General features: G+C 45.7%; 3 protein-coding genes across 6 annotated transcripts; 2 read left to right on the top strand and 1 right to left on the bottom strand.

The window, feature by feature from the left end:
• The first annotated feature begins 2,147 nt into the window (after positions 1 to 2,147).
• On the top strand, positions 2,148 to 19,018 carry LOC123122163 (DNA-directed RNA polymerase I subunit 2). The gene is made up of 27 exons (XM_044542305.1): positions 2,148 to 2,497; positions 3,107 to 3,180; positions 3,355 to 3,474; positions 4,642 to 4,718; positions 5,135 to 5,198; positions 5,311 to 5,381; positions 6,300 to 6,377; positions 6,463 to 6,508; positions 7,368 to 7,548; positions 7,641 to 7,693; positions 7,772 to 7,848; positions 7,939 to 8,056; positions 8,609 to 8,693; positions 11,953 to 12,065; positions 12,402 to 12,529; positions 12,606 to 12,685; positions 12,848 to 13,089; positions 13,194 to 13,358; positions 13,442 to 13,606; positions 13,719 to 13,793; positions 14,552 to 14,655; positions 14,735 to 14,810; positions 15,676 to 15,798; positions 15,911 to 16,054; positions 17,072 to 17,284; positions 17,977 to 18,228; positions 18,356 to 19,018. Exons 1-27 carry the CDS (start codon positions 2,296 to 2,298, stop codon positions 18,794 to 18,796), a joined length of 3,567 nt encoding a protein of 1,188 aa, XP_044398240.1. The 5' UTR covers positions 2,148 to 2,295; the 3' UTR covers positions 18,797 to 19,018.
• A 958-nt stretch (positions 19,019 to 19,976) lies between these two features.
• LOC123122199 (uncharacterized) lies at positions 19,977 to 21,168 on the bottom strand. Its single transcript, XM_044542347.1, has 2 exons — positions 20,942 to 21,168; positions 19,977 to 20,484 (listed from the first exon to the last, which is right to left on the bottom strand). Exons 1-2 carry the CDS (start codon positions 21,143 to 21,145, stop codon positions 20,269 to 20,271), a joined length of 420 nt encoding a protein of 139 aa, XP_044398282.1. The 5' UTR covers positions 21,146 to 21,168; the 3' UTR covers positions 19,977 to 20,268.
• A 289-nt stretch (positions 21,169 to 21,457) lies between these two features.
• On the top strand, positions 21,458 to 25,667 carry LOC123122173 (uncharacterized). 4 transcript variants are annotated; one of them, XM_044542323.1, is made up of 7 exons: positions 21,458 to 21,783; positions 21,974 to 22,075; positions 22,594 to 23,535; positions 23,683 to 24,288; positions 24,553 to 24,896; positions 25,349 to 25,420; positions 25,503 to 25,667. In XM_044542323.1, exons 1-6 carry the CDS (start codon positions 21,721 to 21,723, stop codon positions 25,350 to 25,352), a joined length of 2,061 nt encoding a protein of 686 aa, XP_044398258.1. In that variant the 5' UTR covers positions 21,458 to 21,720; the 3' UTR covers positions 25,353 to 25,420; positions 25,503 to 25,667. The 4 variants fall into 4 exon arrangements, with proteins under 4 accessions (XP_044398258.1, XP_044398265.1, XP_044398273.1 ...); XM_044542330.1 differs by having other exon boundaries at positions 22,594 to 23,076; positions 23,536 to 24,288; XM_044542338.1 differs by having other exon boundaries at positions 22,594 to 22,920; positions 23,536 to 24,288.
• Positions 25,668 to 71,320: the final 45,653 nt, after the last annotated feature.

A 71,320-nucleotide genomic window follows, 5' to 3' on the forward strand; every position in this document is an offset into this window, starting at 1 on the left:
CTGAGCTGGCGCCTGTCATCTTGCTGCCGATGGGCGTTAGACCCACTTCTCGGGGAGGAGTGGGCACTCGACGCCTATCATCACGATCAAATCGGTCATCATAGTGGTCCCGCCGGCCTTCACGTCCCACGCGCCTCGGAGGTGACCTTGGGCTGTGAGCCGACTGAACAGTATTCGCAGCGACGGATCGACTGTGAATCCTGTTGCGCGACTGTGACACAACTGAATTCTGATCTCCTGCCGCCCGGAGCAAATCCCTGATCTGCATCAAGCCTCTTCCAGCCTCCGACTGAGAGGGCTGAATTGACTCCGCTATACGGGCTGCAGCTGCCAAATTCTGAATCGGGGTTCGATATACCTGAGTCGGTTGCGGAAAGAGCTGACGTCGGCTGGAGTCAGGTACTCGTTGACGCGCACGCTCGTCGAGTGCTCGCTGGAGGTTCTCCAGTCGAGTGCGTTCAGCCAAGTTGGCCAAACGCGCCTCTTCCAAGGCACGAGCCTCAGGAGTTTCTCCTGCGATGGGAGTATGCAGGGCATCCATGTTCCGGCGGCGAAGATCTTCTCTTTGCTGAGAAGTGAGTGGCTCGGGCTGATATTCTTCGTGGGCCTGAGCGGGGTCGCCTCCATCGTCCATCCCGTCGATGCGGGGGAAACCGGGAGGGCTACGAGGCCCGTTGACCATCAGGACCTCCGCCGCTGGATCACTGCTGTCGCACTCGGATGCAGTCTCTACGGAGCCAGTCGACAGATCGAACAGGCCGTAGAGAGATTCGTCGGGCTCAATTGCCGCGACTTGGGTGGTGGCCGATTGGCGAGCCACTGCGTGTCTCACCCATCGCTGAAGCCTCGACCGACCGGAGCGCTTGCGCTGGCGGGAGACAGGGAGGGAGGACGGCACAGGAGTCGACCGGTATGGGGTCGACGGCTGCCGCAGCAGGACGCCGCGGACACACGCCCGAAAGTGCGTCGCCCCGCGGACGGGGAGCGCGTCGATGTCGAGTGGTGCCTCCTGGAGCCAAGCGGAGTCGTCGGCGATGAAAGCGAGCGCACCGAGACGGATCTCGCGGCCCTCGACCAGAGCTCCGCCAGAAACCATGATGACGGCAATCGGACAAATTGCAACTTCTCCAAAAAGTCGCTAAGACACCTGCCCCACGGTGGGCGCCAACTGTCGTGGTCCTAAGTTTGATAGTAGAATGGGGGGTAGGTATGGAGAGGCAAGATCCTAGCTATGGAGTAGTTGTGTACGCAAGGGATTTACGAGTTCAGGCCCTTCTCGGAGGAAGTAACAGCCCTACGTCTCGGAGCCCGGAGGCGGTCGACTGGATTATGTGTATATGAGTTACAGGGGTGCGAACCCTTTACACTGAGGAGGGGGTGGCTTATATAAAGTTCGCCAGATCCCTCCGGCCCTCAGTTATGCAGGGTTTAAAGTACATTAAGACAGGGGGTTACTGGTAACGCCCTCATAAAGTGCCATGAAGACTATTAAAGCTACTTAATGACAGACCGTTGCGTGCTGAGTGACTTTAGGTCTCCTGGCCGTCGAGTGGTTAGCTTCATGGTCGAGTGGCTAGCTTCATCATCGAGTGTCCTTGAGTTCGTCAAGTGAAGTCCCTCTTGGTCGACTGGAAGGTAGCTTCTTCTAAGGATGTACTTGGGTAGGGTATCCTAGATAGGTCCATGACCCTACCCTAGGTACATAACTTCATCACTCCCGACGGCGGGAACCTGCCTCTGTGACACTTCTGCCATGGTTTTGCCGGAGAGTCGTCGCGGAATCACCTTTGCGTCACCCCAGCTGCCACAAAGATGCGAAAAATGGAGTAGAATGCGAGGTGGATGAAGTGAAGGCAACTGAGTGATTAAAACATATTCGTGCTGAAATAATTGCGAGGTGGCGATCGTGCGAGAGGCTGTTCGGGCCCGCTGTATGATGATGCAACGCCCGACTCAGGAAATTGTTGCAATAAGATTCGTGCAGTCAAAATGTACGTAAATAACTGCGTTTGGACCAAATTTGGCACTTATCATTTTGGATAAAAATAAAAAAAGCGGTGTGTGTTCTGCAGCTTAGATTAGATTGGGCCCGGTTTTATGAAAAACCGATACGCGCCGGTGGACTCGTGGGTCTTCTTCTCTGCAGCCTTAAACCCCCACGCGCCCGCCGCCTCCTCCCCTCTCCCCTCCCTCTCTAGGGTTTTACCCTTCCCGCCGAAAGCCGAACGCCGCCGCCACTCGTCGGAGCCCTACTCCTTCGTGCCATACCCCAGCGCACGGTATCTCTCCTCGGGCATGCCGACGGCGGCCGGGAAATCGTCCGCCGCCGCGGCGGCGGCGGCGGCGGGTAAGGAGGAGGACTACGCGACGCTGCGGGAGCTGTACCGGCCGCACATCGAGTCGTTCGACTACTTCCTCGACGAGGGGCTCGACAAGATGCTCCTCTCCATCCGCCCCATGGAGATCACCCACCCCTCCTCCAACGCTACCCTCAGAAATATCCTTTGTGCTTCACTTCGTTTTGTTTTCTTCACTCGCCCAGAAAAATGTTTATTTTACGGATTTATGCTTTGTTCGTCATTGCACTTGCTATGTTAGCTATAGGATTTTAGCAATCGCGACTTGGAGCAAGTAGTACCCGCTATCAGTGTCCAATTTCCCGTTGCTTGCCTGGTTAGCAGCTGTTGCAGGACAGTCACTTTCATCTGTATTCAGAGCAGAAAGTGAACAAAAAGACATAGTGGTAGATTTTTTTCTGGAGCACAACACCAGTATTTCTGGTCGCAGGCCCCTTTTTTTTATGTGGATTTGCATTTGTTACCCACCCCAGTGGACTGTAGCTAAGTTAATATATGCTTTAGGATAAGAACTCGGAGAGTCATTCTAAATAGTACTTGGTGCCAACTCAGAACTACTAAAGTACACATTAAGCTTTCGTCTATTGCTTCTTTGGATGCGGATACTTAATTACCATGAAACCAATTAATTTCCAGTACAGTTTATAAGGCATGCTAAATTAATGGATACTTGGATATCACAGTGAATGATGCATAAAACAGCATGGTTAATGCTCTCCTTTTGTCTTCTCCTTAACAATTGTCTGTACTGTCCTTAGAGAAGGGTCATGTGCTCCCACCGATGAAGGATGGTCGGTTGGAACAACCGCTCTACCCGCAAGAGGTTTATATATTTCCTTTCCTCGCAATATTTTATCCATTTTTATCTTAAGCATTGACACATATAAATATATCATAGTCCGTACTGATTTGCTATGTTATTGGAGTTTACTTTGTAAATGTATACTGGTGTTTGTAGGTCTGACTCATTTTTCCCATTTTCATTTTGTCGGAGCAGTGCAGGCAAGGTAGAATTTCATATAGTGGCGAATTCAAAGTGGAGGCTGTCTTCCAATTTAATGATGGGGCGCCAATCAGACAAACCTTCAATTTTGGTCATTTGCCGATTATGTTGATGGTTGTTACCTATTCTTGACTACTCTTCTAATTTCACTTTTTGATTCATGTGCTGAAGTAATTTCCTTTGCTCTTGGTACTCCCTCCATTCCAATGAATAAGACGCGCACACATTCTTAAATCAAACATTGACCATAAATTAGACCAATAATACATATTTTGTGACTTAAAGATCATACCTTGAAAACTTCTTTCGAATATGAATTCAACAGTATAAATTTGGTCACATATAACCCACATCTGGCTGGTCTAATTTATGGTGAAAGTTCAATTTTGAAATGCATGCATGCCTTATTCATTGGAATGGAGGGAGTAGATGTTATGTTAGGAACCTATAATTTGCAAGTTTGAAAGACAAGTAACCCAAGTTGCTTTGGTACTTCGTCTATTGTACTGCGGTCAACATGTCAGTATGCATTGTGTGTCTTTTTGAGCTTGGCCTTCTATGGTCTACTTCGTCTATCGTACTGCGGTCAACATATCAGTGTGCATTGTGTGTCTTTTTGAGCTTGGCCTTCTATGATCCCACATATGTTCCCACATAAGTTCAACAGTTGCAAACCGAACTAGCAAGTCAGGAGTTCCTCCCAACATTTGGCCTTAAATACTCCTCAAAATAGCCATTACTATATTATAAGCTCAGAGCTCAGTTGGTCGCAAGTGATTAAAATGTCCACGTTATGCCGTGAAGTTTGTTATGTTGTCTCATTTGAAGTAAGCTCTGATCATCCACGTGCCAGAACCTTGACTAGGTTTCGAGATGTTATGGCTTTCAACTATAGCCTACCCCTACTTGTTTGTGACTAAAAGGCTTTGTTGTTGTGGGTTCTTGTGACAACTGTTATGCATTTATCTTATTCTTCAGACAGATGAAAAATAACATACTGTACAATAGTATAAAATTAGGAGTTATTTGTCTTACAACTGGTGTAATTACACCCACGTATCGTGCACAAATATCTAGTGTAAAGGGAGTATGTAGCTGTAGTTTGGGAGTGTATAAGGTTTATGTAGGTAGTATATATACTAGTACTTCTTTATGCCAGTGTAAAGAACTGTTGTTGCTGCTTAATATCTTTTTAACTATTTATTTATGGGTGCTAAATTATTTTGTTTCAACCTGCATTCATTGATTCTTTTCCCTGACTTTATGCTCTTGCTATTCCAGTCAAAACTTTGCCACCTAAGAGGTGCTGATCCACGTAAATTGATCTACCACGGTGAAGAGGCCACAGAAATGGGCGGGTGAGTTTGTTATGTACTTGCATGTTCATTTACTTTCCCCTTTCAGTTTACATTCCCTTTTCTGTGTTGTCAACTCCTTCCTCTACCTGTCATCTTTGGCTTGTTTGAAAATCAAATAATAAGATATTGTACGGACTGCATGCACTAGTGTGTTTTATACTTCTTCTCTGGGGCAGGCAACTGCACTACCAAATGGAACTCTTCAACTTTGTTGAAGTTGTGTTCTCATCTTTGCACCGTTCCAAGGCTTATAATTTTTTCTAATAGCAACGTACTTGTGGTAAATAAAAATGATTTTTGTATTTAGTACAGCGTCAAACTATTCATACTTCTTTGTTGGTCCTGAATTATGCTGTTCACATTGTTCCCTCTTTTTATTATTTCACTATTCTGATGCATGTTCTATTTTCTTTTAGGTACTTTATAAGTGGTGGCTTGGAGAGACTTATCCGAATTCTTATTTTACAGAAGCGTAATTATGTAAGGCAGGCACACCATTGCTTGGAGCTTTATATCAGTAGGCTACTATTGTTAGATAAAAAAAAGTAGACAACATCATTTCTGATGAGGAATTTGCTATGTCAATTTTCAGCCTATGGGCATGGTCCGTGGTGCTTTTATTAAACGTGGTGCGGGATACACTGACAAAGCAGTGGTGATGAGGTATTGTCTGCTTGCTTCTTTAAGTTTCCAACTGCTTATATACTTTCTGCTTATACTAGATGGTCACGGCAGACTAACTTTAAAGCATTAAAATACAAATAAGCTGTCCATTACTACAATATAACTGTATATTGCACACAGAACTGGATGATGATTGGAAACAGCTTGACATCTCTTATATCTGGATCACATTATAGTTTGGGAGTCCATCACTGCACTGGAAAGAAATAGGGGTGATGCTATCAACTTGAGATCATGGTATCTTTGGTTGTTTGCCACTTAATGGGAAATGGACATGATTTCTGCCTGACATTTTCTTCAAAATCTACCTTTTCGTGTCCAGACCAGCTGGATGCAAAACCTGCACCCTGTTCTTTTTTGAGATGCTTTATATTTTATAACTTTAAAGTTTCAAGCTGTCACTTGAATTAGGGATTATAGGATGAGCATCACCTTAAGCTGACATGTGGCAGCAGAAATGTATGGATTCACTGTGAGATACCACTATACAATAACTTGTTCATAGTTTCCACCATTGAGATGGACTATGGTTTAGAACTCGGAAAGTTTGCTGGAAAGTTGTCACCAAGTTTTGTTTCAGCGTGTCTCTTGTACACAAGCACTAGTAAGCGCTAATGGGATGGTGGGGACAAAATACTGGACAGGGCCGTGTTTTTACTGACTTAAAGTCCCTCCACCTTCTCTTACATATCTTTGTTTTTCTAAAACCTCGTTTTAACCAGGGTTGGGCACTTATTAAAAAAATTGGACACTGAAGAGATAAAAAGATCTTTTGTCTGGTTTTCTGTATATTAAGCAGAAACCTCGGATGGATGAGGTGTCTATATTAAGCATCAAGTTTCTTCTGTATGCTTTTACTGTGTTACTTGCTGTTGCCATTTATTTTTCCTCCAACAGATGTGTTCACCACGACCAGTCCAGCGTGACTGTAAAGTTGTATTACCTACAAAATGGAAGTGCAAGGCTAGGGTTTTGGTAAGTTTGTGTTGGTACATAGCGAGTCGAAGAGGAGGAAGGTTTTTCCCCCAAATTGACCTTTTTGAATTTGTGGTCAAAATAGGTTTGCAGGCAGAGAAATTCTCCTTCCAGTTGGGATTGTTCTCAAGGTAGAATACTATCATCATTTGCTGATGCTTACCATTTCATAACTAGAATTATAATCCATCAACGCTCATTTTGTGTACAGTGCCATGGTTTATGTGAGTAAAAACACCACCTGTTTACTTTCATCTCCATTTCTTCATCGTAGATCCCCGGGTCAGGCATTGTACTCCCTCCAATTTGAACTAAAACCACGACAAGTAATTTGGAACGGAGGGAGTATTACGTTGAGGGCCTCTTTGATTCGCAGGATTCTAGAAACACGGAAATAGAAAAAACATATGATTGGAACGGCGTGGTCATCTCAATCCTACAGGATTTTGGGTTGTTTGATTGCATCATAGTTAAAACAAAGGATTCTTTTGAAGAGGTTTGAGTGGGTACTATAGAAATCCTATGGAAAGTAGTACAAAGAAATCCTTAGGAAAAACTCCTATAGGATTCAATCCTATGAATCAAACAACCAATATAGGAAAAAATCCTAAGGATTCTAATCCTCCAAAATTCCTATGAAAATCCTTTCAATCAAAGGAGTCCTGAAAGTACCTAGAATGTTGGACATTTGCTGTGTTCCAGTTTGTTAAGCTGTGTTCTATTAATGATTCTTAACATCATGAACTGATTCTATGCTGTAAATCACTATTCAGCTTATTTTAATAGTTCCATTCTCATCGTTTGCAAAGCTAAGTATCCTTTGGTTTAAATAGGTACTGTGCCCCTTTTGTATTAGTATTTAGCTTTTTACCGGGTTATCAAATGATCATGCTTTTATCTTATAGATAATACATCCAGGGTACGTTCACAGTATCCTTACCATTGGTTCAAGTACACTGCCTTTACTGGATTTTGGATTTATCAATGCAGGCCCTTATTGATACAAGTGACCGGGAAATATTTGCAAGCCTGACATGCTGCTACAGTGATAAACGTGAAAGAGGAAAGGGAGTTGTCAGCACTCAGCTAATTGGTGAAAGGACACAAATAATTCTTGACGAAGTCAGAGCTCTGTCCCTTTTCACGCGCACGCAATGCTTAGTGCATATTGGTACTTTTTGGTAGTTTGATATATTTATTTTGCATTATAGTATCTTCAAGCCCTCTTATTTGTTGACATCGTTAATGATCTCTCAAATGCAGGCAAGTACTTTCGATCTGCAATGGAAGGTTTTGAAAAAGATGATTATGAAACCGTGAGTGTTTTCTTTGTTTTTGTTTGCATGTGTTAATATTTGGATCTTTCTTCACTTTGGCCATTCCACACTGTTTAGGTTGCTGAGGCGGTTATCAAGGACTATATTCTCGTGCATCTGCAAAATGACAACCACGCAAAGTTTAATCTTTTAATGTGAGTTAATTTTTTTGTTACCATATCATGAAATTTCTGTCCTTTCGACTACTTTTAACCACGTGTGTTTCTTTCTTTTTCTTGCATTAGATTTATGCTGCAGAAACTTTATGCTCTTGTTGATCAAACTACGTCACCTGATAATCCTGACGCACTTCAATTTCAAGAAGCACTCTTGCCTGGGCACCTGATCACAGTTTTTCTTAAGGTTACGGAGATTCCCTTGTTTATTTCTTTTGGAAAAGCGGTTCTATAGAACTACTCCCTCCGTCCCATAATATAAGAGCCTTTCGGACACCACACTAGTGTAAAAAACGCTCTTATATTATGGGACAGAGGGAGTATAACAGTGCACCGTTGCGATGTTCTAAATTACTATTTTATTCTTCTTCGTCACTCCACATTTGCAATGGTATTTTATTTGTCTACCGTGATGTTGAATTTATTTCAACATCGCTCCCTATATAAATACAATATTGAGAAAATAGACTGGAATTTTTTTCTCAGAAGGTGCAAACAAGCATATTTTGCACATCCTTCATTAAGAGGAGGAGCAAAACCATATTTACCAGAGTTTAGAGGTCCATACTTGCGTCTCACATGCCCATAACAACACTTTTATACAACACAAAAGTGTTACACATGATTTATGTTGTTGTTTTGGTGTGTCTTATGTTGATGTTAGTGCCATTAATTCCTTGGGGCAATTTTTGATTCTTCTATCTCCCATATTTCTTGAAGTTTTCTTTTATATCTGCAGGATAGGATTCAAGATTGGTTGCAAAAGTCTAAGCGTTTAATTATGGAAGAGATTACGAAGAATAAAAGCTTTGAACTCAATAACTGTATGTTTATTCTACTCAAGTTTTATACCAAAAAGCATTAGTTTATGTGTATATGCCTGCATTTTTTTTCCACATGAGGATCTAATTGCTGATCGTATGGTTCCATAACACTTGGATCTGTGTAGAAGTGTACCATAGTTATTTTGATCTCTTGGAATATCAAGATCCTGTCGTGATAATATATAGGTTGATATATGAAACATTTTTAGAATTATAAATTTATTTTATTTACTGGTTACAATATGAAGCATGTGTTGTGTGCACTTAATTTAGTTTGGTTCATTTCCGAGATTCTTCTTTCGGTTCTTTTTCAGAGGAGTACAACGAATTACTGATGCATTAATGATCATGCAATAACAAGCAGACCTTGCCTGACACACTCGCCCAACTAGCTCTCTTAAGGGAAGTGTGATCTGCTGCAAGTATCCTAATTCTCTGGAGTTGTGCTCTGAGGTGAAACCATACAATTCATTGACCAATATCTAGAATAATGTTTAACCGGACCACGAAAATAACCATTTCAGAGGGCTGGGATAGCAACTGGAATTTGCACTCACAGGCTCACAGCTATAAATAATACTCCCTCCATTAAAGAATATAAGGTGTATCAATTTTTTGTGCAAGTCAAACATTTGTATGTTTGACAAAGATTAGAGAATAAAACATCAACATCTGCAACTAATAGATAAACTATGAAAATACTTTTCATGATGGATCAAATGATATAAATTGGGTATTGTAGATATTGATATATTTTTCTAGAAACTTGGTCAAACATGCACATGTTTGACTTTTGAAAAAACTAATTACACCTTATATGTTGGATTGGAGGGTGTGTTGCATATCCGTGCATTGTTTAAGTATATTCAGTTCAAGATCTCATGGTGATGCTTGCTTGAACTCTGTAATGAGGATCTCTAGTTAGCTTCAAGTTATTGAGAGATAATCTAATACTATTTCTCGTGAGTATATAAAATGCCATGGAGATAACTTCAGGGTAACACAAGCATGTGAATTCTGTCTTCACTCTTTTATCCCTTCTGTTGAAATATGATTGGTATGGAGAAGAGAATCTTCCCTTTAGTCAATTGGTAGCTGCTTTATAGACCAAATCGACAAATTTATCATGTACCTTCTCCGTGGTACCGAGAAGTCCTATTTTGGAAGGCCGGGGAATCTGGATTTGAGTGTAGGCGGGGCATTTTTTAATTAGGACATATCACAATTTATAAATCACTAATGCATGCACTAAAATCGTGAAATGGCCCCAGCTTATAAAATATTGTTAAGGATGTGTGCCGACATGGTGATGTACTTTGGATTTGGATCCTAGGGCTTAAAGGAGATGAACGCTGTTGTATGTTTTGGTTATTCTGACCAGTTAGATAATAGCACAAGCCAGACAAGCTGAACACCGAATAATGATGTAGCATGATTGCACTCAGCAAACAAAAAACCAGCTCAATAAAGCAGTCTAAATTGGCCAGATTTGGGTCAATTGGTGTTCATTTCTGTTAAGAGTATGTAATGGGCCTAATGGGCCCGTTAGTCTTAGGGTTAATTAGAGATAAGGGTAGCTTGCTTAGGGGTCAAGTAAGCCTTGCTTGGGAGTCAAGTAAACCTCTCTATATAAAGAGAGGAGATGTATCAATCTAATCAAGCAAGAATTAAGAAGGAAATCCTTTCCCTCTTGCCCGGCCGTGGGCAGAAAGGCCCCCGGCCGGCCCTCTCGCGCCCTCCTAGCAGCGCCATAACAATTTGGTATCAGCTAGCTTCTAGCACCGCCGCCAAACCCGTCTCTTCCGCTGCCGGTCACCTCGTCGCCTCCGGCGACCACCACGACCGTCGCCGGGCCGCTGCAGCTGCCATCCATCGCCACCACCGCCCAGCCCTGGCTGCAGTGGCAGCCGCCGCGCCCGGCGCTCCGCCGCAGCAGCCGCTGCCCGGCGCGACACCGCAGCTGCCGCTGCAGCTGCAGCAGCCACTGCCGGTCAGCTCCGCCGCCCAGTATGGGATGCCGTACGACGGGACTGCGACGACCTCGTTCCCATCAGCGCCGCCGCCATCCCAGGGCGTCCACATCCAGCAGATCAAGTCCCCGCCATCGTCGTCACCGCTTCCGTCTTGGATCGCTACCCGCCACATGTGGGCGGCGGTGAGGCTGCAGGCTGCTACGCGCGGCCTCCTAGCGCGTCGGCGTGTGCGGGAGATGCGTGGTCTGCAGCTGCCGCTCCTCCAAGTTGCCCTTCGCTGTGGAAAGGACCTTGATCTCGTCCGCTGCGTCGGGGATCTTGGGCATGCGGTTTCCCCCACGGGCGGCGGGCATGCTGTTTTCCCCGCAGGCAGTGACCTCAAAGTCTGCGACATCGGTGGTTGGGGGTGGGGGGGGGGGTGGGGGGCGCACCCCTCCTCGTCATTCTCCATCGCAAGCCCTCCACTCTTCCGTGTGCGGTGCAGACCAACAGCTGTCCGGCAGGGAGAAGGCATGGTGTCACCGACTGGAGCGCACCGCGTAGCACCACTGCATTCCGCCAGCGGCCGCCGCGAGGGCGCCTCTGCTGTTCACTCTTGCGACCACTTCCAGGTGGCCATACACATGGACTCCTTTTGCCCAGGTGGTGTCCATGGGATCCAGGTGGCTGTACACGTGCACGTCCGACGTGCGGATGGTGTCCACTTTTTGTTAAGGGGTCCAAAATAAAGCGTCCCAGTCCATTTCAGGTTGAGAATAATAAAGCAAGCCGAGATGTAAAAGGCTTGTTTTTAGGTGTTAGGTTTGTGTTGCGTCGAGTCATGGTTATAACTTGGTTAGGCTGCAGCTCGAGGACAAGCTGCATGTCCAGGTGGGGTGTAGTGTTAGAGTACGTAATGGGCCTAATGGGCCCGTTAGTCTTAGGGTTAATTAGAGATAAGGGTCGCTTGCTTAGGGGTCAAGTAAGCCTTGCTTGGGAGTCAAGTAAACCTCTCTATATAAAGAGAGGAGATGGTATCAATCTAACCAAGCAAGAATTAAGAAGGAAATCCCTTCCCTCTTGCCCGGCCGTGGGCAGAAAGGCCCCCGGCTGGCCCTCTCGCGCCCTCCTTCTAGCAGCGCCATAACAATTTCTCTAGTATATTTACAATTACTCACCATTTAATGGCCCTTTTGCACCAGTTTTTAGGTTGAGATGTGGTTGTTGGATTTTGTTAGCTCTGAGTTATTTTTTCAGTACATTGGCATGTTTTATGTTTCACTAATCATATGTGTTGATTTGTGCAGCACTGGAGATTAGGAAATTTCTTAGTAAATATACAACATCTGTAGGCAGAGCTATTGAGACCTTGATAAAGGTTGGCAGAGCGAATTCACAATCAATGTTGGATCTTCCACAGGTGTGCCCCTTGGGATGCCTACTTCTTTGCTTAAAAAGAAAACGCAGCGCCTACTTCGTTTACTTAATTTATTATAGGACACATAATAGTTTTAGCTTGTAAGACATCATTTCCCTGGAATTTTATTGACGCAATTGATTACTTTTCTTCTGATTATGAGAAAGACGGTACTTGACAAAGGTTATGAATTCTGATCCATTTTTCTGTTGGAATTTTGATGTCAATGCTGACGGCATCGATATTTTCCAAGCCGCTTCTGTTCTTATGTTGTCAGTGTTTATATGTTTATTCCATGCCACTTTGAGAAATAATATGCATTTCTTTGTTAAATTTCAGAGAGAAGGGATGACCATTCAAGCTGAGCGACTCAACTTTCATCGCTATATCTCACATTTTCGTTCTGTTCATAGGGGTTCTTCTTTTGCTAAAATGCGTACAACAACTGTTAGAAAGTTACTTCCAGAGTATGTGATCCTCACACGTTATTATATTATTGTTTTCTTGCATCCAACATTGCTTGTACTGAGAATTTCTATGTAGGTCCTGGGGTTTCCTGTGTCCAGTTCATACACCGGATGGAGAGCCTTGTGGCTTACTGAACCATATGACTTCCATATGCCGTAAGATACTCACAAGTTGTCATTCTTTTGGATTGAATTTTGTATCTTCTCTGTTGTCTTTGCCAACATGCGTGTGCAAAGCTTCTTGGGATTGGGAGTAGTGCTGCTAAGATTGTCAGCGTATTATACTTTTTACCATTAGTTAATCGTCGGTACTTCCAGGTATTTCATCCTGCTACAACTCAGAAGGGGCAATTAAAGATTTTCAGAAAATAAAGGATAAGCTTTTAGTTGAATTGGTTCGTGGTGGAATGATCCCATTGTTGCCGAAGATGGAGCATACTGGTCCCCCGGAGATCCTGCATGTCCATTTGGATGGATGCATTGTCGGTTCTATTGCTTCTGCTAAGATTGAGGAAGTAGTTAACTATCTTCGAAGATTAAAGCTACTGGCACACCCAGCGGTTTGTTCTCTTACATATTTGTAGTTTTTTTGTTTTTTTATGTGAGCGACATATTTTGTTGTAAAGCACTAACTCAGAGGATCATGTTTCAAATTTTGCATTAGACTCCGGAGGATTTAGAAGTGGGCTATGTTCCCTTAAGTCTTGGTGGGGCTTATCCTGGGCTCTATCTTTTTACAAGTCCTGCAAGATTTGTTCGACCAGTGAAAAATCTGGTTAGCCTACCTGATGGAGAGCCACGTATTGAGCTTATTGGACCATTTGAACAGGTCTCCTTTGATCAATTCTTTCAACCTCATATCAGTTCACTTGTCACTTATATTACGAGAACTGATTTTTAATTATATTTTAGGCATTTATGGAGATACGATGTCCTGATGGTGGGGACGGTGGGAGAAAAAAAGAGTTTCCTGCGACTCATGAAGAAATTCACCCTACTGCCATTCTCAGTGTAGTTGCAAATCTGACTCCTTGGTCTGATCACAACCAAAGTCCTCGGAACATGTACCAATGCCAGGTCAATAGTCTTATATTGCCTATGTGATGATCAATTGATCATGCATAATGATTAAATAAGGGCGAGGCTCTTCTCTTTTGGACTGACTAATCCTCCTGCCTATTCTCTGTAGATGGCAAAGCAAACTATGGGTTTTTGTGGCCAAGCTTTAAAATATCGTACAGATGTCAAGGCATTCCATCTACAGGTTTGTTTTGCCTGTTTCATATTCAAATGACCAGTGCATTCATGAGTTGTCTTTGTTTAAATTTTATACATGTATTATACTTGCTTAATCAGCTTTATATGTTTCTTAAGGAATTGATAATTTGAACTGCCTATGAGCATACATCTAAAGCCTGGGTTTTGTGAATTTGTAGCAGACAGTAATCAGATGTCACTAGGTAGAGCTATAATTTGGCTGTTTATTACTCTAGTGCATAACGTAATATTTGGTCATGTATCCGCACCAACTGTATCTCATCCAGGCCCCTGCAGAATTTGGTGATCCAGTGCCTTTCTAAAGCCTTCAATAGTTTTCTTAAAATATATGAAATAGTTGGTAAAAGTAGGTAGAGTAAAAATCACTCAGACTTCGGAGCTGCTCAAGTGGCTCGTTGTTCAAATACAGAATTAAGTTTTGTCGGGATTTCTTGTGACCAAGTTGAAGGGTTAATATTTTCCATGGATGACAGAAGGTTCATCTCTTTGTGAATGAGAATTTGCCATGAAAGAGCTAAAAAAGGAAAATTAAGCATGAACACACACAGCCTTCACGCGCCGCTCTACCAATATGATGTCATCTATCTGTCCCTATTATTACAATAGGATAGATTTCCGAGTAACTCTATTAATTTTTCTCTTGCTTACACTTCGTCTGCTCCCCTGCCCCTTCCCTGCATACACAATTAACACCACTTGTTGTAAACTATTGTCTCCTTATAAACCATCTTTATTGGCTTGCAGACTCCTCAGTCGCCAATTGTTCGAACAGCTACATATAAAAGATATCATATGGATGAATTTCCATCAGGAACAAATGCCATTGTTGCGGTGCTATCATATACAGGGTAAGCCTTCTATCATGCTACGGCAGTATGATTATTTGTGAAAATTTTCTGGACATGATAAATTGTTCTTGTAATCTAGTTATGACATGGAGGATGCCATGATTTTAAATAAATCAGCCGTTGACCGTGGGATGTTCCGTGGAGATATCTTCCAGGTAATTATGGCCTGGTGAGGCTGTGAGCTGTTCTGTTATCTCCAAGAACTTCACTAGTCATGCATAAATTCATGCTGTCTAGTTTAGAACCTTTTCTTTCACACAATATCTATGGAGTTTCAAAGCATGCTTTATAGAGCCTAAACAGCTGTAGGCAGTTTTTGCTTTCCCCACCTTTCGCGAGGTATGGGATGTAGTATTTTTTTTTTCTATGACCAGTCAATGGTTCTCTCTGGCAACATATGAGTGGGATCGCCCTTTTAGTCCACTAACAAAGTCTACTTTAGTTGTGCCGCTATATACATAAGAAAAATTCTGATTTTCTCTGTGGAATGTTTGTCTGGCTCCCTTCTATAATTACAACCTCAGATTCGTCATGTGTTTGAAGAATCACAAATGATCAGTTTGCTGTGAATAGTAGCGTTTGTCCTTTGGTTTTCCTTTTTTCTCTGTTAATTTATCAGATTTCTCCCCTTTGAAGTAACATAGAATGAACTCCAAATTTTAGACATCATACAGTATACTCTGAAGAAAGTGGAACAAAATTACCACTCTCATTTCATCTTCTAGACTCTGAAAAACTAGAACATAAGTGCCGTACTCTTATTCCACCTTATTTTCAGTGTGAAAACGTGTAGAACTTGAAATTGTACATGTTGTATACACCTTATTTTCACTAAGAACAGTTGTAGTTTTCTTAGCATACACAGTGTATCTTGTTGTATGTTTATATTTAGATGAGCTACATCGAGATTATTTAATGCTATTTTAATTGCATATACAAATATATCGTAGGAGAATTCGAAAGTATGAGCCTTGACTTCTCAAAATTTTATAAGTACTTTTCTGCGAACTCTCCCTGCAGACAGAGTGCATTGACTTGTCAGCAAAAAGGACAGAAAATGTCCCAGAAATCTTTGCCAAAAGCCCTCTTTCGAGGGACTCGAACAATGTAATTGATTCAGATGGCCTTCCTCGGGTTGGAGAGGTAATGATCTATTTGTATGAATTAAGTCTTTCCCGTTTCAAGAGGAAGGAGAAGTGGTCAAGTTTCTTCTTATGGTATTGTCCTTACTCTGAGATGTATTTTCTGTGAACAGACAGTAGTTCCATATGAGCAGTACTACAGTATCTATAATACACTCACCGGTGCAATAAGGCCAGTCAGACTAAAGGGGACAGAGCCAGCAGCTATTGACTATGTTGCTCTCAACGGAACAAATTCAAAAGGTTCCCTGCAGAAGGTGAGTGCACCTCCACCTCAAGTTAAAAAAGCTGCTGCTTAAATTATTTCTAGGATTAGATTTTGTAAACCAATGGATTTCTCAAACGCTTGTATGACAGTGGCACTTTGTGTATGCTTAAATGCTACAAGAGGAAAAACTCTTAATTTCTCCAGACCACTTAAAACCTATGACTTCTTATGAACCAATGAACTTCAGTACTCCCTCTGATCCAAAACAAGCGTCGCAGTTTTGAACTAAGGTTAGTTCAACCTTAGTTCAAAATTGCGACACTTATTATGGATCGGTGGGAGTAGTATTTTGCAAAGTTCAAAAAAGCGCTAGGCGCTAATTATGCGTTTGGGCACCTACTTGCGCTTTTCTAGCTTAGGCGTGATTAGGCGAAATTAGGCGCAATTAGGCGTTAGTACTGTAACGTGAAGAAATAAGCTAGATGGGCTGGGCTAGCCCACTAAACCATAGGCCCATCCTCATATCCTCCTACTAAAAGCTCTCGTCTGCTGCAGTCGGTAGGAAATTTAGGTTTCCTCCTCACACCGCCTCCCCCCCTCGTCCTTTCTGTCTCGTTGCACGAGGCTGCCTCCCTCCCTCTTCCTCTGTCCCTTGTCGGAGAAGCTCGATCCCTCGCCGGAGAAGCTCAATCCCTCGCCGGAGAAGCTCGATTTGTCGTCGGGGCAGTTGAATCCCTCGTCGGCGAGGATGAATCCTCGCAGGGGAGGTCGAATCCTCGCCGGGGAGACTGATTTCTCACCTCAGAAAGCTGATTCCTCGCCGGAGAGGCTGATTTCTCGCCGGAGGACCTCGCCGGCCGCTTTTTTGAGCGCCTAGGGCCAAAGCGAGGCGCTATGCCAACGCCCAGCGCTTAAGCGCGCCTAGGCGAGCGCCTAATAGCGCCTTCTTGAACAGTGGTATTTTGTACATTGAATTTCTCAAATGCTTACATGGAAATAGTTTCTGAGAAGTGTTCAGAGTTGTTTTTTCTTATCTCGCTGCTTTTCTCCTTTATGTGTTTATCAGGTAAATATTCGTCTGCGTCGCAAGAGGAATCCTATAATTGGTGACAAGTTCAGCAGTAGACATGGGCAAAAGGGAGTTTGTTCACAGTTGTGGCCTGACATTGATATGCCGTTCTCTGCAAATACCGGCATGAGGCCAGATCTCATCATTAATCCTCATGCTTTTCCTTCAAGAATGACAATTGCAATGCTTATAGAGTCCATAGCAGCAAAGGTGATATTTGCTTTGTGTTCTTAGATTGAGATAACCCAATATCGTATTGCATGTTTAAATAAATAACAACTGGGTTAATCCATAGGGAAAAGGAATTGCTAAAATCAAGTAGAACTGATGCCACATAAGCTTTGCTTTTCATATCTAAATTATTCCCCTCCTGATACGCACAAAACTATAGAATGAGCTTGGTGTATTGATGTACCTTCTATAATGATAATGCTTGGCATATTTGGTGCTTTGAATTATTATGTATCCCTGCAGGCCTTGTGTTTTATCACTTACTCTGTGGCAACTTTAGCTTTTCATCTATTTGGACTTCCCTAAAGAAGAGTAATGCTTCTGTACCACCAAACTCGAAATTGCATCAATGCAGAAATAACCGTATTAATATTTGGGGTGATGGATTGTTTCTAATCAGGCCCTTGTTTTGCTGTGAAAATGCCCCTTCTTACTTTGAGACATTGAAACACTTTGAAATAAATTTCGTCGTTGTCAGTAAGAAAATCCACATGTCCTACAAAATTGTTGTTCTGATTTCTGATAGATTATTAAGAGAAGTACATATCTGATGCTGGGATTACTTTTTGTCTAAGAATAAACTTCGTATAATGATGGATAACATGTTAGCTTGACTATTTTACTAGAGAATGCGTCTTTGCACCTTCAGTGACTGACATTTGTCTCCATAGGCTGGAAGTGCACATGGGAAGTTCATTGATGCCACACCTTTTGCAAGCTCAGTCAAAGAGGACGGTGAAAATCGTTGTAAATTTGATTCTATTGTGGATGAACTAGGTCCCATGCTAGCATCTTATGGATTTAATCATCATGGAACCGAGGTCCTGTACAGTGGGCTTTTTGGCACCGAGCTTCAATTTGAGATTTTCATTGGGCCTGTTTACTACCAACGCCTTCGTCATATGGTCTCAGACAAATTTCAGGTGTGCAACTGTTTAATACTGAAAATAACACATGGTTCTCAAGCATAACCTGACAAGTGTTTACCTTCATAACGGTTTCGTTGCCATTCCTTTTGTAGACTGTCACTGACGTGCTATTTTTTTGTAGGTTCGCACCACAGGTCGTATAGACCAAGTAACGAAACAGCCAATAGGAGGAAGGAAACATGGTGGAGGGATTCGGTTCGGTGAGATGGAGCGTGACGCGCTCCTTGCTCACGGCGCTTCATATCTCTTGCACGACAGGCTCCATACCTGCTCGGACTATCACGTAGCGGACGTGTGCTCCCTTTGCGGGAGCCTCCTGTCGGCGACGGTAATAAACTCGGACACACAGAAGAAATCCAAGCGCCACATGCTGGGTGTCAACACGGTGAGGCCCGCGAAGAACTTTGCGTGCCAGGCCTGCCAGACAAACAAAGGGATGGAGACGGTGGCGATGCCGTACGTCTTCAGGTATCTAGCGGCCGAGCTGGCGGCTATGAACATAAAGCTGGATCTCCGGCTCAGCAACAGGAGAGAAGCTCCTCCCAGCAACGAATCTTGCTAGCAGGAACAAAGAAAGGAGAAGCATATGCAGGTCATTTTGAGTTAAGTGGAAAAAGAGTATCTATCTCGTCCCATTTTTGGATCTTGTTTAGAGGGGGAGATTTTGCGTGTTGTATTGTTGTATAAAAAACATCCAATGGATAATTTGAAGTATACATTCTTTGCCTTGTATCTGAAATGGTGAGTTATCATCCATCCAATGGCGAACAAATTTGCATGGCTATATCAGGCACGTATGAAAAGGGTGAAGGAGTAGAATGGTTTGCATTATATGTACTTCGTAACTAACGTCGGAGATTCTCCATTTTTTAGGTATGTTCCGCTTGGTCGAGCTGCTGTCTTGTTCCTGGCGTTGTACGAGCCCTGGTCCTTTGTCCTGGAGGTTTCAAAGCCGAGCTGAACCAGTACACCATGCCTAATATGCTTCGGGTTCCGGTGGTGTATCCGGAGAAAATTTTCTTGGTAGAACTTCACCAGGCAATTCATAGTTGCTTAGAGACATGCAAAGCAAGCTCTCCACCTACCCAGTCACACTGCTGACTACGTAGAATAGATGGCAAACTGTGCTTAATTTTTGGTACCAAAAAAGTTTCAAAAAAGGCACTGAAAACAAATGCTACACGTCCAGTCCTTGGACATCCGCTGGATACAGAAAAGGGGTGGCCTTTTCATGTTGTACAATATCGTGAGTTTATTTGCGCGGTAATCGGTATGATATTACTGCACAAGCTGTTGTTTTTCCCGAAAGGAGGGGATCCCTGACCTCTGCACCGATTGGTGCACACAACCATTCATTTATTGCAGTATCGATTTCAGTACAAGCAAAGTATGCCCGGTATGAGCAAGCAAAAGACCAAAGGCCAAAATAATAATATTACATCAAGCACTTATGCACTGCTGATCCTATTATCAGGCAGCCAATCATATCGGTTGGAGATAACTCGTGCAACCATCTCCAGAAGACTGCACCCAAAATTCATCGCAGCCGCTGCTCCGCACACTGAAGTAATAACAACGTACGGATCCAGTGAATGGTGGAAACATGGATAACTTGAAAGAAATTGAAAACTCTGCACAAGCTGTTGTATGTTAATACTCTGAAGTGAGCAAAAATCCGTTTCCAAAGAAGGGTTTTATGTCATGCTTGCTTCAATATTCGAAATTCAATCTGCATTCGAGCATTGAAGTATTATGCCATTTATTATGCGTACTTGTTGTCGTGATTCATACGTTACACAATCTTGTGAGTACACAAGATTTTACAACCAGAGTACACAAAAGAAATATAAGGACGGTGCTTCTCATCCTTTTACATATCACATCCTTCTGCTACCAACAAGAGTACACAAAAGAAATATAAGGACGGTGCTTCTCATCCTTTTACATATTACATCCTTCTGCTACCAACATGAGTTTGTACCATGAGAGTACACTTGTAATGAGAAAGAGAGAGAGAGTTCCAAGCAGAACACGCTATAATCGAGGTTGATATTCCATGAGAACACACTGTGTGTTCCTCCCACATCCATCTTGCTTGTCTCGGATCATGAGTGCTCCAAACAACAGGACAATTGTCGCAAAAAGGAACAGTGGTGACAACCGCAGCTTCTCCGCCCAGCTAGGTGTGTATGTCACCGCGACATAAGAAAGGAAAACAAGATAGACGCACGCGAGGGCGATTGCTGTTTTCTGCAAAATCAAGAGAAATGTTCAAATTCTTGGGCATGTGAAATGGAGGAGGCATTGTACAGATCAGAATGCTTTCTAGATCTCTCCACGAGGCTAACCCTGAAGCCTGAACCATATATGATTCTAAGTAATCTGATACAGTAGCAGGCCGTGAAGACTCAGGAACAACAGATGCAATATACGAATATGAATTTATGATGAACTGCCATGATAGTAAGTATTTGATACGGAACAAAGGCCATATAAACAACATTTGTGCCTCATGCAACATACCATGGTTTCAGACGATTAAGCTTTAAACACAAGTTCCATTAAATCTGGTTCTACATGGAGATAGAAGAGGGTGTCTCCCGAATCGAAGCAGTTGATAATCCGCGGGGAGAAGAAAAAAAGTGAAGAAGCCCAAACCAGAGTAGAAAGATGGGTGTAGATAGACAGAGATGATGAGAGGCGTTACCATGCACCAAACTGAAATGATCTCGGAGATATCTCCCAGTCTCCAGGCCGCCGCCGGCTTCAACTTCCCTTGTCCCGCGCCACCGGAAGTCCGGCAGCCTTTCATCAGCAAAGGTTCCATCTCTTTTTCGTGTTCTTCGGGGAGGTGCAGAGGAATGGTCTGTGAATGATCCGTAGGAAGAAGAGACGGGTCCTTGTCCTCCATACAAGGCCCTTTGTTGCTGTAACCTGTGAAAGAAAAAAACAGAGATGTTCGGAATGCGGAAAGGGGCAGGGAATCAATTCAACGCAGAGCTATCATGGTGACGCACGGGATTACGTCCAAAGGTTGGATCTTCTACTCTGGAGCTGGGGGTATTGTGTGTTGTATCCTGTGAAGAAACTCAAACTTCCGCCATAAGAAATCTTCACGCGGGATATCTTGACGCGCTGTTGGACTGGTCCGACATACTTTTGACTTCCCAGCCAGCATGCGTACAACTTAAGCGGACGGATTTTCAACAAAGTGAGCCAATCGGGTCCGAACCTACGTTTGAGGGTGAGCTGGAAGAGGATAAAATTTTAAGGAACGTTCGTCCAGAGCCATAGCGGGACCCGCAAAGGGTAAATTAGGCAAAAGTTTGGTTCCGCCTTCCGGGTGAACATATTTTCTTTGGCTAGCCATTTCCACTTCAACAACCCATCTTCTTTCCTGCTTTGCACCACAACACTACGACCTGTCTAAACGTACGTGAGAGAGATCAAGGATTCCTGGCGATTAACTCAGAACAAACAAAGGAGATGAACTCTGAAGAAACAACGGAGGAGGGGAGCGTGGAGCTCGCCCTCGAAAATCACGAGGAAGTAAGTTGGTCCCAGTTATATTAAGCGTTGTTTATTTCTTTCTTTCTTTTCGAGAGAAATAAAGGCAGTGTGCTCTATGGAAGCAAATCACGAAATTATTGATTTACAATCTGATACAGTAGTTTCTTTTTTCCTTCATGAGGGGGTTTGAGAATCAAGGGTAAACTCATGTCTTAGAAATGATTTGCAGTTACGATCCCGCGTCTCGGACGTCCGCCCCCGCTCAACGGAGATTAACTCTGAACAAACAACGGAGGAGAGGAGCATGGAGCACTACTGCCCAAATTCCGTCGTAAGTTGGTTCCAGTTATATGAAGAGTTGTTTATTCCTTTTTAGGGAAAATTTTGTTTTTGACACTCTAGATTTTGCCAATTTTCTTTATGCCACTCTAGATTTTGACATTTCATTTTTGCCACTCTCAGTTTTTGACAATTATCACAATTGCCATTTTGTGCCAAAAGCAAAATAATTTATTTCATTTTTGTCACTCTTAGCTTTTGACAATTATTGCAATTGACACTCTAAATTTTTTGCTTTTGTCACGGGAATGTCAATTGTCATAATTATCAAAAACTAAGAGTGGCAAAAGTGAAATGTCAAAATCTAAAGTGGCATAAGGAAAATTGACAAAATCTAGAGTGGTAAAAACAAAATTTTCCTTTTTAAGAGAAAAAAAGGTACTAGTACGTTCTATGGAAGTAAATCACGAAACTGTTGATCTTTGATCTGATAAATAATTTCTTGTTTCCTTCACGAGGGGGTTTGAGAATCAAGGGTAATCTAATGTCTTGGTTATTATTGATTTGCAGCTCCAGGCGACATCTTACCCTGATGCTGATGGTAACATCATATCTCAAGTTCAACCTGATGTTGTCACTCCACGCGGAGGAAGCAATGTTGTCCGAGTTGAACCCAACTATGGCATAATTGGAGTTAGAGTTAGTCTGGGCGGTGTTCAAGCCTACATAATACCGGTTCAGGCGGCAGCACATCTTCGTCATTCCACCTTCGGGACTGGATCCGGCCACATCAATGAAACCATGTCTGCAGAAGCTAGTCCCGATTTCAGCGTCCGTGATGCTGTTGGAGTTGAGCTGAACAGTGACGATGTTCGAGCCTACATACAGGCTCAGCAGGTTGCAGCACATTTTCGTCGTTCCATCTTCGGGGCTGGATCCGGCCACATCAATGAAACCATGTCTGCAGAAGCTAGTCCCGATTTCAGCGTCCGTGATGCTGTTGGAGTTGAGCTGAACAGTGACGATGTTCGAGCCTACATACAGGCTCAGCAGGTTGCAGCACATTTTCGTCGTTCCATCTTCGGGGCTGGATCCGGCCACATCAATGAAACCATGTCTGCAGAAGCTAGTCCCGATTTCAGCGTCCGTGATGCTGTTGGAGTTGAGCTGAACAGTGACGATGTTCGAGCCTACATACAGGCTCAGCAGGTTGCAGCACATTTTCGTCGTTCCATCTTCGGGGCTGGATCCGGCCACATCAATGAAACCATGTCTGCAGAAGCTAGTCCCGATTTCAGCGTCCGTGATGCTGTTGGAGTTGAGCTGAACAGTGACGATGTTCGAGCCTACATACAGGCTCAGCAGGTTGCAGCACATTTTCGTCGTTCCATCTTCGGGGCTGGATCCGGCCACATCAATGAAACCATGTCTGCAGAAGCTAGTCCCGATTTCAGCGTCCGTGATGCTGTTGGAGTTGAGCTGAACAGTGACGATGTTCGAGCCTACATACAGGTTGCAGCACATTTTCGTCGTTCCATCTTCGGGGCTGGATCCGGCCACATCAATGAAACCATGTCTGCAGAAGCTAGTCCCGATTTCAGCGTCCGTGATGCTGTTGGAGTTGAGCTGAACAGTGACGATGTTCGAGCCTACATACAGGCTCAGCAGGTTGCAGCACATTTTCGTCGTTCCATCTTCGGGGCTGGATCCGGCCACATCAATGAAACCATGTCTGCAGAAGCTAGTCCCGGATTCAGCGTCCGTGATGATGTTGGAGTTGAGCTGAACGATGACGATGTTCGAGCCTACATACGGGCTCAGCAGGCTGCAGCACATTTTCGTCGTTCCATCTTCGGGGCTGGATTCGGCCACATCAATGAAACCATGTCTGCAGAAGCTAGTCCCGGATTCAGCGTCCGTGATGATGTTGGAGTTGAGCTGAACGATGACGATGTTCAAGCCTACATACAGGCTCAGCAGGCTGCAGCGCATTTTCGTCGTTCCACCTTTGGGGCTGGATCCGGCTACATCACTGAAACTATGTCTGTGGAAGCTAGCAGCCCTGGAGGAGGCGATGGTCGACTTGGAGTTGAGTGGAACGATGAGATGCTGACGGCGCTGCGTTCCAGCGCTCCAGCTATGAGAGAACACGACGGCTCTCAAGATTTTCTCGTCGATGAAGCGGGTGGCCGCTTTCTCGCTATTCACATTCACCCTCCGCAGCAGGGCGATCAAGGTTTAGTGGGAGCCGCACGAGGAACACAAGTAAGCACACAAATCTACTCAGTTTCCAAATATTCATATTGAGCAAATTAAATCAAGCAAGCTGTTTCTCTTAGTTTTATTATGATATTTCATTGATAGTAGGGTGAGAAAGTTACAGTTTTTTTTCCAATAACGTACACTAGCAGGCGTCCAAGAAAACCCAACAAGAAAACCCAACATGCATGAGCAGAAGGAGAAGGGGATGCTCAGCCCCGATAAAGCTCTAACTAGTTACAGGGATTAACTAATTTCCATTTCTTGCAGGATGGTCCCGGTGATCTTGCTCGGCACGCTCTGCCGTCGGTAATTGGAGGTCTTGTGCCGCTATGCTTCAACTTATTATTAGATGATAGTATCCTCAAGGCGGACAGTTCTCCCGGATATATCAAGGCTGCCGCTGCCGCTGGGCTGGGGCTTGTGACTGCATTCACGTTTCTTGGGGTCGCTTCCAAGAAGAGGGCCAAGGCTGCCGCCAGGGTGGTAGCCAGCGCGTCGACGGCCGCGGTGTCGATAGCCATGGTGTACCAAGTTTCCGACAATGCCTACATCAAGTGTGTTTGCGGGATCATGGGATGCGTCGCAACCTTGGCCACAATGGCCATCGACTGGTAACAACTCATTTTCCCTCAACTCATTTTCATGTAATAGGCTAGTTCTGTTCTTCATAGACCAGCTGCTGATGGCTGCCATGTGTGGCTTTGCCTTACTTTATCTGTTCTTAGTAGTGTAGTTATCTGGCCTGCTACTCTGGTTAGGCCCGAGAACGCTTAACTGTTACTTGGGTGCGGTGCCCCGTTTTTCTAATAAAATGGGGATGGGGGAAACCCCTTTGGATCAATTTTCTCTCAACTGCATATATATACCCCCTCCGTCCTGTTTTAGTTGACGCGGAGAATGATATTTCTTCTACTTATACCCACAAATAAAACTGAACAATCGTTATAGACGTTACTTTGTGTTCTAATTGGCCTACTCTTATACCCACAAATTACAAAATGTTCCCAAAGAATATTTATGTTTGGTTTCATGTGTGAATAACGTATTGTTTTTTCATTCGCAGGTGATTATACTCATCCTAATTCTCCTCAATGATATTCCTGCCGTCTATGCATCAACCGATGCAGAGCCAGAGGTATCTTCTTTTCTAAAAAAAATTGTGCCCTTAAAGTAACGAGAACCTGAGTGCTGAATGCAAGCTGTTTGTTGATTTGCAGGGGAATTCCTCAATAGATGCGACTGTCTTCACAATCTTTTTGAATATTTCTTCTACTTGGTCAATTGTTCTAATCTTTGTTGATCAAAATGATGGGTACAAATTTTGTGGTTGCACGCTCATATTTTTTCAAGGATATGTCAGAGAGTGACGCATCAGGATCATAGATAGAGAAATGCCAATAAGGAAGAATGTTGATTACAATTTTCCACTGCTATGAATAGCCAACACTCGACATGCTAACTACTCGTCACTAGACAACCCATCCACTCTATCTGGTAGCGACCCTGTTTCTCTCAGCAGTCCGGCCGCTCTCCAGCTTTGTCCCTCCGGGACGATTTTCTTGAGCACTTCTTCAGCGGATGGCGATACTCCATTAAACACAATATCATTCCTGTGCTTCCACAGCATCCATGCCACCAGCGAAATCACCGTCCATGTCTCCCTCCTGAGGTGACGTTGGGAGTTTATCTCAGTCCACCATGTCACGAGATTGGCTTCTGCGGTCGGCAGGCACTCGGGTTTGTTCCAGTTGCCAATGATTGGGTACCACACCTGCCTAGCCAGAACACGACCAAGTAGAATATGATTGATTGTTTCAGGCGCTTGATCACAGAAGGGGCAGGCTGCTGGGTGTGGCAGATGCCGGTGTTCGAGTCTGTCTGTCGTCCAACATCTTTCCCGTGCCGCAAGCGAAGCAAAGAACTTGCAAGTTGCCAGCGCCCGCGATCTCCAAATTTTCCTGGCTCCCTGTGCTTCATTTCTACTCCCTCTGTAAACTAATATAAGAACGTTTAGATCACTACTTTAGTATTCTAAACGCTCTTATATTAGTTTACGGAGGGAGTACCAGCAAAGAAGGCTCGGCATGCAGAATTCACGGAGAAGCAGCCGCTGCTCTCCCATGACCAAGACAATTTGTCGTCCACGCCGTCCAGAAACTGCACATGTTGAGTCCGATCCACCAGCTGCATGAACTCCCTCAGTGCCTGAGCCTCCATGTTAGGTGACACATCTTGCCACCATCCTTCGGTCATCGCCTGTCTTACTGTTTTCTTCCTCGCTTGTTTCTTTACGGCAACATATAAGCTTGGCATGGTGTCTTCGATTCGCCCATCCCACAGCCACCAGTCAGTCCAAAACCAAGCAACCTCACCACTCCCAAGTGCACACTTGGTCGCGGCCTTGTAAATGCCCATTGATTCCGGCAAGGCCTGAATGTTGAACTCACTCCATGGCTTCTGGCCAACCAAGGCCATCGGGCTCTTAGAGCCGTGTTCAGCATGCACGGGTTTGGAACACCGAGGCCACCGTAATCTTTTGGTGCGCACACTTGGTCCCAGGCCACGAGACAGTGACCTCGCACATCACACCGTCCTTTCTACAGGAACCCTCGGCAATTTTTTTTGACGCCTCTAGCGTTTTTACTGGAATGTCTAAGGCTATCATCGCATGAATTTTGTGTTGAATAACGCTGCCAGGGACTAACTATACCTAGTATTAAGAGTTGAGGGACGAAAGTTGCACCAACAAAAGTTCAGGGACCAAAGCCACACTTCGCGATAAGTTGAGGGACAAAAAATGCACTTATCTCTTTGTTTCAAAGTAACATCACGATTTGTTTTACAGTAACTTCAATGGTGGCATAGTGGAGTGACAGAGGCAACACTGGCTAATAAACAAGAAAGAAAGAAAAACACATAAATCCACAACTAATAAAAAGTGGGTTTGGTCTATGAAGAGCAGGCCCAGCAGGGTGATGCGTGAAAAAGAGTAACGAACTGATTTATGTAAGAAAAACAAGCAAACCTTTTGTGGACGTCTATTCAGTTGCAGAAAAGCTTCTAAACCAGGACAACCCATGCAAACACATGTTCTGACCCTACCAGCTTCTCAAACCATGAGCCGGTGATCTGAAAATACAAAATTAGCTAGGAAACAATACGTAATGGCTATCTTTATTTCAAAGAGTGCAAACATATACTATGAATTGGACAATATCGTTTTACCAATATGGGACTACAGAAAAATACCTGGGCTAATAAATATAGTCAGAAAGGGATGATTGCCCGCGTATAAGAAAAAACATGAAATTGTACAATCATAGCCCTTTTGATTACAATCATGTTATTTAGCCTAGTGGTTGCCTTGAAAATATTTTTTCTATTACTGTATGTTAATAGATATAATCAGAAAGGGGCGTACAAACGATTACTCGCCACATTTCAAAGTATTTCTATTTGTGTAAAAACGGTCACCTTGAAAATATTTTTTCTATTACTGTATGTTATAATACCTAGCAAGCCGCAAGCTGGTAATTAAGTTTTCTTGGGAAAACTTTCAGCTAATTCATAATATTTTCTTAGTATTTGTGGTAAATAAAGACACAGCTGAATGCATTTGTTGTAATATACTCATAGACAGAGTATGTAAATCCCTGGGGTACCAATCATAACTCCTGCTTGATACATGCACGAACCTTGTATTGCATCAATAATATATACTGAAACTATAGTTGATATGTATGATTGGGAAATGACGTTACCAAAAACCTGGTTGGATGTTTTTTCTTTCAACTATTTTTTCCTGGCATAGTAACACTTTATTTTGACATGCATATCAGGTAGGAGTAGCAGGAGCGAAACTTAGCATATTTGCCAGAAATTTAATATTGCTCTCCCCATGCCTCCCTATGTTACCCAACCATAGAACTGGGCGTTGCAGTGATGTTGCTGGAAAGGTGAGATAAGATACGTAGTAAACAGATATTCCTGATCCATGCTATGATATTTGTATTAGAAACACCTAAAAAACACAAAAAAATACAACACCGCTGTTGTTGCTGTTGCGGACATGTTCTGGATGATTCAATCTGTTCTAGTCTGAATAAAAGTAATTGAGATGATAAGGGATAATTCAGAAGTTCAGACATGAGGAAGAGGTGTGTCATAACTGTACCTTTCTTCTGGTATGGGACGACCTCAAACAGCATCGAGACCTCGCCGGCGGTTTCGGTGATCTTCGAGAAATGGCCCCCTCATGGCCTCCGCCACGCTGGCCGGTGGTGCTCTGCTGCTTGATCTTGGCGCTCGCCCGCACGCTCAGCTTGTTGCTCACACCCACCACCTTCTTCTCCCCCCTCCCTTGTCTCCACTACCACCTGCGCTGCCTCTGCCTGCTCATGACTAGGCGCCTCCTTCTCTGATTCGCGTTCTCCATTGCTGCTATCCTCGCTTATTTCTTCCAGCTCCGCGCCGGTATATCACAATCTTCTTGATCAGCATTCACCTCTTCGACGCTGTGATTCACATAGCCCACGCGATCGGTCGGTAGCGAAGAGAAGGGGTCGAACCAGAACATGCCCCATGCCGACGGCAGCGGCGACCGCGAGGAAACCGGTACATCGTTCGCCGGAGGACCGAAGAACCGAGGATCCACGCCAAAGAACCAATCAACCACCGGGATCTCTGCAGCTCCAGCCTCACCGTCCCACTGCTCCACCAGCGATGGAAAGGAGCCGCCGCCGGGCAAGTCGCCGCTGCAGGTAGTTTTTTTTATTTTTTGGGAGGCGAGATCCGATCGTCTTCGTTTCTTGGGAGGCTCCCTTACTCGCGATCGCGAAGTCGCACCTAGCTGATGGGCCGTGCCTGGGCTGCCTGGTGTGCAACTGTTTTATACTAAAAATAACGGGAGCGACTTTAACAAAATCATGAATCTGAAAAAAAGTTCACAAATTAAAAAAAACGGTTCATGATTTTGAAAAAAGATTAAGAGTTTTAAAAAAGTTCATCCATTTGAAAAAAAGTTCAACGATCTGAAAAGCGTTCATTAATTTTGGAAAAAGTTCATAATTTTTTTAAAAAGATCATCGATTTTGAAAAAACGTTCATCAATTTGAAAAAAAGTTAACGAATTTACAAAGATTTCACCAGATTTTGAATAAAGTTCGGGTTTTGAGAAAAAAATTCACCGACTTGATAAAATAGTTCAATTTTTTCGGAAATGCTTAATATGAATGTCGATTAGATTAACAAATGAATTATTAAAAATAGGGCAATTAGCCTGCTAATTGGGTATTTCTATTGCAAAGAGTTATTCAGAATACACCGTGGGCGACGACCTTAGGCAACGCACATAGTTTTTAGGAATAAATCGTGTTGGATCAATGAACAATCACACACGACATTCTTTTCATAACTGTTTGCGTTAGGCCACCTTGCGCAAACTGTCGGTGTTCTGGGAACGGGGGTATCCAGACTTGCCTGCCTGCGGCTTGCAGCGTGGCTCAAGGAGTGGCCCAGTACGGCCCATCTTCATCAGCGCATGCTCAAGACCCTCGCGAGGGGCCAAGCCTCGCCGGGCGGACGACAGGAGGCTTCTTCACGCACGGCCTCGTCAGGCTGGCTCACGAGAAAGCGGAGAGATCAAGGCGGGGTACCTCACGAGGTGCCCGTGACGCAAGCCATGACGATCAAGGCCAAGCGGGCGCCAGGCGGGCGCCGGCCTGCGCAGAGTCCTTGTTTCCCCTTTGGTGCAAAGGGGGCAAGCGCAGGCAAGGGTATCAAGCAAAGGCCACCATTTCGGTGCAACAAGACCAAGATCAGCAGGACGGCAGAACGGAGGTCATCGTGGAGCCCAAGCCAGCGTCATCGTTAGGGTCTTTGGCAGGCGAGGACCAACTTTAGTCAGGATAAGTGTACTAGATGTTCCCCTTCAAAATGACCAATTGTTGGCGCCCTTCCCGCTCAATATTTGGGAAGAGGTCCGGGGCCTTCGCCTATAAATAGGACTAGCCACCCACAGGGTAGAGGCATCTGATCGGATCCGCATCTGAGACACAGAGAGAGAGGCGACTGAACTCCGCCTAGCAGTTCATCGCACCAACCAAGAACAGCCCCTCCCGAGGCTGTTCACCCCTTGTACTGTACCTCATCAGCCCCAGAGGCAATCCACCACACCACAAACTGGAGTAGGGTATTACACCACAATGGTGGCCTGAACCAGTATAAATCTAGTGTCCCTTGAGTTGTTCTTCGTGTAGTTTTAGATCCTGGTGAGGCGGTGAGACATGGATAGGCTGGGGGTGTGATCTCCTCGTGCACCCCAGCGTTCGAACCTCAAGGGTCTGCCGGAACCCGAAATCCGACATTTGGCGCGCCAGGTAGGGGTGTACCAGAATCTGCCTTCCGTCGCCTCGTGTTTCGCCGCCCGTCCCATCCATGTCAGACGCACGTTGCGCCCGCGCCGAGCGCCGGGCCGCTCTCGCCACTCGCGTCGCCCAGACAACCCCCCGTCGGCGGGCGCCCCGCCCGTTCCCCGTCGCTTGCCATCAACGCCTCCACCGGCCCGGCGGGGAACGAGCAGCAGGCGTCGTCCCTGCATCCTTCAGTGCGGCGAAGGCCGCACCGTCACCCCGTCGCTGACTCCGGCCGGCTCCTCGTCCCACGCCCGTCGCGCTCCTGCGGACGCGCACGCCGCGCTGCTCTTGGCGCGGGAGCTCCTGCACTACCGTCCCGTCGACGACCTCTACGACGAGTGGCTCGCCCGCATCACCGAGCTCGTCAGCACCGCTGGGGGCTCCCCTGCACCATCCCTCTCGTTGCACCGCGTCCCGCCCTGCGCGGGCGACGAAGCTCCGGGGGTGCCTCAGCCACCTCCCCCTCAAGAAGACACCTTGGCCCCAAGGCGCGTGGCCCCTGGGCGGAACCCACTCCGTCCGGCGCCAACACAACAAGAGAAGAGCTGCCAAGAGATCCCTCGTCCCCAAGAAGCCGCCCGTGTGCTCCCCGCACCGGCCCGGCATGAACGCGCACCTGCTCCAGCGCATCAAGACCCCGCGCTGCACCTAGTTGCAGCGCACAGAGACCCACAAGATCAAGCTCTCTGTCACCAAAGGGCTCCCGCGGCCACTGCAGGCTGCCGTGCCTTCTCCGCCGAGCTGCGCAACATGGCTTGGCCGGGCAAGTTCAAGCCAGACCTGCCCCCGCGCTACGATGGCACGACTGACCCTGCTGAGTTTCTCCAGCTCTACGAGCTGGGCATCGAAGCCGCCAACGGGGACGAGAAGGTCATGGCGAACTGGTTTCCCATGGCGCTCAAGGACGGCGCCCGCACCTGGCTCCTGAACCTGGCTCCTGGCACGATATCCTCCTGGGACGAGATGCGCACCCGATTCATCGCCAACTTCCAAGGCACCCGTGACCGGCCCTCGACCATGAGCGACTTGCGCTGCATCAAGCAGCAGCCGGGAGAGACCCTGCAGAAGTTCATCCAGCGCTTCAACAACGCTCGCCTTAAGATCCCCAATGTGTCTGAGGAGGCCATCATCTCAGCCTTCTCCGACGGCGTGCGTGACGTCAAGATGAAGGAGGAGCTCGCAATCCATGAAGACCTGTGCACCTCCCTGGAGCTGTTCAATCTGGCGACCAAGTGCGCTAGGGCCGAGGAGGGGCGCCTTTCCCTCCTCGAGCTGCCAGCTGCTGACCCAGAAGAGAAGAAGCCCAAGACCAAGGACGTGAAGCGCAATGGGGCTGCCGTGCTTGCAGCAGAGCCAGACACCAAGCGAGGCAGGGATCAACCTAAGTCATCGAAGGGCAGCTGGTACTGCGTGTACCACGACCTCCACACCCACAACACCAACGAATGCCAAGAGCTCAGGGCCGTGCGAGACGTGCGTGCCGGCCGACGCCCCGAGCACAGCGATAGGGGCTATGGCCGAGGAGGAGGAAGAGGTGGAGGACGATGGGAAGACCGTGGCCCTCGCCAAGGGTGGCATGATCGACCTCGCGAGGACCGCTAGCAGGACCAGCCTCGTGAGGGAGGTTAGAGGGACCCACCTCGCGAGAGGGGTTGGAGGGCCTCCCTCCTCTGCCACCACATCCAAGAAGGAATGAAGACCATCACCAGGACGAGGGGGCTGGAGGCTTCTAGGAGCCGCACGCAATCGCTTGCATCTTGGGCGGCCCACAAGACCCGGCCTCTCAACACATCTTCAAGCAGTTTGCTCGCGAAGTGAATGCAGTCCTCCCCAAGCTTGAGGCCACACGCCCTCTCAGGTGGTCAGCGTGCGCTATCACGTTCAGCTCAGCGGATCAGCTCAAGTGCGCGGCCACAGCAGGAGTCCTCCTGATGCTTTGTTCCCCAATCATCAGCAATGTGCAAGTCACCAGGACCCTCATCGATGGCGGAGCAGGGCTCAATGTCCTGTCCGTCGAGATGTTCAACAATCTCCAAGTGCCATACAATCAGCTGTAGCCAACCAAGCCTTTCTCAGGAGTCATTGATGGTTCCACGGTTCCGATAGGGCAGGTCCGCCTTCCTGTTACCTTCGGGAAGTGCGACAACTACCGCACCAAGCTCATTGACTTTGATGTCGCTCACATCCGCCTGCCGTACAATGCCATCCTCGGGTACCTAGCCCTGGCCAAGTTCATGGCCGTGACCCATCACGGCTACAATGTCCTCAAGATGCCAGGAAGCGGTGGAGTCATCACTGTGCCTTGTGAAGAGAGAGACACTGTGTGTTCTCTGGAACGTGCTTTCCAAGCCGCATCGATTGAAGACCCAGATCACAGGAACGGGAGGCCTCCCGAGGCTGCTCCTAAGAAGAAGAAGACATCGCCTGGCCCGGCCCCCCGGGAGGCAGGCCCCATCAGGGTCTGCGCCTGTTCAAGGGGCACCTCCTTCTGTCGCATAGGAAGGCGCGCCCGGCGCCCTCCTCGAGTAGGGATCGGGGGCTCTCTTCTGGAGGGCCATTGAGTTTGCTAAGATCACGAGGGAGGCGCTCGGGCACCACTTGGAGGCGTGCTTCAACGCACGTTTCCCTCAGGAAGGAGCAAAGCAAGGAGGGCCAAACCCTCAGGAATTCGTCAGCGAGATCATCCAGGAGCTGCAGGAGTCAAGAGTCATGAGTGGTAGCCGCCGCTTGCCCGCCGTAGCTCCCCATCCAGGCGAGGATGGTGGGCTGCGCGTCTGCATCGACATACCAGGACTCAACCGATCCGCCTTTCAGGAGCACCTCTGGCCCTCACGCGTGGGGCGCTGCGAAGGCCCACCCCACAGCTATGTTCGCATGCCTTACGGCCTGCCGAACGCGGTTGCTGTGCGTCAGCGCCTCATGAGGGGCATCTTGGAGGCTCAGGCGGTCAGGCATTCCGCAGTCCTGGCGGAGATGGAGATGGTCCGTGAGGAGCCGCCAGCGCCTCCAGAGCCTCCCGAGGCCCCTGGGCATGGGGGCTCATGAAGATCGTCTCCCGCAATGCATGCCGTCCGCTACTTCAGCATCCCTCCATCTTCAGCATCATTAGGTGACATCCTTCGGGTTTCATTTTCAACTGGGAGCGCCCCCCAGGGCTGCATCATTCCCAGGCCATGTGGGTCCGTCCCTGCGGCATGTATCCCTTTAGTTCATGTTTTCAGCTTACTTTATCGGGGGCGCCCCTCGGGCTGCATCATCCCCAAAGTCGCTCGGGCCCGACCCAACGATGATCATCTCTTTCTGCGTCTATCTAAATGGATTTGCTCCTTCATGGCTAATGTGCTTGACCTAATCGCCCGCTCGATTGACACCAACTGATGGAGCTGCTCCCTCACGGCATGATGCTTGCGCATGGGTCCGTCCCTGCAACGTCGACAAACTTGGACGACTGAGCTCTGGCCGTGGCAACCCCACAGGGCGCCACCTCACCAAGCCTTTAGTGCCTCGTCACCTTCCTAGAGAAACCAGTAGCTGGCCGGCAATTGTAACGGAAAACCCTTGCTTTTCTCATGATGAACTCGCAGGATCATTTTAAGGAGCAATGTCCGGCGGGGCCTCCGCGGCGTCTCCTTCGCTCTCGTCCACGTGAACCGCTTGCACGTTAAAGGGGGGGGGGGTACATGAGCATCGCGACTCATGGGCTCTTACTGGCTTTCCAGCCCTCACCCTCTGGCCTTGTCCACGACATCGTGACCTGGCATACCAGCGACGGCTGAGCCCGCTTGAGGGTCGGGACCTGAGGACGTAGAGCACGAAGGGGAGAAAAGGCAAGAGGGAAGAGGCACGTGGGGACCTCGCCAGGCAACTCCTCGGCTGTCAACACGTGGGCCCGGTGCCGTGCCAAGGAGTGGTTTCTGACCCTCGAGATAAGTCATCCTCCGGAAACACTAGCTGTCATAGCACCAACCTCGCACCTAATGCAGTCCCGCTTTGGCGACGTCGCGCTCCTTTCTCACCGAACGATGGCTGCTTGAGCGCTAAAGGGGACCTCCTGAGCACCGCGACTCAGGGGCTCTTACTGGACCCCGGGCCGCTCACCTCCTGGCCTTGTCCATGGCATCACGACCTGGCATACCAGCGATGGCTGAAGCCTGCCTTGGGACCGGGACCTGTCAGCGCAGAGCATCAAGTCCTCGCGAGGTTCGAAAGGAGGAACTAAGCTAAGACGGGACGAGCATCCCTCACCACTTCATGGTAAGGATCATATTAACAAATGGAACTACAAGCACCTTACAAACCCCCGCGGGGTGTGTTCTTCGATTCCTCGCAGGGAACAAAAGGAGCAGATCCTAAAGAGTGCTAACTACGCGCGCCTCCGCAAGAGACGCCATCATCAACAGTTGGCCGTCATCCACCGGCGCCAACCCCATACAGATCAGTGGCGACGGCGGCCCAACGAGCCCGCCCTGCTCCAGGAGCGATGCAAGCTTGGGGGCTCGTAGCTGTCGTCGCTCGTCTCCGGGGTCGCGAGGAGCTCGGCGGAGTCGCTGGACCCTCCGACACCTCCGCTACCTGAGGAGCTGCTGGGGAAGCGGTTGACGAGCCTAGTCCTCGCCGCAGCAGGGCCACGACCACCTTTCTCAGGGCAGCACTCCAGCCGGCGTCCCTCCGCATCGAAGACCTTGAAGGACATCAGGGAGGCGCCATCGTACTCGAGGTGGATTGCAAGGGCGCCACCCGTCCTGTCGACCTGGGTGATCTCTCCCCAGGCACGGGTCAGGTAGACCCTTCCCGGAGCGACGACCTCAACCTCCACTTCGGTCGCAGGGGCACTGCAGTCAGCATGCTGCAGCCAAAGCTCGATAGGCCCCCTTGGCGGGATGTTGAAGGCGAAGGAAGGAGGGAGGCGAATCCAGGACCGAGGAGGCATGGCGGCGTGAAGCACGAGCTCGCGAGAAGGGCCTTCGGCGTGAACTCCTGGAGGAACGACGCGCACCGCCGACGGCGACGGTGCCTCTGGTGATGCCGCTCGGCGCCAACACCTTCAGGGCCCTCGATCCGGGCATACAAGGGTAGTGGGAATCCCGGCGGCGGCCGCTCGAACCATGGCCTCGACACCTCCTGCCAAGCATCTCCTTCCCCGTGGAAAGAGACGAGCCGTTTCTTCGAAGGAAGCGGGACATGACTCTCTCGGGGGGCCTTCCCCTTCTCTTCGGCAGAAAACTGACGGATCGGTGCCATTGGCGAAGGGAGGAGCAAGGACGAAGAAGAAGACGAAGAGTAGCGGGAAGAGATGGATTGGAAGGGCTCGCGCCGTTCCGTACATATAGCCGAGGGAGGCCGACCGACGGCCTCCACGATCACAGGTAATCATGACCCGTTTTGCATGCAGGGACTTGTCAATTCGAGCAGTTGCCGAGGTGTCGTGGGGGAGCCAGGATGCCCACGTCCAATCAACCGCCATGCGGCGCCCAAGGCCGCAGGCTATTGGGGCCCGCGATGCTTCGCACTTGCCTCTTCGCTTCTCTGCTAAGCCAAGTCCAAGCACGCCTTGGGCCCGGGGGCTACTGTCGGTGTTCTGGGAATGGGGGTACCCAGACTTTCCTGCCTGCGGCCTGCGGCGTGGCTCAAGGAGTGGCCCAGTACGGCCCATCTTCATCAGCGCATGCTCAAGACCCTCGCGAGGGGCCAAGCCTCATGGGGCGGACGACAGGAGGCTTCCGCAGGCACGGCCTCGTCAGGCTGGCTTGCGAGGAGGCGGAGAGATCAAGGCGGGGTACCTCACGAGGTGCCCGTGACGCAAGCCATGATGACCAAGGCCAGGCGGGCACTATGCAGAGTCCTTGTTTCCCCTTTGGTGCAAAGGGGGCAAGCGCAGTCAAGGGTATCAAGCAAAGGCAACCATTTCGGTGCAACAAGACCAAGATCAGCAGGACGGCAGAATGGAGGTCATCGTGGAGCCCAAGCCGACGTCATTGTCAGGGTCTTTGGCAGCCGAGGACCAACTTTAGTCAGGATAAGTGTACTAGATGTTCCCCTTCAAAATGGCCAATTGTTGGCGCCCTTCCCGCTCAATATTTGGGAAGAGGCCCAGGGCCTTTGCCTATAAATAGGACTAGCCACCCACAGGGTAGAGGCATCTGATCGGATCCGCATCTGAGACATAGAGAGAGAGGCGACTGAACTCCCCCTAGCAGTTCATCGCACCAACCAAGAACATCCCCTCGCGAGGCTGTTCACCCCTTGTACTGTACCTCATCAGCCCCAGAGGCAATCCACCACACCACAAACTGGAGTAGGGTATTACACCATATTGGTGGCCTAAACCAGTATAAATCTCGTGTCCCTTGAGTTGTTCTTCGTGTAGTTTTAGATCCTGGCGAGGCGGTGAGACATGGGTAGGCTGGGGGTGTGATCTCCGCGTGCACCCCAGTGTTCGAACCTCAAGGGTCTGCCGGAACCCGAAATCCGACACAAACCTTTACCACATAAAAATTGTGTGTGATGGACACCCTTTGCCACACAGTTTCTTCTATGCGTCGTGTGTGATGCATTCAATAACGCAAACGATAAAATTGTTAATATCGTCTGCAATGACAATGCTATCACAAATGATTTAACGGGGAAAATTATGTGTGATGTACATGCGAACGGAAACATTTTCCTTGGAGCGACTGTGTGGGATGTATATACAAACGGAAACGTTTAGGGGGGACTGGCTGTGTGGGATGTACTTAGGACCGGAAATGATTTCGCCTGTATAATTGTATTTTTTAGCACTACTGTACGTATAACCGTATTTGATCGCTCACCGGTTGCACATGATCTCATCTCAGTGTAAATCTGCAAGGCAAAGAGTTGAACAATATCAGTTAGTTTTGAGAACAATTACGTATCAGAACAAAAGGATACTTGGAAGTAAAGGTCAGACCTTGTCTGGTTCGCTGGGGTTGTCGAGTGGAGGAATTCTCCTGGACCCCCTGGGGTTGTCCTTGTTGCCAGTAATGCCCTGCAACCACTGCGCCACCGTCTCCTCGTCAACTTCCTCCTGGTGGATCCGAGTGGTGTCATCAATACCCAAGTACATCCACATTGGATGATCGCGAGCTTGAAGTGGTTGGATGCATCGACTGAGAAACACCTCTAGCAAGTCCATGCCAGTCACACCATCGCGGACAAGTTGGACTACTCGCTCAACCAACATATTCAACTCCACTTTCTCAGCTGGTGTCACTTTCAAGGAAGAGTGCTTCTCAACTTGCTTCATGGTAAAGGGAGGAAGGCCAGTTAACTGACCAGGGGTCGGTTGATCCTTACAGTAAAACCAGGTCGACTGATACCCTCTAACTGAATCGTGAAGAGTCGTAGTGGGGAAAGTGCTTTTGCCCCTCATCTGGATCCCTAGGCCTCCACACATTTGGATCACATGCGTCCTCTCATCACTCGGATTAGCCTTTTCACAGACTGGGAACGGCAAGTAAAAATGTGTTTGAAGAGACCCCGGTGCGGTCGACAGCCCAGAAAGTTCTCACACATGGACACGAATGCAACGAGGTATGTGATGGTGTTGGGAGAAAAGTGATGAAGTTGGGCTCTAAAAAAGTTCAAAAAACCTCGGAAGAAAGGATGAGGGGGTAGAGAGAAACCGGGGTCAACATGAGTCACGAGGAGGACACACTCACCCTCCTGCGGCTGTGGCTCGGTCTCGTCCCCTGGAAGCCTCCAAGAACCGTGGGCAATCAGACCTCCTTCAACCAGATCCTCCTGCTGGATCGTGGATCTAATCCAGTTGCCCTGGATTCAGCCGGGCGGCAGGCCAGATCTCGACGAGGACCCTCCCCGACTCGTCTTCTTGCCCTTCGCCTTCGTCGTCGCCTTCTTCGCACGCTCCAGGGCTGCTGTCTTGTTGATACATCTCCAACGTATCTATAATTTTTGATTGCTCCATGCTACTTTATCTGCTGTTTTGGACTATATTGGGCTTTATTTTTCACTTTTATATTACTTTTGGGACTAACCTATTAACCGGAGGCCCAGCCCAGAATTGCTGTTTTTTTGCCTTTTTCAGTATTTCGAAGAAACAGAATATCAAACGGAGTCCAAACGGAATGAAACCTTCAGGATCGTGATTTTCCAACCGAACGTGATCCAGGAGACTTGGACCCTACTCCAAGAAGCTTTCGAGGAGGTCACGAGGGTGGAGGGCGCGCCCCCTAGGTGCGCCCCCCTACCTCGTGGGCCCCTCGGAGCTCCACCGACGTACTCCTTCCTCCTATATATACCTACATATCCCCGTATGATCAAAGGAGAGCCAAAAAAATCTAATTCCACCGCCGCAACCTTCTGTATCCACGAGATCCCATCTTGGGGCCTGTTCCGGAGCTCCGCCGTAGGGGGCATCCACCACGGAGGGCTTCTACATCATCACCATAGCCCCTCCGATGAAGTGTGAGTAGTTCACTTCAGACCTTCGGGTCCATAGCTAGTAGCTAGATGGCTTCTTCTCTCTTTTTGGATCTCAATACAATGTTCTCCCCCTCTCTTGTGGAGATCTATTCGATATAATCTTCTTTTTGCGGTGTGTTTGTTGAGACCGATGAATTGTGGGTTTATGATCCAGTATTATCTATGGAAAATATTTGATTCTTCTCTGAATTCTTTTATGTATGATTGAGTTATCTTTGCAAGTCTCTTCGAATTATCCGTTTGGTATGGCCAACTAGATTGGTAGTTCTTGCAATGGGAGAAGTGCATGGCTTTGGGTTCAATCTTGCGGTGTCCTTACTCAGTGACAGAAAGAGTTGCAAGACACATATTGTATTGTTGCCATCGAGGATAACAAGATGGGGTCTTTATCATATTGCATGAATTTATCCCTCTACATCATGTCATCTTGCTTAAGGCGTTACTCTGTTTTTAACTTAATACTCTAGATGCATGCTGGATAGCGGTCGATGAGTGGAGTAATAGTAGTAGATGCAGAATCGTTTCGATCTACTTGTCACGGACGTGATGCCTATATACATGATCGTTGCCTAGATATACTCATAACTATGCTCAATTCTGTCAATTGCTCAACAGTAATTTGTTCACCCACCGTAGAATACTTATGCTCTTGAGAGAAGCCACTAGTGAAACCTATGGCCCCCAGGTCTATTCTCATCATATCAATCTATATCACTTTATTTACTTGCTTTGTTTTTACTTTGCCTTTACTTTTTACTTTGCATTTATGTATCAAAAATACTAAAAATATTATCTCTATCAGATCTCACTCTCGTAAGTGACCGTGAAGGGATTGACAACCCCTAAGCGTTGGTTGCGAGTTGCTATCGTGTTGTGCAGGTACGAGGGACTTGCGCGTGACCTCCTACTGGATTGATACCTTGGTTCTCAAAAACTGAGGGAAATACTTACGCTACTGTGCTGCATCATCCTCTCCTCTTCGGGGAAAACCAACACAAGCTCGAGACGTAGCAAGAAGAATTTCTGGCGCCGTTGCCGGGGAGGCTTACGCAAAAGTCAACATACCAAGTACCCATCATAATCCCTATCTCTCGCATTACATTATTTGCCATTTGCCTCTCGTTTTCCTCTCCCCCACTTCACCCTTGCCGTTTTATTCGCCCTCTCTTTCCCAATCTCCTCCTCTCTTTCTGTTGCCTTTTCCTCGTTCTTTTGCTTGCTCGTGTGTTAGTTTGCTTGCTTGTCATCATGACTAGTCTTATATCTTCTCTGTTATCTCCCGAGAATGAAGTGCTAAATTTTAAACAAAGGGAGGGAGAAAATCTAAAAGATGCTTGGTATAGAATTTGCAATGCTCAAAATAGATCTACCAGGAAGCAATCTACTTCAGTACTTCTTCGTAATTTTTACGTAGGTGCTAATCCTTGGTATAGATATATCCTTGATACCATTACCGGAGGGAATTTCTTGGGTAGCCATACTTTTGATTCTTATAATGCTTTAATAGATTTGTTTGGCTCACCTCCTCTTTTGGTTAATGGAACTATATTAACTTTGGAGCATGTTATGCAAAGGCTTGAAATTATTGAAAACAAAGTTGCCACCATTGAATCCATTGAAAATCTAGATAAAAAGATTCATAATCAAATTAATCAATATGGATCTAAGGTAGGAATGACTTTGAAAAATATTAAGGAGAAGGAACCCATGGTTAATGAAAAAATAAATCTAGACTCTACTCGAATTGATAAACTTGAGGGTATCATTACCAACTTGGGAAGCGCTCTTTCTTCCGTAAAGAATACTCCTAGTCCTCCCACTAAAATTGCCAAGCTTATGTATGTTCCTAAAAATAAGGGTGAATCATCTAGTAAGGAAAATGTGGATCTTAAATCTATAAGTATTCATCCCGATCTTTTTACTATCATTAAGGAACCATTTGCTACAAATGAATTTTTCGATCTTATGCCTAAAAGTTTGATAATTACTAGAAAGAAAGAAAATTCTAAAGGAGGGAGATGCCTCATTGAAGAATTGCCTACCAAAGATGGCAATACCTAGATCCATCCTTGCTTTTATGCCTAGCTAGGGGCGTTAAACGATAGCGCTTGTTGGGAGGCAACCCAATTTTATTTTGTGTTTTTTTGTTTTTTCTTCTGTTTAGCAATAAATAATCCATCTACCTTCTGTTTGGATGTGGTTTTATATTTTAATTAGTGTTTGTGCCAAGTAGGACCTATAGGATAACCTACGATGATAGTTGATTTGATTCTGCTGAAAAACAGAAACTTTGCACGCACGAATATAATTATGATAAATTACAGGAACGTGATTTTGCATTGATTCTTTTTGCTGCTGATCAATAAACAAATTTTCCAGAACTTACTATTTTGGTAGAATTTTTAGAGTTCCAGAAGTTTGCGTTAGTTACAGATTACTACGGACTGTTCTGTTTTTGACAGATTCTGTTTTTCGTGTGCTGTTTGCTTATTTTGATGAATCTATGGCTAGTAAATTAGTTTATAAACCATAGAGAAGTTTGAATATAGTAGGTTTAACACCAATATAAATAAAGAATGAGTTCATTACAGTACCTTGAAGTAGTCTTTTGTTTTCTTTCTCTAACGGAGCTCATGAGATTTCTGTTGAGTTTTGTGTTGTGAAGTTTTCAAGTTTTGGGTGAATTCTTTTGATGGATTATGGAACAAGGAGTGGCAAGAGATTAAGCTTGGGGATGCCCATGGCACCCCCAAGATAATCCAAGGACACCAAAAAGTCAAAGCTTGGGGATGCCCCGGAAGGCATCCCCTCTTTCGTCCACTTCCATCGGTAATTTACTTGGAGCTATATTTTTTATTCACCAACATGATATGTGTTTTGCTTGGAGCGTCTTGTATTATTTGTGTCTTTGCTTTTTATTTTACCACAATGATCCTTGCTGTACACACCTTTTGAGAGAGCCATACATGAATTGAAATTTGTTAGAATACTCTGTGTGCTTCACTTATATCTTTTGAGCTTGATAGTTTTGCTCATAGTGCCTCACTTATATCTTTTGAGTGTGATAATTTTTACTCTAGTGATTCACTTAGATCTTTTAGAGCACGGTGGTGGATTTTTTTTAAAGAAACTTGATCTCTCATGCTTCACTTAGATTATTTTGAGAGTCTTTAATAGCATGGTAATTTGCTTAATGTTAATATACTTGGTATTCAAGATATGTGAAACTTTCTTTTGAGTGAATTGAATACTAAGATAAGTTTGATGCTTGATAATTGTTTTGAGATATGGAGGTGATAATATCATAGTCGTGCTAGTTGGGTGATTATGAATTTGAGAAATACTTGTGTTTAAGTTAGCAAATCCCGTAGCATGCACGTATGGTTAAAGTTGTGTAACGAATTTGAAACATGAAGTGTACCTGGCTTGTGCATCCTTATGAGTGGCGGTCGGGGACGTGCGATGGTCTTTTCCTACCAACCTATCCCCCTAGGAGCATGCGCGCAGTACTTGATTTTTGATGACTTCTAAATTTTTGCAATAAGTATATGAGTTCTTTTGACTAATGTTGAGTCCATGGATTATACGCACTTTTACCTTTCCACCTTTGCTAGCCTCTTCGGTACCGTGCATTGCCCTTTGTCACCTTGAGAGTTGGTGCAAACTTCGCCGGTGCATCCAAACCCCATGATACGATATGCTCTATCACACATAAACCTCCTTATATCTTCCTCAAAACAGCCACCATACCTACCTATCATGGCATTTCCATAGCCATTCCGAGATATATTGCCATGCAACTTCCACCATCATCATCGTGACATGCATTACTTTTGTCATATTGCCATTGCATGATCTTGTAGTTGACATCGTATTTGTGGCAAAGCCACCATGCATAATTTTCCATACATGTCACTCTTGATTCATTGCACCATCCCGGTACACCGCCGGAGGCATTCATATAGAGTCATATCTTGTTCTAAGTATCGAGTTGTAATCCCTATGTTGTAATCAATAGAAGTGTGATGATCATCATTATTAGAGCATTGCCCACTAAAAAAGGCCAAAAAGGCCCAAAAAAAGAAAATAAATAAAAAGGGCAATGCTACTATCTCTTTTTCCACACTTGTGCTTCAAACTAGCACCGTGTTCTTCTTATAGTGAGTCTCATATATTGTGCTTCAAATTAGCACCTTGTTCTTCATGTAGTGATTCTCATATATTGTGCTTCAAAGTAGCACCATGCTTTTCATGTAGTGAGTCTTATGTGTTATCACTTTCATATACTAGTGGGAATTTTTCATCATAGAACTTGGCTTGTATATTCCTACGATGGGCTTCCTCAAATGCCCTAGGTCTTCATGAGCAAGCGAGTTGGATGCACACCCACTAGTTTTCTTTTGTTGAGCATTCATAGCTCTAGTGCATCCGTTGCATGGCAATCCCTACTCCTCATGTTGACATCAATTGATGGGCATCTCCATAGCCCGTTGATTAGCCTCGTCAACGTGAGACTTTCTCTTTTTTTGTCTTCTCCACACAATCCCATCATCATATTCTATTCCACCCATAGTGCTATATCCATGGCTCATGCTCATGTATTGCGTGAAGGTTGAAAAAGTTTGAGATTATTTAAGTATGAAACAATTGCTTGGCTTGTCATCGGGGGTATAGAAGTTGGGAACATCTTTGTGTGACGAAAATGAAGCATAGCCTAACTATATGATTTTGTAGGGATGAACTTTCTTTTGCCATGTTATTTTGAGAAGACATGATTGCTTTGATTAGTATGCTTGAAGTATTATTATTTTTGTGTCAATATGAACTTTTGTCTTGAATCTTTCGGATCTGAATATTCATATCACAATTAAGAAGATTTACATTGAAATTATGCCAAAGTATCACTCCGCATCAAAAATTCTTTTTTATCATTTACCTTCTCGAGGACGAGCAGGAATTAAGCTTGGGGATGCTTGATACGTCTCCAACGTATCTATAATTTTTGATTTCTCCATGCTACTTTATCTACTGTTTTGGACTATATTGGGCTTTATTTTTAAATTTTATATTACTTTTGGGACTAACCTATTAACCGGAGGCCCAGCCCAGAATTGTTGTTTTTTGCCTTTTTCAGTATTTCGAAGAAACAGAATATCAAACGGAGTCCAAACGGAATGAAACCTTCGGGATCGTGATTTTCCAACCGAACGTGATCCAGGAGACTTGGACCCTACTCGAAGAAGCTTCCGAGGAGGTCACAAGGGTGGAGGGCACGCCCCTTGGGCGCGCCCCCCTACCTTGTGGGCCCCTCGGAGCTCCACCGACGTACTCCTTCCTCCTATATACCTACGTATCCTCGTATGATCAAAGGAGAGCCAAAAAACCTAATTCCACCGCCGCAACCTTCTGTATCCACGAGATCCCATCTTGGGGCCTGTTCCAGAGCTCCGCCGGAGGGGGCATCCACCATGGAGGGCTTCTACATCATCACCATAGCCCCTCCGATGAAGTGTGAGTAGTTTACTTCAGACCTTCGGGTCCATAGCTAGTAGCTAGATGGCTTCTTCTCTGTTTTTGGATCTCAATACAATGTTCTCCCCCTCTCTTGTGGAGATCTATTCGATGTAATGTTCTTTTTGCGGTGTGTTTGTTGAGACCGATGAATTGTGGGTTTACGATCCAGTATTATCTATGGAAAATATTTGATTCTTCTATGAATTCTTTTATGTATGATTGAGTTATCTTTGCAAGTCTCTCCGAATTATCCGTTTGGTTCGGCCAACTAGATTGGTAGTTCTTGCAATGGGAGAAGTGCATGGCTTTGGGTTCAATCTTGCGGTGTCCTTACTCAGTGACAGAAAGAGTGGCAAGGCACATATTGTATTGTTGCCATCGAGGATAACAAGATGGTTTTTTTATCATATTGCATGAATTTATCCCTCTACATCATGTCATCTTGCTTAAGGCGTTACTCTGTTTTTAACTTAATACTCTAGATGCATGCTGGATAGCGGTCGATGAGTGGAGTAATAGTAGTAGATGCAGAATCATTTCGATCTACTTGTCACGGATGTGATGCCTATATACATGATCATTGCCTAGATATACTCATAACTATGCTCAATTCTGTCAGTTGCTCAACAGTAATTTGTTCACCCACCGTAGAATACTTATGCTCTTGAGAGAAGCCACTAGTGAAACCTATGGCCCCCGGGTCTATTCTCATCATATCAATCTATATCACTTTATTTACTTGCTTTGTTTTTACTTTGCCTTTACTTTTTTACTTTGCATTTATCTATCAAAAATACCAAAAATATTATCTCTATCAGATCTCACTCTCGCAAGTGACTATGAAGGGATTGACAACCCCTAAGCGTTGGTTGCGAGTTGCTATTGTGTTGTGCAGGTACGAGGGACTTGCGCGTGACCTCCTACTGGATTGATACCTTGGTTCTCAAAAACTGAGGGAAATACTTACGCTACTGTGCTGCATCATCCTCTCCTCTTCGGGGAAAACCAATGCAAGCTCGAGACGTAGCACTTGTCCTTCGCCATCGCAGCGAGCTGCGCTCGTGCGGGGCGTCGGGAGGGTGGAGGCAGACACGGTGATGAAGCCGAGGAGAAGGGGAATGGGGCACACTGTGCAAAAACACAGGCCTCGATGCCTTATATGAGCCTACTCCCGAGTGACTCACTCATGGGCCCAAGCAATCCTGTCAAATCCCGTAACAGTCGTGCGCTCGGTACGTGGCGAAAAGGGGTCACGAGAATCGAGGCGTCCATGCCTAATCCGCTCTGTTTACTGCGGTCCTCTCCATCCCGCACGCTTCTCCAAATTTCGAATCCCATGAGATCCAGGAACGGCAGTGCAGACAATCGCGCCGAAGATTTTATACCGTATCAGCACTCGAGGCTTATCAGCAAAGTTCACTCGACAATCTCGGAATGGATCAAGGTGACTGAAAATGAGGTTGAAGTTTCTGCATGGTTCACCAATCCAAGTAAAATGCTTTCTGAAGCACGAAAATTGTGTCGGAACCATCTTCAACTCCTTCTCCACTCGGACCCTGAACCATTTGTGGGCTAATGACGATGACATGTACCTAGGGTAGGGTAATAGGCCTGACCTAGACACCCTTCCCAAGGACACTACCCTAAAGTCAAGGACATTCAAAGGGCAACACCATCCACCGATTGAAATCACCTCAGAGTGCATGTCACTCGACCAATAGTTCACTCGGATAACCCAATTCCATTCGACCAAGATATAATCATTCGACCGTACCAGAAATCACTTGAAATACAGAAGGTCTAAGGTCACTCAGGACAACAACGGTCAGGCGTTCATTCTGTAGACTTAATGATCATTTATATGTCTTTAATATAGGTGTTACCAGTAACGCCTCACCTTAATGTACATTGAACTCCTTGTAAAATGGGCTGGCTGGGGTCCTGGCGCACTCTATATAAGCCACCCCCTCCACTGAGACAAGGGTTCGCACCCCCTGTAACTTCAAGCATAATCCAATTGACCAAGCCTCTGGGCACCGAGGCGTAGGGCTGTTACTTCCTCCGAGAAGGGCCTGAACTCGTAAATATTGCGTGCACAACCTCACCGTAGATAGGATCTTTCCTCCTCCTACCTACCCTCCATTCTACTGTCAGACTTAGAACCACGAGAAGCACTACAAGGCGCGGCTGGTGGCCAGAGGTTTTCGGCAGTGCTATGGTCTTGACTATGAAGACACCTTCAGTCCAGTGGTTAAGCCTACTACCATCAGGCTTCTTCTCTCTCTTGCAGTCACTCGGGGTTGGTCTCTTCGTCAGCTTGATGTGTAGAATGCCTTCCTCCATGGTGTATTGGAGGAGGAGGTATACATGCGGCAGCCCCCTGGTTTCTCTGATCCTGATCGTCCTGATTATCTTTGTCGTCTCACCAAAGCACTCTATGGTCTGAAGCAGGATCCTCATGCTTGGCATGCTCGTCTTGCGACAACTCTTCGTGCTCATGGTTTTGCATCATTGGCTGCTGACTCTTCATTATTTCTTCTACAAAGGCTTGAAGTTACTATGTATCTGCTGGTCCATGTGGATGATATTATACTTGTCAGTTCCTCTCCGTCGGCTGCTACTGCTCTTGTTCAGTCTCTTGGTGCTGACTTTGCTGTCAAAGACCTTGGGAAGCTTCACTACTTCCTTGGCGTGGAAGTTGCTTCTAGTTCTGATGGTCTTGTTATGATGCAGAAGAAGTACTCTTTGGATTTGTTGTAGCGGGCTGGGATGCTTAAGTGCAAACCGACGACTACACCTATGTCTACCACTAACAAGATCATTGCTGTGGATGGTGAGCTTCTGACTTCTGCTGATGTGACACAGTATAGGAGCATTGTTGGTGGGCTTCAGTACTTGACGATCACATGTCCAGATATTTCCTTTGCTGTCAACAGAGTATGTCAGTATCTCCAGGCACCTCGTGACACTCATTGGTTTGCTGTTAAGCGCATTTTGCACTATATTCGCTTCACGCTGTCCTATGGTCTACACATTCAACTGAATGCGGTCGTCTCGGCATACTCTGATGCGGACTAGGCTGGCAATCCGGATGACAGGCGATCCACGGGGGGCTATGATGTCTTATTTTGTTCTACCTTGATCGCCTGGAGTGCTAGGAAACAAGCTACTGTTTCACGTAGCAGTACTGAAGCTGAGTATAAGGCTATGGCTAATGCAACTGCAGAAATTATCTAGATATAGTCTTTGCTTCAGGAATTGGGTATACCTCAATCACAGTCTCCTATTCTTTGGTGTGATAACATCGGTGCTACATACCTGTCTGCAAATCCAGTATTACATGCCCGAACGAAACACTTTGAAGTTGACTATCATTTTGTACGGGAACGTTGTAAGGGCATATTTATCCCTTATAGTAGTTTTGGTGATTGATGACAATGCTTTTGTGGACTAATCGTGTGCTTTGAGCATTTCACATATATCATGTCTAAACACAAGACGATTTGGTGTCCCTCGAAGACTATTGAAGACGACGTTTCTCTACATTTCTTTTTGGTGGATTTGAGTCGTAGGAAAGTTGTACTATTAAGAGGGGGTCCGCGTTGGAAAGGTTTGGGTGGAATCTCACATACACATTTGTTCCTTTTTGCACCGCCTTTCCTTTGGCTCTTTGGAGCATCCTCCGTCTTTCCATGTCTAGGCAAAATGAAGGACTCCTAATGTTGCTGTTCTGAGGCAGGCGGTAGTACTGCTCCCCTGAGCGGTACTATTGCATGCCCTTCCGGTAGTACCGGCATCCTGCGCGGTAGTACCGCAAGTGCTCACGGTAGTACCGCTCCATGGGAGTGGTAGTACCGTAGGTTTCAGGTCAGGTGCTGCTGCCCGAACGGTAGTAGGCGCGGATGTAATTTTTTACATCCGCGCCCAACGCGGTAGTACCGCGCTCTCCGCACGGTAGTACCATAAGCCCTGGCCAGGCACAACAGCATGAACAGAAGTAGGGGCGGGTGTAATTTTTTACATCCGCGCCCTACACGGTAGTACCACGCTTGTTATGCGGTAGTATCGTGTCAGATTTTTGCATAGTCCTAAACTCAGCGGAAGTAGTCACAGATGTAATTTTTTACGTCCGTGCCTTCTCTGGCTTGACTATCCCTGCCTTGCGGTAGTACCGCAAGGGGGTGCGGTACTACCACGCCAGCGGTTCTACCGCTCCCTGTCTCTGCACAACAGGTCTAGTCCTTTCCTCTGTCGAGCCAGCGGTAGTACCGTGGTCCCCATGGTAGTACCGCAGGCCCGTGTGGTAGTACCGCTTGTTTGGTGCGGTAGTACCGCGCGTCGCGTGCTGAGTTGGTGGATAACGATTGGATTTGTTCTTCCACTATAAAAGGGGTGTCTCTTCTCCGAGTTGACTACCTCTTCCATCCCCAAGCTCCATTGATGCTCTAAGCTCCATTTTTGCCCGATCTCTCTCCCTAGCCAATCAAACTTGTTGATTCTTTAGGGATTGCTTGAGAAGGCCTTGATCTACACTTCCACCAAGAGAAATTTGATTCCCCCCACTAATCCCTTGCGGATCTTGTTACTCTTGGGTGTTTGAGCACCCTAGACGGTTGAGGTCACCGCGGAGCCATAGTCCATTGTGGTGAAGCTTCGTGGTGTCGTTAGGAGCCTCCAATTAAGTTGTGGAGATTGCCCCAACCTTGTTTGTAAAGGTTCGTTCACCGCCTCCAAGGGCACCAATAGTGGAATCACGTCATCTCGCATTGTGTGAGGGCATGAGGAGAATACGGTGGCCCTAGTGGCTTATTGGGGAGCATTGTGCCTCCACACCACTCCAACAGAGACGTACTTCCCCTCAAAGGGAAGGAACTTCGGTAACACATCCTCGTCTCCATCGGTTCCACTCTTGGTTATCCCTTACCTTTACTTGTGCAAGATATATTGTGTTCTATCCTTTGCTTGCTTGTGTGTTTATTGTTGTTGCATCATATAGGTTGCTCACCTAGTTGCATATCTAGACAACCTACTTTGATGCAAAGTTTAATTTGTTAAAGAAAAGCTAAAAATTGTTAGTTGCCTATTCACCCCCCTCTAGTCAACTATATCGATCCTTTCAATTGGTATATGAGCCTCGTCTCTTTATTAAGGACTTTGCCGTCCGAAGAGTATGTTTGACACCATAGACGATGAGGAGGAGCACCCCGGGGAGATTCCGTCCTCGTCTACGGCCGATGGGGCATCCCCGGTCTCATGTGAGGAATTCAATGTGGCTTTGGACACATTGAAAACCTCCATGACGACCGAGTTCAAAGGCATGTTCAAAGAGTTCCTTGATGGTCTTCAATTATCCACCGCACCTTTGGAAGTGGTTGCTCCCACTAACAAGGTGGCGAATGCCAACTTCGATAAGGGGGAAGCTTCTAGTGAAAAGGTTCCTTTGCCTAGTGGTAAAAGTGATATTGGCATCTATTCTCATGTTGAACCACCTCTCACTTATGGAGGACCGATTCCCTCCACGCATTTAAATCATGCGGGTTCTCCTCCCAAGATTGTGAAGAATGAGGATTTTGATGCTTGGGTCTATCGCTTTAAGCGTCATTTAAACCATGTTAACACTAATCTTTGGAGAATCATTGAAGAAGGTTTCTATCCGCACGACCGAAGCAACTTCACCCCAAGATAAGCCACGGATAATCAATTCAATGAGAATGCTCTCTTCATCCTCCAAGATGCTATTCCACCCGAAGATATTGCTCATCTCCGACCCTTCACCATGGCGAAGGAAGCATGGCACCATGTTGTATCCCTCTACAAGGGAAGCGCAAGCATCCAATGCTCCAACTATGAAGTGGTGCAAGATGAAGCTGATGAGTTTGCAATGAATGAAGATGAAGAACCTCATGAGCTTTACTGGAGATTAACCACCCTCGCGATCTCACTCCGAGATCATGGGAGCAAGGATATGGATGACAATTGGATCAAGCGCAAGTTCCTCAAGGCCATGATGCCCTACCACAAGGCCATGTCCTCTGTCATCCGTCAAAGGCCGGACTTCCACACTTTGTCCTCAAGTGAAGTGTTGGATGAGTTTGTGGCAATGAGGATCTTGGACAAGACCGCCGACAATGCGGTGTTGCATTCTCAAAGAGAAAATAAGCCCAACCTTGCCTTGAAGGCCAAGGTTTGTGTGGAAGAAGAGGATGATGAGGAAGAAGAGGAGAGCAACCCCGAAGATTCTAAGTATGATTACCATGAGCACATGGCTCTTGCTTCAAGGCAATTTTGGAGCAAGAAGAACACAAGGCCCAACTTCAACAAGAATAACTCAAGTGGCTTCAAGGTCAAGCAACATGTGAGAACATGCTACAATTGTGGCAATGTGAGCCATTTTTTTGCGGAGTGCCCTTACGAGAAGAGGGAAGACAATGGTGGCAAGTTCATCCGAAAAGACAAAGCCAAGTCCTTCCCAAACAAGAACAACTTCACCAAGAAGACTCCAACTAAAGGTTTGGTGGCTCAAGAAGAATACCATGAGGATGATGATGATGATAGTGAAGCCATGGCCATGGCCTCCGTCGCCATTGCCACAACTCCACGGGTGTCCCTCTTTGACTCACCCAATGAGAACATCATCGCCAAGTGCCTCATGGCTAAAGCCACCAACAAGGTAACCCCCAACATCAAAATCACCATCATTACGAATCCCTCCTTTACGGATTGCATTGATGAAAGTGAGGGGTCTAATGAGGAAGTAAATGAATTTGAGTCTTTTATGAGTAAGCTCAAGGGCAAATCCAAGAAGCACTTCGTTGCTCTCTTGGAACAACTTGGTGAAGCCAATGACATGATCAAGGCTCATGAACAAACCATCTCTAAGATGGAAGGTCATAGTCGTGACTATGCCGATGAGAAATCAGATCTCTCTAATGCTCTTGAGGAAGAGCGTGTGCATCATTTGGCTCTTGAGGAGTCACACAACGATGACCATGCTAAATTAAAGAAAGATCTTGATCATGCTCTTGTTGTATATCGTGTGCTAAATTCTGAGAAGGCTAAACTTGGGCTTGACCATGCTAGACTCAAGGAGGAGTTTGATTTACTCGACAAGGCGCACAAGGTCTTGAAGGGTGCTCATGCTAGCCTCAAGGAGTCTCATGATCAACTCCAAGTGAATCTAACCAAGGAGAAAGCCACCTTTCCTCATATGGTATTAATTGATAATGCAAATGCTACTAACCCGTGTTGTGAGCATGTGCATCTTGTGGAGGAGAATGCCATGCTGAAGGAGCAACTTGAGAAAGGCCTTGTGACGTGCATACAAGGTGAGAAGAACCTCAATGAACTTTTGAGCAATCAAAAGGAAGTTGTGGCCAAGGAGGGAGTTGGGTTCGCACCCAAGTCCAAGAATAATAAGAAGAACGACAAGACCAAACGACCTCCCCCTCTCAAGCAAACTTTTGTGAAGCAGCGAGAGGGTGCTCCAAAGGAAAAGAAGAACAATGTGAAGGGTGGTGATAACTCACAAGTATAGGGGATCGCAACAATTTTTGAGGGTAGAGTACTCAACCCAAATTTATTGATTCGACACAAGGGGAGCCAAAGAATATTCTCAAGTATTAGTAGTTGAGTTGTCAATTCAACCACACCTGGATAACTTGGTATCTTCAGCAAAGTATTTAGTAGCAAAGTAATATAATAGTAATGGTAACAGTGGCAAAAGTAAAGATAGTAGTTTTGTAGTAATTGTAACAGTAGCAACGGAAAAGTAAATAAGCAAAGCACAATATGTGAAAAGCTCGTAGGCATTGGATCAGTGATGGATAATTATGTCGGATGCTATTCCTCATGTAATAGTTATAACATAGGGTGACATAGAACTAGCTCCAGTTCATCAATGTAATGTAGGCATGTATTCCGAATATAGTCATACGTGCTTATGGAAAAGAACTTGCATGACATCTTTTGTCCTACCCTCCCGTGGCAGCGGGGTCCTAGTGGAAACTAAGGGATATTAAGACCTCCTTTTAATAGAGTACCGGACTAAAGCATTAACACATAGTGAATACATGAACTCCTCAAACTACAGTCATCACCGAGAAGTATCCCGATTATTGTCACTTCAGGGTTGTCGGATCATAACACATAATAGGTGACTATAGACTTGCAAGATAGGATCAAGAACTCACATATATTCATGAAAACATAATAGGTTCAGATCTGAAATCATGGCACTCGGGCCCTAGTGACAAGCATTAAGCATAGCAAAGTCATAGCAACATCAATCTCAAAACATAGTGGATACTAGGGATAAAACCTAACAAAACTAACTTGATTACATGGTAAATCTCATCCAACCCATCACCCTCCATCAAGCCTACGATGAAATTACTCACGCACGGCGGTGAGCATCATGAAATTGGTGATGGAGGATGGTTGATGATGACGATGGTGACAAATCCCCCTCACCGGAGCCCCGAGCGGACTCCAGATCAGCCCTCCCGAGAGAGATTAGGGCTTGGCGGCGGCTCCGTATCGTAAAACATGATGAAACTTTCTCTCTGTTATTTTTCTCCGCAAAACGGAATATATAGAGTTGGAGTTGAGGTCGGTGGAGCAGCAGGGGGGCCACGAGACAGGGGGGCATGCCCAGGGGGAGGGGCCGCGCCCCCCACCCTCGTGGACAGGGTGTGGGCCCCCTGGCCTTGATTCTTTTGCCAGTATTTTTTATATTTTCCAAAAGTTATCTCTGTGGATTTTCAGGTCATTCCGAGAACTTTTGTGTTCTGCACAATAAACAACACCATGGCAGTTCTGCTGAAAATAGCGTCAGTCCGGGTTAGTTTCATTCAAATCATGCAAGTTAGAGTCCAAAACAAGGGAAAAAGTGTTTGGAAAAGTAGATACGTTGGAGACGTATCAACTCCCCCAAGCTTAAATCTTTGCTTGTTCTCAAGCAATTCAGTTGATAAACTGAAAGTGATAAAGAAAAGCTTTTAGAAACTCTGTTTTCTCTTCTTGTTGTAAATATGTAAAGCCAGCATTCAAGTTTTCAGCAAAGATTATGAACTAACCATATTCACAATAACACTTAGGTCTCATGTTTACTCATATCAATGGCATAATCAACTAGCGAGCAATAATAATAAATCTCGGATGACAACACTTTCTCAAAACAATCATAATATGATATAACAAGATGGTATCTCGCTAGCCCTTTCTGAGACCGCAAAACATAAATGTAGAGCACCTTTAAAGATCAAGGACTGACTAGACATTGTAATTCATGGTAAAAGAGATCCAGTCAAGTCATACCCAATATAAACTAATAGTAATGCATGCAAATGACAGTGTGCTCTCCAGCGGGTGCTTTTTAATAAGAGGGTGATGACTCAACATAAAAGTAAATAGATAGGCCCTTCGCAGAGGGAAGCAGGGATTTGTAGAGGTGCCAGAGCTTGATTTTAAAATAGAGATGAATAACATTTTGAGCGGTATACTTTCACTATCAACGCAACAACTATGAGATCTCGATATCTTCCATGCTACATAAATTATAGGCGGTTCCCAAACAGAATGGTAAAGTTTATACTCCCCCACCACCAACAAGCATCAATCCATGGCTTTCCCGAAACAACGAGTGCCTCCAACTAGCAACAACCCTGGGGGAGTTTTGTTTAATTATTTTGATTTGCTTTGATCTTTTTGATCATGGGACTGGGCATCCCAGTTACTAGCCATTTTCTCGTGAATGAGGAGCGGAGTCCACTCCCCCTGAGAATAACCCACCTAGCATGGAAGATACAGACAACCCTAGTTGAAACATGAGCTGCTCGAGCATACAAAACAGAATTTCATTTGAAGGTTTGGAGTTTGGCACATACAAATTTACTTGGAACGGCAGGTAAATACCGCATATAGGAAGGTATGGTGGACTCATATGGAATAACTTTGGGGTTTATGGAGTTTGGATGCACAAGCAGTATTCCTGCTTAGTACAGGTGAAGGCTAGCAAAAGACTGGGAAGCGACCAACTGAGAGAGCGACAATTGTCATGAACATGCATTAAAATTAATCAACACTGAGTGCAAGCATGAGTAGGATATAATCCACCATGAACATAAATATCGTGAAGGCTATGTTGATTTGTTTCAACTACATGCGTGAACATGTGCCAAGTCAAGTCACTCGAATCATTCAAAGGAGGATACCACCCTATCATACCACATCACAACCATTTTAATAGCATGTTGGCACGCAAGGTAAACCATTATAAGCTCCTAGCTAATTAAGCATGGCATAAGCAAGTATAATCTCTAATTGTCATTGCACACATGTTTATTCATAATAGGCTGAATCAGGAACGATGAACTCATCATATTTACAAAAACAAGAGAGGTCGAGTTCATACCAGCTTCTCTCATCTCAATCAGTCCATCATATATCGTCATTATTGCCTTTCACTTGCACGACCGAACGGTGTGTATAATAATAATAGTGCACGTGCATTGGACTAAGCTGGAATCTGCAAGCATTCAATTCAAGAGAGAAGACAAAGTAATATGGCATCTAAGTTAAGTCAACAATCATGCATATGAGAGCCACTAAACATTTTCATTATGGTCTTCTCCTCTCGACCCCCAAAGGAAAGAAAAGAAATAAAACTATTTACACGGGAAAGCTCCCAACAAGCAAAAGAAGAACGAGAAATCTTTTTGGGTTTTCATTTTAATTACTACTACAGGCATGGAAATTAAACTAACTATTTTTTTTGGTTTTTCTTAAGGTTTATCAAACACACAAGAAGAAAGCTAGAAAATGAAAATAAACTAGCATGGATAATACAATGAAAGAGTATGAGCACCAACAACTAGAATGAGTGTGTGAACATGAATGTAAAGTCGGTGAGAAATACGTACTCCCCCAAGCTTAGGCTTTTGGCCTAAGTTGGTCTATGCCCAAGGATCGCGGCTACTCTCCCCGGTGTACTAAGGAGTGTCGTCTGGGTACCACTGGCTGGCGATCTCCTCCGGATCCCACTGATAACAGGATGGACGGTAGGGGTCCAGTGGAGGTTCCGGCTCAGGCTCCGGAGCTGACGTCTGGCCTCGGTGCATGTACACGGCCTTCGGCAAGACAAGGTAATGGCCTGCAGTTAAATCAAACAAGGAAGGTGCAGGCAGGGTAATAATCTCATTGTGTTTCTTATTAAATCTCAAGTTATACAGAAGCATCTTATCATCATGGTCAACAATAAACTCATGTGCTACCATGCTCCTGTAATCTAAAAAGGTAAGGGGCAACAGTGTCTCCTCTTTCTCATCATGCCTAATAGGTATCTCAAAATGTTTAGCAAGGCATGCAGCATAGATACCTCCAAAGATGGGGCCCTTTGTACGGTTTAGGCTCAACCGTTTAGCAATAATGGCACCCATACTAAAAGTGTTATCACCGAATAAGGCATGGAGCAGAATAATAATATCAGGAACACTAAAGTTTACACTATTTCCACGACCAATTAAGCATCGACTAGCAAATATGGCAAAGTAGCGTAAAATAGGAAAATGTATGCTAGTGATTCTCACATCGGAACCCTTCCTTGATTCCCCTACAGTAATAGTATCAATAAAACCATCGACATATTTATGATGTGGTTCATCTAAGCTGCCCTCAAAGGGTATTCTAAAAGCCGCGCAAAAATTACGTAATGACATTTCCTTAGCCTCATCATATAAATGAAAGGCTACTAAAGGAGGTGAATTCTTAGGATAATAATAAAAGTTTTGCACGAAAGTATTGGTAAGTAAGAGATACTATTCGATCCGGTCATGGAGGAAGTCGGTGAGGCTCACATTTTCAGCCAAAGAATAAAAGTCTTCATAAATCTCGTCTGCTCTCAAGAAATTATCACAAGGCCATTCACACGGCCGTACTTCCGCTACGCGGGGAAGATTATACTTGGCCTTTTCTTTCTCCTTAGCTTGTTTATCCTTAGGGCTTTGACTAGAAGAGCCCCTCAATAATCTCCTCATCATTTTCTGATTTTTTTTTGAAATTTTTAGTAACTCAAAATAAAAGTGAATCAAACTCAATAAAACCGATAGCAACTACTCCCACAAGTGCCTAGAGCCTATATCATGCATTAGAATTACTTGGGACCTCATAAATTTGACATGCAAGGTCAAGAACAAGGTCACCTATGCAGCAAAAATTTGCAATGAATAAAGCACTAGAACAAAAACTAATTAGACCATTGGAGGAGTCACATACCAAGCAACAATCTCCCAAAGCAGTTTTGTGAATGGAGCTTTGAGCAAGGAGATCGAAAATCGTAGCAAAATGAGCTAGAACTCGTGCTTGAGCTGGATGGGGATTTTTTGGGAGGAAGATGGAGTGTGTGGGTGCAGGAATAAGTGGAGGGGGGCCATCGTAGGCCCACAAGGCAGGGAGGCGCACCCAGGGGGAGGGGGCGCGCCCTGGACCCTCGTGGCCAGGTGCTTGCCTCCCCTGCTGTGTTCTCAGTGCCTAAAATCCTCAAATATTCCATAAAAAATCATACTAAATTTGTAGGGCATTTGGAGCACTTTTATTTTCGGGATATTTTTTATTGCAAGGATAATTCACAAAACAGACAGATAATACTATTTTTGCTTTATTTAATCTAAATAACAGAAAGTAAAAAGAGAGTACAGAAGGTTGTGCCTTCTAGTTTCATCCATCTCATGATCATCAAAAGGAATCCACTAACAAGGTTGATCAAGTCTTGTTAACAAATTCATTCCGAATAACATGGAACCAGAGAAAATTTGAATAACACTAGGTTACCTCAACGGGGATATGCACATCCCCAACAATAAGAATATCATATTTTTTCTTGACAGTAGGAAGAGGAAATTCAAAACCTCCAATAATGATAGTTGGAACTTTTCAAATAGAATTGATGCTATGAACTTGAGGTTGTTTCCTCGGGAAGTGTACCGTATGCTTATTACCATTAATAGCCTTTGTTGCAATCAATAACAGCCCCTGCAGTATTCAAAAAGGGTCTACCAAGAATAATCGACATACTATCGTCCTCGGGAATATCAAGAATAACAAAGTCCGTTAAGATAGTGACGTTTGCAACCACAATAGGCACATCCTCACAAATACCGACAGGTATAGCAGTTGATTTATCGGCCATTTGCAAAGATATTTCAGTAGGTGTCAACTTATTCAATTCAAGTCTACGATATAAAGAGAGTGGCATAACACTAACACCGGCTCCAAGATCACATAAAGCAGTTTTAACATAGTTTCTTTTAATGGAGCATGGTATAGTTGGTACCCCTGGATCTCCAAGTTTCTTTGGTATTCCACCTTTAAAAGTATAATTAGCAAGCATGGTGGAAATTTCAGCTTCCGGTATCTTTATTTTATTTGTAATGATATCCTTCATATATTTAGCATAAGGATTTACTTTAAGCATATCAGTTAAGCGCATACGTAAGAAGATAGGTCTAATCATTTCAACAAAGCGCTCAAAATCCTCATCATCCTTTGTCTTGGATGGTTTAGGAGGAAAAGGCATGGGTTTCTGAACCCATGGTTCTCTTTCTTTACCGTGCTTCCTAGCAACAAAGTCTCTTTTATCATAATGTTGATTCTTTGATTGTGGGTTATCAAGATCAACAACAGGTTCAATCTCTACATCATTATTATTGCTAGGTTGAGCATCAACATGAACATTATCATTAACATTATCACTAGGTTCATGTTCATCACCTGATTGTGTTTCAACATCAGAAATAGACATATCATTGGGATTCTCAGGTGTGTCTACAAACAGGTTCACTAGAAGCATGCAAAGTCCTACCATTTTTCTTTTTCTTCTTTTTAGAAGGACTAGGTGCATCTACATTATTTCTCTGAGAATCTTGCTCAATTCTCTTATGGTGGCCTTCAGGATACAAAGGTTCCTGAGTCATTTTACCAGTTCTAGTAGCCACTCTAACATCAAAATCATGTTTATTATTTAATTCATCAAGCAAATCACTTTGAGCTTTAAGTACTTGTTCAGCTTGAGTGGTAACCATAGAAGCATATTTGCTAATGAGTTTAAGTTCACCTTTAACTCTAGCCATATAATCACTCAAGCGTCCTATCATGAAAGCATTACTCTTTAATTCTCTACCAACATAAGCATTAAAACTTTCTTGTCTAGCCATAAAGTCATCAAATTCATCTAAACATTGGCTAGGAAATTTAGTAGACGGAATATCAACCTTATCATATCTATAGAGAGAATTTACCTTTACTACATGTGTCGGGTTATCAAGACAATGTGTTTCTTCAACAGGCGGTATATTAAGATCATGTATTTCTTCAATAGGAGGTAAATTCTTAACATCTTCAGCTTTAATACCTTTTTCTTTCATTGATTTCTTTGCCTCTTGCATATCTTCAGGATAGAACACCCCTCTTCTTCGGAGTTGGTTTAGGAATAGGCTCAGGAGTTGGCTCAATTGGCTCAGGGATTGGCTCAAGAAGAGTACAATTATTTTCATTAGTCAACATATTATTCAATAGTAATTCAGCTTGGTTGACTGTTCTTTCCCTGAAAACACAACCAGCATAACTATCCAAGTGGTCCTTGGAAGCATCGGTTAGTCCATTATAAAAAATATCGAGTATTTCATTTTTCTTAAGAGGATGATTAGGCAAAGCATTAAGTAATCAGAGAAGCCTCCCCCAAGCTTGTGGGAGACTCTCTTCTTCGATTTGCACAAAGTTATATATTTCCTGCAAGGCAGCTTGTTTCTTATGAACAGGGAAATATTTAGCAGAGAAGTAATAAATCATATCCTGGGGACTACGCACACAACCAGGATCAAGAGAATTAAACCAAGTTTTAGCATCACCCTTTAATGAGAACGGAAATATCTTAAGGATATAATAATAACGAGACTTCTCATCATTAGTAAATAGGGTGGCTATATCATTCAACTTAGTAAGATGTGCCACAACAGTTTCAGATTCATTGCCATAAAAAGGATCAGATTCAACCAAAGTAATTATCTCGGGATCAACAGAGAATTCATAATCCTTATCAGTAACAAAGATAGGTGAAGTAGCAAAAGTAGGGTTATATTTCATTCTAGCATTCAGAGTTTTCGGTTTAAGTTTAGCTAGTAACTTCTTAAGATCAGATCTATCATTGCAAGCAAAAAGATCTCTAGTAGTTTCTTCATCCATAACATAACCCTCAGGAACAACATGCAATTCATATTTAGGGGGAGAACCTTCATCATCACTATCATCAATAATTTCATTCTCTCTAACCCTAGCAAGTTGTTCATCTAGGAATTTACCTAATGGCAAAGTAGTATCAAGCACAGAAGTAGTTTCATCATAAGTATCATGCATAGCAGAAGTGGCATCATCAATAACATGCGACATATCAGAATTCATAGCAGTAGCAGGTTTAGGTGTCGCAAGCTTACTCAAAACAGAAGGTGAATCTAGTGCAGAGCTAGATGGCAGTTCCTTACCTCCCCTCGTAGTTGAGGGAAAAATATTAGTTCTTTCGTCTTTCAAGTTCCTCATAGTGATCAGCAGATATAAATCCCAAGTGGCTCAAAGAATAGAGCTATGCTCCCCGGCAACAGCGCCAAAAAATAGTCTTGATAACCCGCAAGTATAGGGGACCGCAACAGTTTTCGAGGGTAGAGTATTCAACCCAAATTTATTGATTCGACACAAGGGGAGCCAAAGAATATTCTCAAGTATTAGCAGTTGAGTTGTCAATTCAACCACACCTGGATAACTTAGTATCTGCAGCAAAGTATTTAGTAGCAAAGTAGTATGATAGTAATGGTAACAGTGGCAAAAGTAAAGATAGCAGTTTTGTAGTAATTGTAACAGTAGCAACGGAAAAGTAAATAAGCAAAGCACAATATGTGAAAAGCTCGTAGGCATTGGATCAATGATGGATAATTATGTCGGATGCGATTCCTCATGTAATAGTTATAACATAGGGTGACACAGAACTAGCTCCAGTTCATCAATGTAATGTAGGCATGTATTCCGAATATAGTCATACGTGCTTATGGAAAAGAACTTGCATGACATCTTTTGTCCTACCCTCCCGTGGCAGCGGGGTCCTAGTGGAAACTAAGGGATATTAAGGCCTCCTTTTAATAGAGTACCGGACCAAAGCATTAACACATAGTGAATACATGAACTCCTCAAACTACGGTCATCACCGAGAAGTATCCCGATTATTGTCACTTCGGGGTTGTCGGATCATAACACATAATAGGTGACTATAGACTTGCAAGATAGGATCAAGAACTCACATATATTCATGAAAACATAATAGGTTCAGATCTGAAATCATGGCACTCGGGTCCTAGTGACAAGCATTAAGCATAGCATAGTCATAGCAACATCAATCTCAGAACATAGTGGATACTAGGGATCAAACCCTAACAAAACTAAGTTGATTACATGGTAAATCTCATCCAACCCATTACCGTCTAGCAAGCCTACGATGAAATTACTCACGCACGGCGGTGAGCATCATGAAATCGGTGATGGAGGATGGTTGATGATGACGACAGCGACGAATCCCCCTCTCCGGAGCCCCGAACGGACTCAGATCAGCCCTACCGAGAGAGATTAGGGCTTGGTGGCGGCTTCGTATTGTAGAACATGATGAAACTTTCTCTCTGATTTTTCTCTCCGCGAAATAGAATATATAGAGTTGGAGTTGAGGTCGGTGGAGCAGTAGGGGGCCCACGAGAGAGGGGGCGCGCCCAGGGGGAGGGGGCACGCCCCCACCCTTGTGGACAGGGTGTGGGCCCCCTGGCCTTGATTCTTTTGCCAGTATTTTTTATATTTTTCAAAAGTTATCTCTGTGGATTTTCAGGTCATTCCAAGAACTTTTGTTTTCTGCACAATAAACAACACCATGGCAGTTCTGCTGAAAATAGCGCCAGTCCGGGTTACTTTCATTCAAATCATGAAATTTAGAGTCCAAAACAAGGGCAAAAGTGTTTGGAAAAGTAGATACGTTGGAGACGTATCAGGTGGTGATGTCAAAAAGGGCAATGCCACCCCTTCCAACAAAGCCGACGACTTTAACCCTTCTTATGTGTTGTGCTGTGCTAGTGATGGGCATATTTATGCTAAATTTGTTGGTTCTCTTGATGAGTACATTGAATGGTCTATTTGGGTTCCTAAGACCCTTGTTACTAGCATCAAAGGAACCATTACAAAATGGGTACGTAAAACCAAGCATTGATCTCTTGTGGGTGTTTGCTTCCGGTGGGGAATCATGGTCGCTCGATAGTGGAGCCACAAATCATATGACCGGAAGCAAGGACTTGGTGGTGGATGTGCACAAGCTCCCATCTATGCCCACCAACGTCGAGTGGGGTGATGCCTCATCTTCTAAAGTATTGGGTCTTAGCAAGGTTGTCATTTCTCATGATCTCACGATCGAGAAAGTCATGCTTGTTGAGTCCCTTGCATACAATCTACTTTCGGTTCGTCAACTTGCACTCATGGGCTTTGCAACATTCTTTGATATTGATACCGTGGCCCTCTTGTGGAGCAAGACTCTTAAAGTAGCCTTTGTTGGGCATGTCGAGAATGGTCTTTATGTGATTAACTTTTTGGAGCGACCCACTAAGACCGCGACATGCCTAATGGCTAAAGTTGATGTGGGGTGGCTTTGGCATCGCCGTTTAGCCCACGTCAATATGAGATCTTTGCAAAGTCTTCTCAAGGGGGGCCATGTCCATGGACTAACAAATGTTAGTTTTGCCAAAGATCGTGCTTGCAGTGCTTGTATCGAAGGAAAGCTACATGAGAAGGCTCACCCTCCCATGACTATCATGTACTCAAAGAGACCCTTGGAGCTCCTTCACATGGATCTCTTTGGGCCTCCATCCTTTGATAGTCTTGGAGGTAGAAAGTATTGCTTGGTGATTGTGGATGATTATTCAAGATATAATTGGGTATATTTCTTCAAGAGGAAGAGTGAGACTCAACAAACAGTCATCGACTTTGCAAATGAAGCTCAACGTCAACACGATGCAAAGATCTTGACAATAAGGAGTGACAACGGCACCAAGTTCAAGAACTACACCTTGGATGAGTTTCTTAGTGATCAGGGGATCAAGCATCAATATTCTGCACCATACACCCCTCAACAAAATGGTGTCGCAGAGAGGAAGAATCGGACGTTGATGGATGCGGCAAGGACCATGATGGCGGAGTTCAAGTCTCCTTACAACTTTTGGGTCGAAGCCATCAACACCGCATGTCATGCATCCAATCGGTTCTATCTCCGGAAAGGCTTGAACAAGACTCCTTATGAAATACTCATAGGTAACAAGCCCAACCTTAAGTACTTCCGGGTGTTCGGGTGTAAGTGTTTCATTCTCAAGAAAGGTGTTCGTTTGTTTAAATTTGAGGCTAGAGCTCATGAGGGCATATTTGTTGGTTATGCTACAAACTCTCATGCTTACCGTGTCCTCAACAAGTCCACGAGACTCATTGAGGAGACATGTAACGTGGAGTTTGACGAGAATAACGGCTCCCAAGTGGAGCAAAGTGGTACTTGTGATGTAGGTGATGAAATTCCTCCCCAAGCCATAAGAAGAATGGGTGTTTGTCATATCCTACCCATTGAGGAACCCCTTGTAGCCAAAGGAGAAGGACAATGCTCCACTCAAGTGGAGCCATCACTGACCCAAGACCCACACGCTTCCGAAGAACAAAGTGAAGGCCCTCAACCACGTGAACAAGATCAAGGGCAAGATCAACCTCAATATGGTGGTGAGCCACCAAGTGATTCCCAAGGTCAAGTTCTCCCTTTCGAGCAAGTTCAAGATCAAGAACAATCTCAAGACGACGCTCAAGATGATCAAGTTACCCCTCCTCTTTTCACACCCGAGGAGGAATTAGAGCGTCGTGCCGCGAAGATCGCTTCCAAGCTCACAATCAAAGGTCATCTCATGGAGAATGTGGTTGGAAGCCTAAGAAAGGGGTAAGCACTTGTAGATAATTAACAAACTATTGTGAACATCACGCGTTTGTTTCTTGTGTCGAACCCCAAAAGGTCTATGAGGCGCTTGAGGATCTGTATTGGATCAATGCCATGCATGAAGAACTCAACAACTTCGAGCACAACCAAGTGTGGAAATTAGTGCGAAGGCCAACCGGGAATCATAATGTCATTGGAACCAAGTGGATATTCAAGAACAAGCAAGATGCTCATGGAATCATTGTTCGCAACAAGGCTCGTTTGGTGGCACAAGGCTACTCCCAACTCGAGGGTATCGACTACAATGAAACCTTTGCTCCCATTGCTCGCCTTGAATCTATTTGTTTGTTGATTGCTTATGCTTCTCATCATAATTTCAAGTTGCAACAAATGGATGTGAAAAGTGCTTTTCTTAATGGGCCCATTAATGAGTTGGTGTATGTCAAACAAACCCCGGGGTTCGAGGATCCCTATTTCCCCGATCATGTGTACCAACTCAACAAGGCACTCTATGGCCTTAAACAAGCCCCACCTACATGGTATGAGTATCTTACCGAGTTGTTGCAAGATTGTGGGCTCGAAATTGGGAAAATCGACCCCACTCTTTTTACTAAGAAGGTCAAAGGGGAGTTGTTTGTGTGCCAACTATATGTTGATGATATTATCTTTGGTTCCCCTAACAAAGCTTTCAATGAGGAATTTGCCGCTCTCATGACCTCAAAGTTCAAGATGTCCATGATGGGAGAGTTGAAGTTCTTTCTCGGGTTCGAAATCAAGCAAAGAAGAGAAGGAACCTTCGTCAACCAAGCCAAATACACTCAGGACATGCTCAAGAGATTCAAGCTAAGTAATGTCAAGCCGGCCTCCACTCCAATGCCCGTCAAATGCCAACTTGACATTGATCCCAATGGTAAAGCGGTGGATCAAAAGGTATATCGCTCCATGATTGGATCTTTGCTTTACCTTTGTGCATCTAGACCAGATATCATGTTGAGTGTGGGAATTTGTGCACGGTTTCAAGCTGCATCTAAGGAAAGACACTTTGTCGCGGTCAAGTGAATCTTTCGATATTTGGCTCATACCCCAAACTTTGGCTTATGGTACCCAAGAGGAGCCAACTTTGATCTTTTGGGCTATTCGGACTTAGATTGGGCGGGAGACAAAGTGGATAGGAAGTCCACCTCCGGAGGGTGCCAATTTCTTGGCTGCTCTTTGGTGAGTTGGTCTTCTAAGAAGCAAAGTTGTGTATCTCTCTCATCCACCGAAGCAGAGTATGTGGCTGCCGGTAGTTGTTGTGCTCAACTTCTATGGATGAGGCAAACTTTGAAGGATTACAGTGTCACTTGTGATGAAGTGCCTCTTTGGTGTGACAATGAAAGTGCCATCAAGATCTGTCTCAACCCGATGCAACACTTCAAGACGAAGCATATTGAGATTCGGTATCACTTCATCTGGGATCACATTAGGCAAGGGGAGATCAAGCTCAAGTATGTTAACACTCATGATAACCTTGCAGATATTTTCACGAATCCCTTGGATGAAGCAAGATTTCGCAAGTTAAGGCATGAGCTAAATATCATCGATTCGAGCAATGTAGCTTGAACCCTTGCACACCCCACCATACTCAACGTGCTATCTTGTTTAGGTGTAGGCATGGACATAGGGGGAGTGTTGTTCTCTCAATGAACTTTCCCTCCCCCCATTATGCATAAATTGATCAACTCTTTCACTTTAGCCATTTTTATGGTACTTGTGCTTCAAAGACGAGTCTTGGTCATGGGCCCAAGGATAATTCTTCGTGGTGCCATACCAATTGACTCATACATAGGTGGCTTCGGCCACCGCCCTCTCTTCCTGAGAGTGGTGGTTCGTGTTTTGGTCTTTGTTGTCTTTTGCCTTCTCTTTGTGTCGTGCTTGTGTCATTGTTTGTGCTTGCCTCTTGGTGTGTTCGGCGTCTTGAAGGTTGATTTGCAAAGGATGTCTTCCTCTCTTTTGCGAAACTTGCATTTTCTTGGGGATACGGTACTACCGCGGCAAGCCACGATACTACCCCAGGAGTGGTTTGCTCTATGCGTGCACACTTGCATCCCAGGTGCACAGTACTACCGCTTCCATCGCGGCAGTAATTTTTTACTGCCACTTGAGAAGCGGTACTACCGCCCAACGAGCGGTACTTCCGCCCGGGCGGTACTACTGTGACTAGCCGCGGTACTACCGCACCGACACGAGCGGGTGGGGGTTAAGAGCGGGGCAGGGGGAGTTCCAACTCCCCCATACCCATTCATATCTTTTCCCCACCCCGTCTCTCTCTCTCTCTTGCCCAAGAACGGCGCCAGCGGTCCTCGCCGGATCTCAGTCTTCGGCCGCTCTCCTTGCATTCCGTCCGGTGGGATCGTTCCCCACCTCGTCCTCTTCCCATGGACCCCGGTATTTCCCCAAGCCCTCCTCCTTTTGTTCCATTCTTGTGCTTCTAGGTCTTGGGGAGATGCATGTGTAGTTCATGTGATTTTTAGCTAGATCTGTGCAAGAGGGAATTGTAGGCGAGTGGTACTGCAGCAAGTATGCTATTTGGAATTGGTATGTCACAACAGTTTAGTTTGATCAACTGTAGTACCGATCTCGTTTTGCGGATGTTCCTGATCCAGATCCGCGCGGTTGAATCCGTGCGGTACTACCACACCCTCGCTCACGATCTGCCTTGCGCGGTACTACCGCTCCTTTGGAGCGGTACTACCGCTTGGGGCGCAGAAGTAAAAAATTATGTCCGCTCTAGGCGCGGTACTACCGTGCCACCCCGACATGGTACTACCGCTGCTGGAGCAGATGTAATTTTTTACATCCGTGCACCAGTCTGTTACTATCATAGATGTGCAAAATATACTGTTTTTTCGTTCCAAATCTCGTTGTTGCTTGTTTCTTTTGGCTTTGGCCCTGGTCTTTGCATTGATCCTTCTTATTATTCATGCATGTTCTTGTGTTGTGTGTCTAGGTGGTGGCTCCGGTTCCAATGTTTGCCGTTCGAATTGCAGCCGTGACACGGGCTTGAAGCGCCTCCGCAACCAAGATGAAGCTCCAGAGGGCTCCAATGCCTCCCAACGCAGAACCAAGCACACAACCACCAAGCACAAGGAGCCCACCATGGGCATGGATGAGATACCTCTGGCTGAGTTCATTGTTCAAAGGAAGATCAACCCCTATGTGAATCCCCATGCCAACTTCAGAGGGAATGATCTGTTCTGGACCAAGCAGCAGAACCTTATCTATCTGGATGTGATCAAGGCCAAGCAGAATGTCTATGTGGAAGTACATTGGATTGACATGAATCACATGAGGCAGGACAAGCACCGTGACTATTTTGGAGAGGCTTTGGATCTGGTGGAGCAGTTTGGCATTGAGCACATGCTTACCTTTCAATTGGACTTTGACCCAGACATTGTGGCTCAGTTCTTTGCTTTGGGCCACTTCCATTCTGATGAGACAAGGACCTTGACATGGTTGACCAATGGTCAACAGTTGTTTGCTAAGTGGAAGGACTTCATGGACTTGCTTCAGGTTCCTAATGAGGGGCTCGACACGCCCGTTGGAGTTCGCCCTCATGCCAACTCTGAATCTGCCAACAAGAACAAGCTCCAGCCCTTTCTTGTTGAGAAGACACCTGCTAGTAAGAAGAAGGTGTGGGTGCTGAACTCCTTCCTTGACATCATGCATCGGATCTTCTGCAGCTCCCTCTTCCCGCGCATCGGTGACATGGGCCAGGTGCATGCCTATCTTGTGGATATGATGCTCATTTGTGAGGAGGCGCGTCAGGCTCAGACGCAACCACTTGACGTCTCACATATCATGTGGTGCGAGCTTCAGTTTGCGGTGTTCAACCGTAAGGTCCCCATCTATGGGCCCTTCCCGTTTCTCTTGATCTCCAAGACTTGGGAGAAGCTCTATCTGAGTGATGAGTTCATTGCCTCCGGCTGGATTCGTCATGAGCCCATCCGGCTCTGCATCCAGAGCCAATGGGCTAACACCACCACCAGTGCTGAGGCCGAGGCTGCCATGATAGATGTGGATGAGGATGAGATCGAGGAGGATGAAGCTGATGAGGACAATTCTGATGGATACACTCTGAAAGGATCGATATGGTTGACTAGAGGGGGGGGGGGTGAATAGGCAACTAACAATTTTTAGACTTTTCGTTAACAATTTAAACCTTGCAATGAAATAGGTTGTCTAGATGTGCAACTACGTGGACAACCTATATGATGCAAAGACAATAAGCACACAAGCAAGCAATGGATATAGCACAAGTAAGCTTGCAAAAGTAAAGGGACAAGATAACCAAGAGTGGAGCCGGTGGAGACGAGGATGTGTTACCGAAGTTCCTTCCTTTTAAAGGGAAGTACGTCTCCGTTAGAGCGGTGTGGAGGCACAATGCTCCCCAAGAAGCCACTAGGGCCACCGTAATCTCCTCACGCCCTCACACAATGCGAGATGCCGTGATTCCACTATTGGAGCCCTTGAAGGCAGCAACCGGACCTTTACAAACAAGATTGGGGCTATCTCCACAACACTTGGAGGCTCCCAACAATACCGCGAAGCTTCACCACAATGGAGTATGGCTTCGAGGTGACCTCAACCGTCTAGGGTGCTCAACACCCAAGAGTAACAAGATCCGCTAGGGATAAGTGGGGGAATCAAATATCCTGTGGTGGAAGTGTAGATCGGGCCCTTGTCACCCAATCCGAGCAAATCAACAAGTTTGATTGGCTAGGGAGAGAGATCGAGCGAAAATGGAGCTTGGAGCAACAATGGAGCTTAGAGGTGGAAGAGGTGGTCAACTAGAGGTAGAAGACGCCCCTTATATAGTCATGGGAAAAATCCAACCGTTATCCACAAGTTCAGCCCGCGACACGCGGTACTACCGCTCTAGGGGCGCGGTACTACCGCGAGGCTGCGTGGTACTACCGTGGCAGACCACGGTACTTCCGCGACCGCATCAGAGTCCAGGACTAGGGTGCAGTACTACCGCTCGCACGGTACTACCGCTCCCCCTTGCGGTACTACCGCAAGGCAGGGAAGTCATAGCCTACGAAGAGTGCGGATGAAATAAATTACATCCGTGCCTACTTCCGCTGAAGTTGAGGTGGTACAAAAATCCGACGCGGTACTACCGCTCGCGAGGCACGGTACTACCGTTGCGGGCGCGGATGTAAAAAATTACATCCGCGCCTACTACCGTGACGCTGCGGTACTAGGTAGGAGGGCCACGGTACTACGACTCCTAGGGAGCGGTACTACCGTGGGTCACCGTGGTACTACCGCGCTGGACGAGCGGTACTACCGTGGGTGGCACGGATGTAAAAAATTATATCCTCCCCTACTACCGTACTGAAGCGGCACTAGGCCTGGGAGTCGCGGTACTACCGCTCAAGATGAGCGGTACTACCGTGAACCACAGCGGTACTATCGCTGGTACTTGCGGTACTACCGCAAGTACATCGGTAGTCGTCAGATTTCAGCACAACCAAGATAACGAAGAGAAGCTCCAGAGTGTAAGGAAAGGTAGGACAAGTGTACATGTTGATTCCACCCAAACCTTTCCGACGCGGACCCCCTCTTAATAGTACGACTCTCCTACGACTCAAATCCACCAAAGAGAAACATAGAACAACGCCGACTTCAATAGTCTCCGAGGGGCACCGAATCGTCTCGTGCCTAGTGATGAAGTATCCGAGAAACTCAAGGCACACAATTAGTTTGCAAAAGCACTGTCATCAATCACCAAAACACCTAAGGGATAAATGTGACCTTACAATCTCCCCCTTTTTGGTGGATTGATGACAACACATGATTTGCACAAAGAAGATGATTTAGAGCAAGGACAAACCCCACCTCTCTAAAATATAGATGGGCTCCCCCTAGGTGTGTGCACTCTAAATGAATGCTTTGGACTGCATAGCACACAAACTAGGATCAACACTCCCCCTATATTTTAGAGACCAAGGCACGATAACTAACATAGCATAGCATGAAGATAGCACAATATAACACAAGCTCGCTAGGATAGATAGAGTGCAAACGTCTTACACCAGACGAAGTAAAGCTACCGAGGTTCAAACGAGAAAGCAGCAAATAGTTCAACCGAGAAAGCAGCAAACACACGACACACTCGCAAATCCCTACTCTCCCCCCTTTGGCATCGAGACGCCAAAAAGGCAGAGAGGACACCTACACACAAGAGGTGGCTCAAGCAGGGAACTCGTCCCAACCCTCTCCGTTGGTCTCCTCGGCAGCAGGGATGGTCTCCTCAACATCCTCCTCAGACTCAGTCCACCTGTAGCCCTGCTTCTTCATCCACTCGGCCTCTGGAGTGATGTGCTCCTCTGACCCGCCAGACACTGCCTCACCATAGAGCTGCAAGATCCTGTTGTCCCGGCGACGACTCTCCTTGGACGCCACGTGAGTCCTGTACCGCCCCTTGGCTTGCATGCAGAAAAGAGTATTCATCTTGTCCTTCAGCTTCTTGGCCCATGATGGCATAGTGGCACTCTGGGAAGGCCTAGCAGCACGGCCCTCAGCAACATCCACGGCGCCAGCATCCTCCTCATCAACAGCAGCCCTAGCAGTAGTCGCCTCGGCACGAGTAGTGGTGTTGGCCCAGTTGGATTTGATACGCAGACATATGGGCTCATGGCGAATCCAGTCTGGAGCAAGGAACTCCTCATCAGGGAACATCTTCTCCCAAGTCTTCGAAATCAGCAGAAACAGATAGGGCCCATAGATAGGCACCTTGCGATTGAACACTGCAAACCGGAGCTCACACCACATGATGTGTGTGACATCAAGTGGCTGAGACTGAGACGAACGAGCCTCCTCGCAAATGAGCATCATGTCCACCATATAGGCATGAACCTTGTCTTTGTCACCGATGCGAGGAAACAAGGAGTTGCGGAAGATGCGATACATGATATCCAGAAAAGAGTTGAGCACCAAAGTTGTCTTGCCATTGGCGAGCACCTTCTCAACCATGAATGGTGCAAGCTTGTCCTTGTTGGCAGACTCAGCATTGGCGTGGGGGCGAACACCCACTGGAGTGTTGAGCCCATCATCAGGAACTTGGAGAAGATCCATGAACTCCTTCCAGGTAGCAGACAGTTTACGGCCATTGGTCATCCAGGTCATCGTCCATTCCTCATTGGAGTGAAAGTAGACTGAGGCAAAGAACTGATAGATGAGCTCAGGGTCATAGTCAAGGTGGAAGGATAACACATGCTCAATGCCAAACTGCTCCACCAAGTCCAGAGCCTCTCCAAAGTAGTCACGGAACTTGTCCTTCCTCATGTGATGCATATCAATCCACTTCACCTCCATGTAGGTATTCTGCTTGTTCTTGATGACATCCAGATAGATGTTGGTCTGTTGCTTGTTCTAGAACAGCTCACAGCCTCGGACAGTGGAACGCGGGTGCACATAAGGGTGAAGCTGCCTGAGACGGACATAATCAGCTGGGGCAATCTCATCCATGCCCTTAGCGGGCTCCTTGTGCTTGCTAGCTGAGTGCTTGACATTGCGCTTGGAGGCAGACGAGCCCTCTGGTACTTCACCTGGGTTGCGCAGA

Source organism: Triticum aestivum, chromosome 1B (assembly GCF_018294505.1).
Source record: "Triticum aestivum cultivar Chinese Spring chromosome 1B, IWGSC CS RefSeq v2.1, whole genome shotgun sequence".
Taxonomy (NCBI): Eukaryota; Viridiplantae; Streptophyta; class Magnoliopsida; order Poales; family Poaceae; genus Triticum; species Triticum aestivum.

Coding starts and splice junctions, on each gene's coding strand:
- LOC123122163 (XM_044542305.1), top strand. CDS start 2,296: ATGCCGACGGCGGCCGGGAAATCGTCCGCCGCCGCGGCGGCGGCGGCG. Junction 6,378..6,462: donor AGTGCAAGGCTAGGGTTTTG/GTAAGTTTGTGT, acceptor TGGTCAAAATAG/GTTTGCAGGCAGAGAAATTC. Junction 17,285..17,976: donor TAGAGTCCATAGCAGCAAAG/GTGATATTTGCT, acceptor TTGTCTCCATAG/GCTGGAAGTGCACATGGGAA.
- LOC123122173 (XM_044542315.1), top strand. CDS start 21,721: ATGAACTCTGAAGAAACAACGGAGGAGGGGAGCGTGGAGCTCGCCCTC. Junction 21,784..21,973: donor CCCTCGAAAATCACGAGGAA/GTAAGTTGGTCC, acceptor AATGATTTGCAG/TTACGATCCCGCGTCTCGGA. Junction 24,289..24,552: donor GAGCCGCACGAGGAACACAA/GTAAGCACACAA, acceptor CATTTCTTGCAG/GATGGTCCCGGTGATCTTGC.
- LOC123122199 (XM_044542347.1), bottom strand. CDS start 21,145: ATGGAGGACAAGGACCCGTCTCTTCTTCCTACGGATCATTCACAGACC. Junction 20,485..20,941: donor TCATTTCAGTTTGGTGCATG/GTAACGCCTCTC, acceptor TTGATTTTGCAG/AAAACAGCAATCGCCCTCGC.